General features: G+C 44.0%; 1 protein-coding gene across 1 annotated transcript; it reads right to left on the bottom strand.

The window, feature by feature from the left end:
* Window positions 1–2,054: 2,054 nt before the first annotated feature.
* Window positions 2,055–51,294, bottom strand: SETD7 (SET domain containing 7, histone lysine methyltransferase). The gene is made up of 8 exons (XM_022582452.3): window positions 50,585–51,294; window positions 41,863–41,992; window positions 30,706–30,907; window positions 26,614–26,803; window positions 20,075–20,156; window positions 17,709–17,826; window positions 12,859–13,016; window positions 2,055–7,753 (listed from the first exon to the last, which is right to left on the bottom strand). Exons 1-8 carry the CDS (start codon window positions 50,622–50,624, stop codon window positions 7,573–7,575), a joined length of 1,101 nt encoding a protein of 366 aa, XP_022438160.1. The 5' UTR covers window positions 50,625–51,294; the 3' UTR covers window positions 2,055–7,572.
* Between the last annotated feature and the right edge of the window lie 1,255 nt (window positions 51,295–52,549).

The raw sequence follows: 52,549 nt of genomic DNA, 5'->3' as shown, positions 1-52,549 counted from the left end.
TTCAAAACCATGGCTTTTGGTTTTCACAAAGAAACAAAACTTTAAGAGAAACACATACCAGTGTGTTGCAGGGGAGTTTGCATCATCTTTTTATATAAAAGGCAACAGCTGTTTTCTAAAATACTTTTGGGGCAAAACTTTCTAGTTGAACAACCCCAAACCAGTCAGATGCATAAAATCCTTCTGAATGATTGTTATCTAATTCTAATTCTAGAAATGAATAATTTCTGAAATAATTTTAAGTCTAGTGTGAATTAGCAGGCTAAATGGTCTGGAACATTAAAACCCAAAAGCAGGTATTTAGTAAGAAGTAGATGTGGGACGACTATTGAGACTAAAACAATTTGGTTTCAATCTTCCTCACAATCCCTTACTCTACAACACTTGAGCCTACATCCATCTTAATCCACAAAAAGTTGCCTGTTCGAGAACAAACGTATGGACACCAAGAGGGGGAAGGCGGGGTAGGATGAACTGGGAGACTGGGATTGACATATATACGCTAATACGTATAAAATCGACAACTAATGAGAACCTGCTGTATGGCACACGGAACTCTACTTAATGCTCTGTGGTCACCTAAATGGGAAGGAAACCCAAAAAAGAGGGGATATATGTATACATACAGCTGATTCACTTCTCTGTACAGCAGAAACTAACACAACATTGTAAAGCAACTGTACTCCAGTAAAAACAAACCAAAAATGTTGCCTGATCGTTCACTTTTGAGAGTTGAGCTTCTTAGACTTGCCCCAGTTTTATTCAGCTTTTAATCTCACACCCCTCTCCCACACAAGGAGGAAGAATATTAATATTGTGTGTTAGTGGGTGAAACTCTGCCTTAAAGTTCCAGTGTATGGACGTGTCTTCATCCAAGTGGGGAAACTGATCTAGACCGGTTTGGACTGAGTCATCTCACTTGCTTCAATGGAAGGAAGTGTGATAAGATCAAAGAATGGGCAACCGGGGGAGGTAAGATAAAGCCGGCGGGCTCATGGGCTGCTTCAGTTTGCCACCCAGCTTACTGGAATTCACTTCTTTGGGACCATGGGTAGATGGCCCAGCTGATAGCAAAGTACTATTTTTACCTCCTTTGTCACTGGCCTTTCTGCTTTGGGAATGTTGTAGGGGAGAGTTTGGGAACGTTGACAGTGATTGAGCAGAAATAAGGGGTTTCTGGCTTCCTTGGCTCAAAGCTGTCCTAAGATCACCAAGATCTACCACAACATCTAACAACGTTCCTGTATCTTCAATCACAAGTGGAAGTTTCCCATTCTTCAGATATCTTCGCTGATCTTCTGATTTACGTTCAATATCCTTAACATTTATGGAGCCCATCAGATACGTCTGGCTGATGTGGCTAATTTTTCTAGATTCATGGGTGTATGGGGTGCCATGCCAAATACACAGCAGGCTCCTCACCTTTCATACCCCTCCCTCAGGTCTTACTATGATGCTTTGAAAAAGGTAAAAGGTTAATACAGTTAAGTCCCCCACATACGAACCTTCAAGTTGCGAACTTTCAAAGATGCGAACGTGCGTTTCATCAGAGTCAGGCATGAGTGAAACTGCAGCTTGCCTTGCATCTCCTGTTGCTGACGATCCTTCAGCTCTACCATCTCCCACCTCCCCTCCCTTCTCCAGTCCCTAACTCTTGTTGCCTGTTCACGTGATGCCAGCCCCTGGATGCCAGCTGTGGTACTGTACTGCTGTACTTTTCAAGGTACTGTAAGAGTAAAAATGTTTTCTTTGTTGTTTGCGTTTGTTTTTTATGTATTATTTGTGTGAAAGTATTATAAACCTATTACAGTACAGTACTATGTAGCCGATTGTGTTAGCTGGGTACCTAGGCTAACTTTGTTGGACGTACAAACAAAGCGGACTTACGAACGCACTCTCAGAATGGAACTCGTTCGTATGTAGGGGACTTACTGTAACATTTTTAAACAACTTCAAATGTAAAGTTTGCTTAGTAATTTAAATACACAGGAAGACACGGCAGAGAAATACGTTACTGCCTTCCTGCCCCAGGCAACCAAAGGAAGACAACGACAGGTGATTGTATATTTTAATACTTGCATTGTTTCTATAGCGCAATTATAGCAATCTTTAAATTTACTTTTCATTACAAATATTTGTCAAGTTTTGTTTCAGAAACATTTTTCCTACTCTTGCACATGCACCCAGACACACTACAAAAAACTCATTCGTAACACAGTAAGGGCAAACATTATTCATGTAAACATCTTTCATTAATTTCCCATAATTTAAAAAAATCATAGAATTATAGATATTGAATAAGGCTCATAGATTTAGTTCAAATTCCACAAAAGACCAATCAAAGATGCTCGTTAACTGTGATGAGGTTAACTTTTGGTTGCAATAAATGCCGAAAGCATTCCCCTGGCTTCCAATCCTTAAACATACCTCACAACCTAATCAATGCATTTCAGGATAGAAAGAGAACACAGAAAACCCAGGAGGAAAAACTTTTGAAGTAGGGAGCTCAGAACCATGAACCCAACTTTCCTCTATGATAAGCAGACATCATGTAGTCCCTGTAGTTTCCCAGTACATGACTTGAGATGAATGACAGTCACCCAAAATGTAACCAAGTTGTATGTTAAGATACATTGGTATGTGTGTACATATTGCTAGTATACACAGTGAAAATTTGTCATCATATTTATCATTTCGTTATATCCAGGACTAAAGAGGAAAAAATAAAAACAAACCACTCAAGTTGAATATCATTATAAAGGAGTGTTCTAGTAAGAGTCAGGGGAGTTGGGAGGTATGTCCTATAGGGAGGTGATTGGTCTTGATGTTAAAACGACTTCTAACAACGGTGTGTAAAGTCACAGACAGAGGAAGCAAGGATCTGCGTTATCCGAGGATGTCTCTCTCTGGTTGGAAGTTTGGTGCTTGGGTGCATCGTTTCCCAGAGCTGAGACCGGAAGTGTGCTGTGCTGAGAAATGGGCCCCTTGCCAGCAGGACCCTCCTCCGTCCTCTCTCGAGGTGGAGGCCCAGAGGCAGGGACTGCTGGCAAAACCGTGAGGTCCCACCCGGGGGTCTGAACCCCAGCTCCACTGAGGGCAGCCTCCCTGACGTTTGTGACTAGGCAGTAAGGAAAGCGGTGGGTGGCGGCCAGAAAACCCGGTTCCGAGGTTCCCGTGGCCACGTCTGGCTTCTGATTCTGCTGCCCTGCAAAGAAATTGTGCTCCGGATAACTGCACCGGTGTCTCTAATGCCTCTGAGTCACTCACGGGCCCCCAAAGGCCCGGAGTGATGTCACTAAGGGTGGACATACCTCCACGAGCACCTAACTTCCACCAGGAAGCGGCTGAGGCACTGGGGAAGCCTACGAGCTCTCTCCACATCAGGTGCAACAACGCGGGGAAGTTGCCATGAGTCAGAGTTTTCTGTAGGCTTTTTGATTTTGTAAAAATCAAAACTGATCTGCATTATATCTCAATAGACTCAGAGAATTCTCACCAAAAATGTTTGCAATTTGTTTAAATAGCACTGGAATAATTCAACTTCACTTAAATATATTCATTCTACCATGAAAATAGTTCATACAAACATCTATTTACATACAAACACGTTAAAATTTGTGAAAAGGGTTTCCATCCCTGTGGTTGTATGGCTTGAAATAGTTTTCATTGCTTTGAGTATGTCTGCACCCATTTGGCAAAATAAAACGATTACAATTTAGTATTTTAAAAATCAAAATGGATACTGAGGCTCCACATTCCTGAAGGGAAAGATCAAAGACAGAAAAAAAAAAAAACAACAGTCTATCAAGGTACCTCAAGTAGATGTAAATTCAATATATTTTGTGAACCTTTGATCTGCGGCAAATAAACATTACGACTATCAGTCTTGCAACATGGTTTTGCTTGTTTTTCTAAAATGAAAGAAGTCTGGATTCTAAATCACTACTCTTAAGACAGAAACTTGAGGCGACTGTTTTAAAACAAAGCCAACAGAAAACAACAACCTTCCTGGAAGATCTTAAATGCATTTTGCAGTGAGTGATTTAAAATTTCATATAGTAGAGGAAATTTACTAAAGTGCCACATACCACTCACTGAGAAGACAACCCTCGAACTCACTGTTCACAGTTACTCCAGTGTTACCCTTACAATTAAATGTTGCCAGTGGTTACACCTGGCCTTCACTTGGGCCTCTGCAGGTTGTTGGTGATAAGGAAATTGTTTTTCAATGTGAAGAACCCCCAGAAGGCAAATAAGTTTAATGACAGCCCCAGACAGGTTCAAAGGGGTCTTGAACAACGAATTTCCTTCTCAGTTTCTCAGGCAGACCGGGGATGAAGCAGGTTAAAATAAGAATAGGTAATGCAAACCTCAAGTCTTCCTTGCCTGTAGCTTTTAAATCTCATCATTCCTCTGTGTCAGAAATTCAGTCCTTACGGTTGTTTTTTGTGAGTCCTTTCAAATGCCCATTTGGGGACATACTCCTACAGATTGGTTCCTATTCCTAACTCTAACACAAGATAATATTTTGTCATAGAAAAGCTGCTAAGGAAAGATCTAGTCATGCAGGAGTTGGACTGAGACGGCTCTGAGTGAATCTGCTGGGGACCATGGCATCAGGCACCCTCCTCGGCACCGGCCCTTTTGCAGGAGAGCAGAAAGTCACGCCTTTATCCCCACCACCTGGACTCTTCCACATTTCTCTTACGAGGCTGATGAAACTACCTGCTTCCTGACATATTTCCTTCCACAGCGGACATCAAGATTCAGTAGAAAAATACATCCCAAGGCTTCCCCCTCAGCTTTGGCTCAAACAGGGAACAAACCCTATTCCCTCACCAGTTAATTCCTCATGGGACCCCACCCCCCTTGACTGTTTTATCTACCTACAGTGAATCTCAAGGCCCCCTACGACCCCACCCTGTGACAAAGCCTTACATTTGGTGGGGGGGGGGGTGTCGGGGGACAACAGAAGCAGCAGAACCAGACGTGGACACAGAGGGATGGAGAGAGGTACTCGCAGAGGGACAGACAGACAGAGAGGCTCCAATGGGCCAGAGAGACTGGGAGGAGAGGAGGGAGAGAGGGAGCGGTCCGGAGGGATCAGCTGGCACGCTGTTATGTACAAACACCAGCCATTCTCACAGACAACAGAGAGAGAGAGAGGAGAGGGTAGGGCAGGAGAAAGAAGAGCCAGAGAACGAGACAGGAGAGAGGACGTGGAGAGGCTCAGCTTGGATGTACTGCTTCCTCTGATTTGTCTGAACGTCACAGACAGACACACTGCCGGGCTTTAAACTCAGAGAGTTATTCACTATCTTCTTTGAAAAATGGATTCGCTGGTTAATCACTATTTCCAACTCTTCAGCCACTTTTGTCAAAAGAAAAGAAAAATTCCACTTGAATGGGGAAGCCCAGTGGGACAGAAATTACACCCCATGGCAGCCGGCAGCCTGAAGTCCTTGCTTTGGAGTCCTGTGCCATCCTCCCCCGACCGACCGCACTCCCTGATCTGGCTCCACAACCCAACTCACTGGGGCTGATTAAAGCCATCTTTCTCCTGAAGACAGTCACTTACTTTGGGACGCGTTTGAATGAAAGCACCTATCAGAATACAAGTCCCAAGACTCTGCCCACCTGCCAGTTTATGGAACGGTCTCTTTCTACAGAATAGAAGCGATCCTATCCTGGTGCCTTTTAATCTAAAAACTCTATTCAGTTCACTTCGTGGAAGATCTTCCTGGCAGCCTCAGAATTTCTCACGAGTGAACCAGCAGCTTAGCTCCCTGAAACCATGGCCACCCAGCTGCAATGCTGGGGACAGGGGAGCTCTGGGAAGCCTGGATTTACCAAGGGAAAGGGCCACTTCTGTCACTGTCTTGAAGGCTGCATCCTGTGCCCAGGAGCTGCCAGGGCTGAAAGTTGTGAGCAGCCCTGGATGAAGCACTTTTGTTAAATTCTTCCCAAGAGCAATGTGTAACTGACGTGAAATAGCAAACTTCCTCCTGCCTGTTTTTCTCTTTTCCTGCTCCCAGCAAGCCTTCCCTACTAGCCAGAGCTACGGTGTGGAGGGCTTCAGCTTTCAAGACCAAACTGACTCGGTGACAGGTGCCCCAGCTGACAGTTGCAACTCGTAGCAACTGCTGCTTTCCAGACCTCCCAGCTCCTCAGCTGGGCATCTGAAGAGGACACTGCTATGGCGTGTGGTGAGGGCACTTACAAAAACCCCAAACTCCCAGAATTCCCCCAGAGTAATCCCAGCCGGGTTACATACCTAATTAGCTAAACTAAAAAACAGGGGCTTTTCTCCTTATTTCTGCAGTTGTGATTACACACGGCTAGCAAAAATGGCTGAAATGCTATTGATACCGTTGCTTCTAAACTATACAGGTGTTAGTCTTAATTCACAAGGCTGTGAAGCAGATAAGTGCTTTGAAATTATAATGATGAAGAGTTTTACCATTAAGGTTTGATTTGTACCTAGTGATCAGTACGTCTCTCTTAACAGTAGCGATTTAAAAAAAAAAACAAAAACGAAAAATGAAAAAAACCTTTTGAATTCTGTGTTATAATTCAAGTTTGCTATTTGACTTTTGAATTCAATGCACTGTTGCCACAAGCCAGACTGCTCTGTTATGTACATTTAATGTGTACCCAAGGAGAAAAAAAATTACTAGCACTATTGAAGATATTGCAAAATTGCCACGTCTACTGCTTAGAAATACTAATTTCCCTCTCTTCTTTCTTAAAGTATATGTTACAACTCTTCCATAACTTAATGCAAACAAAGTAAATTCATTTCTTCTCACATCTTAAAGCAAAGATACCTTTGTTTCCATGCGAGAATAATAATTCTATAATAGTAGCCCGGCCCTAGGAGCCAGGTCTTTATATTAGGACATAATAATGAAACAGTGATATAGAGAGAGCCAGAGAGACCTACACACTGGCACTGAAACGAAATCCATTTGGAAGTTTTCTCTTGTGAAAGATACCTAAGATAGAGAAGAGGACTAAGGGGTGAAGTGACTCAAAAAGTGGGGTTCTGTTCGCTAGGGAAAAAACAAAGCCATTCTATTGCAAGAACAGATCAAAGGTTAAAAGGCAAATGATACTACATTTAGAGAATAAAAATGTAGTAATTCTCTGTCTTCCATATGGCGCATATGCAAGTGTGATAACGCAATTTGCACTGGCCACAGAAATAAACCTCATGGAAAAGCCACTGACTAAAAATGACTGAAAAACCCCCTTTTTCCCTTTTTTCAGTCTAATCGTTTGGCATCTCTGAATGTGGTACAGATTTAGTCTTGAACCACCCAAGAACATCACGCTGTCTTCTGTCAAGTGCTCAACAGTACCTCTCAGGAGGGCGTTGTTGCTAGCTAATTTTAAATCTGGTATGAGTAATACAGTCAGACCTAGTTAGTATTCGAGAAAGTTGTAGCGAACGCAGAGTGAGAGGATGTGATGTCACAGCATGAGCAGTCCCTGGTTGTCCCGTTGTCGGATAAACGTAGTGCATAGATCCAAGTTTCTATTCCAGGTCTCTGAAGCCCAGAGCCAGGCCTTTCACTTCTGCTGGGTGGCCTGGAAGGCCTTCAGCTCCACCTGGTACCACTCGGGGGCTTCAGGCCCACTCTTTCCCGGGGGGCTGTGGTCGTAGCCATAGGCAACAGTGAGTTCCTCGTCGGCCTCCACGGCTCGGAGCGTGCGAATGCATTTGATGGGTCCAAAACGGGGGTGGACAAACCTAGACATCAAGATGCACATGGTCATTCCCGGGCCGGACCGGGAGGTCAGATGCAAAGGCTAGAAGGGCTGAGGCAGGAATCACCCGTGTGCTTGCTGCGCCCTGGACACCACCGGCAGGTCCTCAGTGTGCGGGCCACAGAGGAGCCGGCATCAGCTTCCCCTGGGAGCCTGGTGCTCACGGGGATACTCCGGGCTTCCCCACCCAGACCTGGTAGTGGAATCTGCATTCTAACACCCCGCCCCCTCCCCCTCCCCCGTGATTCCTATGTACATTAAGGTTTAAAAAGCACAGCCCTATCTTCCTTTCTGAGCCTATTTGCCACTCTGTATTTGTAAATCAACAATCAGGATCTTCAACAAAAATCTGTCTTTAATGAGAAATCAGATCCAGTGCGGCCTGTCAGCATTTCAGCTGTACCTCGGGGAAAGGCTTTGCCAGGGCACTTCTGGAGTTGTAAGAAAGAGCCCTGTGGATTTTCAAAAGCAAAAACCTGTTTTCCATCCTGTACCTATAGAGGAAGAGTTATTTTCTAGCGTAAAAGTAAATGAAGGGCTTCCCTGGTGGCGCAGTGGTTGAGAGTCCGCCTGCCGATGCAGGGGACACGGGTTCGTGCCCCGGTCCGGGAAGATCCCACATGCCGCTGAGCGGCTGGGCCCGTGAGCCATGGCCGCTGAGCCTGCGCGTCCGGAGCCTGTGCTCCGCAACGGGAGAGGCCACAACAGTGAGAGGCCCGCGTACCGCAAAAAAAAAAAAAAAAAAAAAAAGTAAATGAAGATTTTTTTTTTTCCCAAGAGGGAAGCCCAGACCGCTCTGCCATCCTGCTTCTTTCAGATTTCCCTCCGATGCACCCTGTGATGGGAGAGGCCGGCCTAAAGCTAGGATTATGCTCCTCTGCCAGAGGCTCCCAGCCTGGCTCACCTGCACAGCTCCCTGCAGGGGAACGGGAGCTAAATAAGTATTAAGAGACTCATCTCCTCTAACAGCTGCTGAAACCCAACAAGGATACCTGGAAGGCAGGCCAGAAAGAAATTAACTTTGTTTTCCTATGCATCTGGTCAAATCCATTCATTTATAGTTACGTTTTGAACAAAGGGCATTGAAACACCAAAGGAGGAGGTTCCAGGCCCGGAAGTCAGAGGTACATGGGGCTTGATGGCAAGCGCTTGGTGGGAGAGGAGTGTGTCTGCAGTATATGGACATATTTTGTGGGGAGTAAAAAGGAACAACCACACCCTCACTCCAAGGGGGCCTCTATGTCCACCCCCTTTGGCTGTCCTGTTTCTTGGAAAGCACACTTGATTTGGGCCCGAAGACTTTGGTGTGAGTCCTGGTGCCACACATTATTACTGCCTCCTTCTGGAAAGCTCACCTCTGTGTCTCTGAATCTCACTTTCCTCACCTGCCAAATCATGATAACACCAGTAATCCTTATCCTCCAGGAGTCATTGTGGTGACAAGATAGGGTCACATAAATAAAGCACCACACGCAGTGCCTGGCACAACTGAAGACTCGTATCAGTTGTGACATGTGTAAGCAAGCACGTGGGCATATGAGAGCACGCACGTGCACAGAAGTCTCAGACCGTGCTCCAGCACATAGGACATCCCTGGATCAGGGATTTGGGAATTCCTTATTAAAATCACAACTCTTTGTCTCTAAATTAAAATACTTCATTAAAAAATAATACTCCTTACAATGGAATATTACTCGGCCATAAAAAAGAATGAAATAACGCCATTTGCAGCAACATGGATGGACCTAGAGATGATCATACTCAGTGAAGTAAGTCACACAGAAGAAGACAAATATTTTATGATATCACTTATATGTGGAATCTTAAAAAAAATGATACAAATGAATTTATTTACAAAACAGAAACAGACTCGCAGACATAGAAAACAAACTTATGGTTACCAAAGGGGAAAGGCGGGGAGAGGGGGAGGGATAAAGTAGGAGTATGGGATTAACAGATACACACTACTATATATAAAATAGATAAACAACAAGGACCTACTGTATAGCACAGGGAACTATATTCAATATCTTGTAATAACCTATAATGGAAAAGCATCTGAAAATGAATATATGTATATCCAAATCACTTTGCTGTATACCTGAAACTAACACAGTATTGTAAATCAGTGATACTTCAATAAAAAAAATACTCCTGAAATGGAGCTCTAGGTAACCTTCTGGTTCACTGGAAAAAATCACACAAGAAGCCTAAGATTTCTCTTAGCGTCCTCTTGTACTTTGATTTTCTTGCTCATTATCGTTATCCTCAGGGAGTAGAAAATGGACAGACTGAAAAGACAGAACTCAATCTCAGGCGCTGATTCTTCAAAGCAGCCCTAAGGCACAATGGTTAAGAGCACTTCTCCACTTTGACAAGAGCCCTGTGCTTCTTTTCTTTCTTTTTTTTTTGCGGTACGCGGGCCTCTCACTGTTGTGGGCTCTCCCGTTGCGGAGCACAGGCTCCGGACGCGCAGGCTCAGCGGCCATGGCTCACGGCCCCAGCCGCTCCGCCGCACGTGGAATCTTCCCGGAGCGGGGGCACGAACCTGCGTCCCCTGCATCGGCAAGCGGACTCTCAACCACTGCGCCACCAGGGAAGCCCGAGCTCTGCGTTTCTTGTCGCTGATCTGGGACCAGCGGTAATACCAGAAGCCCCATGAAGTTACTGGGAGGATTGAATGACAATGTGCACAGAAGGCTTTAGCACAGCACCGACCTAGAGGAAGTGCTCAGGAAACACTGGCTGCACGATTAGCACTCAGACCAAACCTCTGGGCCACACTCTTCGGTCCCTTGTCGACAAGTAGCCTATATTTACAGCGAGAAAAGTAGTTCCTGCCTATCTGTCCATTTGGCACGCTGTACCAGACTACACTTAAAACAGCTTATAGAAGTGCTGTTCTGTTTAAGTTACAGTGTGCATAACAGTACCAATGATTTTAGAAACAAATGAATGCCATGGATTGGCATCTGAATGTTATATTTGATTATTATTCAGCTAGTCTCCCCATGACCCCAAATAACTAATCGTTCACACTGGGCTTAGAAAAAAAAAACCTCTGAGGAGGGACTTGATTTTGCACAAATGGTTCCTTCTCTTGTCTCCTGTGCTCTCTTCTTTTTGATGAGAAAAATCATGTTCTTGCCATGAAATCACAGGACTCATCTGCTTTAAGGGGCAGCCTAAGTAGCATTTGTTATCCTTAGTTACCACTGCTTTAAAGGGTTGTTGTTCAGCTGTGTGCAGCCTGCAACGATGCTTTGGCCTAATTCACACTGGCCGTGAAAGCCTTGGAGTTAATAACAGTGTCAGTTTCATTCCACATGACACATGTCCTTTGCCATTTCTACCCGCCCTTTAAACAGAAGTTGTAGCTTCAGTACTTGGTACTGGCTGCCAAGGAGAGCAAGTCAGTGCCAGAACAATTTTAAAGCCATCTCAGGGATGCAAGAAGGGACATTCAAATCCTGGCAATTTTCCTACAGATTAAATGCACATGATCAGATCCTGCTTATGTTAACAAGCTAGAGGACTAAGTGACAGCAAACTACAGCTGAGCAGAAAAGGTTGCACACAGCTGCGTAACTCCTAGACTCCTAGCCTGTCCCCAGGCTGAGTTAAGGACAACAACAACATGGAATCTCAGCTGTATCCTTTAAGGCATAGTCGGAGATGCTTGCCTTTTGGAAGAGAGCGTTCAGGGGGCACATGAAAACTACTAAGATATTTGTAGGACTACTGTGTGGAAGAGAGACTGACACTGTACACAAGAAAAAAAGGGAGGTAATTAGGGCCAAGGGCTGGATATTACAGGGAAACCCATAAGGGCTCAACAGAAGGAACTTTCTAATCATCAGAGCCCAACAGCTAATTCCATGATATGTATTTGTTTGTCCAGACAGCCGCCTTTGTGGATAATGGTAAGGTTCTCATCAATGGAGGTTTCCAAGAGGTTCAATGCACCGTTGGAAGGGGAAGTAGGACTATTTGATTTTTTAAAATAATGATTTTGTTGAGATGTAATTCATGTCTCATAAAATTCATCCATTTAAAGTGTACAATTCAGTGGTTTTCAGTTGTGCAACCATCGCCACTAATTTTGGAAGCTTTCATCAGCCTCAAAAGGAACCTCCACGCTCATTAGCCATCAACTTCTACTCCGCCCACCCCCGCCCCCAGCTCTAGGCAACCACTGATCTGCATTCTGTCTCTGCGGCTATAGTGGACTGTTCATATACATGGAAATCATACACTACATGCTCTTGTGACTGGCTCCTTTTTTTAATATTTATTTATTTATTCTGGCTACACTGGGTCTTCATTGCAAGCATGCGGGATCTTCGTGGCGGCATGTGGGATCTTCGTGGCGGCATGTGGGATCTTCGTGGCGGCATGTGGGATCTTTAGTTGTGGCACGTGGGATCTTTAGTTGCGGCATGCGGGATCTTTAGTTGTGGCATGCAGGCTCTTAGTTGCGGCATGCATGCGGGATCCAGTTCCCCCACCAGGGATCGAACCCAGGCCCCCTGCATTGGGAGCGTGGAGTCTTAACCACTGGACCACCAGGGAAGTCCCCATGACTGGCTTCTTGCACTTAGCATGTCTTCAAGGCTCATCCATGTTGTAGCATGTGTTCAGTATTTCATTCCTCTTGATTGTTAAATGATAGGGACTCTGATTTTACACGTTTTTTTCCAATACTGAGAGCTCACGCCCTAGGCTTAGGATCTTTTGGTTCTCCTTCCTTGCACATAATAAAAGGATTCCCTAATCTCCACTGTGCAGAGTCATTTCAATTTGTACTGTTACTTCAAAGGACACTACCCCTAATTTTCCAGAATGAGACAACTAAAGGACAAAAAAGCCACAATAAAACAGCAACCACTAAGTACAGCATTTCCACAGCATTTCTACTCTTTGAAGCACTTTTCCATTTCTGAGTTTCAAGTTATAACCATGAGGCCCCTGGCCAGAGGACCCTCGAATAGTCTGAGGAAGCCACTTTCCTCGAGGCAGGATGACACCTTTGAGGTGCCCTCCTCATTCTCGGGGCCCCAGCCACTGGCCGCTTGGTATCCTACTCACATGTCATAGATGCAGTTCGGAGTGAAGGAGTGATTTGCCTTGTGTCCTAAGGAGGCACAGTACTTGGATACACGGTTGTAGGGCTCAGGCACATCAATGACCGTTTCTTCATCGAGGGAGAGGGTGTTCCCATTAAGAGTCCAGTCCCTGCTATCAACCTGCAGAAAACAAGAAAGCGAACATTAGAAAGGCCCTTCCTCCCAGGAGCTCAAAGGACACCGGAGATATTAACTCATTTATCCTTAAACTTCACGGTTTGAGTGCCATATACATGGAAAGAGCCTAAGGCATCCCTTGCACCTCGATGGTGCAAACCCTGCACACTGATGGTGCAAAAGGCGTATGTGGGCAGCGCCGGGCAGCTCAGCTTAGCATTTATTGATTTTCCCTTATCTTATATGAAAAAAAGGAATTAAAGTCCCTTTACAAAGACACAAAAAAATAACCAGATGTCTTCTTTTTTAACATCTTTATTGGAGTATAATTGCTTTACAATGGCGTGTTAGTTTCTGCTTCATAACAAAGTGAATCAGCTATACATATACATATATCCCCATATCTCCTCCCTCTTGCATCTCCCTCCCACCCTCCCTATCCCACCCTCCCTATCCCACCGCTCTAGGTGGTCACAAAGCACCGAGCTGATCTCCCTGTGCTATGAGGCTGCTTCCACAAGCTATCTTTTTTACATTTGGTAGTGTATATATGTCCATACCACTCTCTCACTTCGTCCCAGCTTACCCTTCCCCCTCCCCGTGTCCTCAAGTCCATTCTCTACATCTGCATCTTTACTCCTGTCCTGCCCCTAGGTTGTTCAGAACTTTTTTTTTTTGGATTCCATATATATGTGTTAGCATATGGTATTTGTTTTTCTCTTTCTGACTTACTTCACTCTGTATGACAGACTCTAGGTCCATCCACCTTACTACAAATAACTCAATTTCGTTTCTTTTCATGGATGAGTAATATCCCATTGTATATATGTGCCACATCTTCTTTATCCGTTCATCTGTCAATGGACACTTAGGCTGCCTCCATGTCCTGGCTATTGTAAATAGAGCTGCAATGAATGTTGTGGTACGTGACTCTTTTTGAATTATGGTTTTCTCAGGGTATACAGTGGTATATAGTGGCCCAGTAGTGGGATTGCTGGGTCATATGGTAGTTCTATTTTTAGTTTTTTAAGGAACCTCCATACTGTTCTCCATAGTGGCTGTATCAATTTACATTCGCACCAAGAGTACAAGAGGGTTCCCTTTTCTCCACACCCTCTCCAGCATTTACTGTTTGTAGATTTTTTGATGATGGCCATTCTGACCAGTGTGAAGTGATACCTCATTGTACTTTTGATTTGCATTTCTCTAATGATTAGTGATGTTGCATCCTTTCATATGTTTGTTGGTGATCTGTATATCTTCTTTGGAGAAATGTCTATTTAGGTCTTCTGCCCATTTTTGGATTGGGTTGTTTGTTTTGTTTTCAATAAATTTATTTATTTATTCATTTATTTATTTTTGGCTGTGTTGAGTCTTCGTTGCTGTGCACGGGCTTTCTCTAGTTGCGGCGTGAGTGGGGGCTACTCCTCATTACGATGGGCGGGCTTTTCATTGCAGTGGCTTCTCTTGTTGCAGAGCACGGGCTCTAGGCCCGGAGGCTTCAGTAGCTGTGGCACATGGGCTTAGTTGCTCTGCGGCATGTGGGACCCTCCCGGACCAGGACTCAAATCCATGTCCCCTGCATTGGCAGGCAGATTCTTAACCACTTTGCCACCAGGTAAGTCCCGGGTTGTTTGTTTTTTTTGATATTGAGTTGCATGAGCTGCTTGTAAACTTTGGAGATTAATCCTTTGTCAGTTGCTTCATTTGCAAATATTTTCTCCCATTCTGAGGGTTGTCTTTTCATCTTGTTTATGGTTTCCTTTGCTGTGCAAAAGCTTTTAAGTTTCATTAGGTCCCATTTGTTTATTTTTGTTTTTATTTCCATTTCTCTAGGAGGTGGGTCAAAAAGGATCTTGCTGTGATTGATGTCATAAGGTGTTCTGCCTATGTTTTCCTCTAAGAGTTTCACAGTGTCGGGCCTTACATTTATAACCAGATGTCTTGAATTAAAAGCAGGTGAGTGTTATGTCAACGAGTCAAAGATGGCGTCTGTGTATGGGCCCCTAGGTTGTTTATTTCTTCACTGCTGGCTGAGACCTGTTACCTTAAAAGCCCATCACCACGAACCTTAAATTTTTACATACCCCACTGTTATTTTAAATAGCCCAAACAGAGCAGAGTTTTAGCCATTCAGAGTTTGCTTCATCCACAAAACCTCACCCCACATCCGCTAGGAGCAGATAGGTAAACCCAGGACCATAAAGACGCCAGACTGTAGCTGTCCTTTGGAGTTCTTTGGCCCAGAGACCCCTCCCAGGCTACACATCACCTGGACATGTCAACCCCCTCTCCCGTCCCTCTCTTTCCCAGGAGTTCCCTTGCCTTGCTCCCCTCTGGACCTTGGCCCCTGTGCCATAAGCCTCTGAATGGCCTCATGCTGGGAGGACACCCCCTCTCATGCAGCCCCGCCCAATCACCACCCAATATCTATAAAGCTTGTTGTGTGCTGCTGCCTCTTGTGGTCTTTTTCTTTAATCAGCCCTCAAATCCCTTGAACCTCTACAGAGAGAAGGATGAAGCCAAAGAAAAATGAAAGTAAGAACATCAAACAGAACCAGAAACCTAAGGAATGCAAAACTGAGTGCCAGAAAAGTCCTACACCTTTGCTGCAGGTGGGCAATCGGTGTGACCAGCAGAGTCACGGACAAGCAGTGTGCTTTCTCCCCACAGCAGGACTCACCATCCGCTGTGCAAGCAGCAGGCATCCCTTCTCCCAACCAGTCCTGACCAACAGGCCCCAGCATCTGTGCATGCCAGCAAGGACAGCGTCTTGGAACCAAAAGGATCACACTTTCATTCAAAAACTTTTGACACTCAGAGGTATACCATCTCTCCTGTCTGTAAGCTACAATTACGCTTTTATTTGTATCTGATATTCATTCAACAGATACTGACTGAGCACCTACCATATGCTAGGCACTGTTCTAGGTGCAGGGGATACAGCAGTGATGAAAGTGAAAAAATCTTCACGGATCTTAATATTCCAGACCTGTTATGTGATTTGATATATGACACTCAGTACCGTCTTATGTTGCCACTAGTTGTGTATTTTTCTCATCTAAACTTCATGAAGGCAAGGAGGCACCCTCATTCATTTATATAGTGAGTTTCAGCACAGAGCCAGATTCTGCTGTTAGAAACCTTGCTTGAATTCTGCCAGTTACTATATTTGTGACCTTAGGCAAATTGTTTAACCCCTCTTGGCTTCAGTTTCCTTAGATGTAAAACGTTTGAATAAATTATGTATCAGTATCCCGAGCCACCGTCCACAGGCTGAATTTCTTGGACTTTCTGGATTGACCATCACAAGGGGACACTGCGAGGCAGATCACAGCTCGGTTTCTGCACTGACATCTTTGTCTGGGCGGCTGCTTTGAATGTACAGTGACTTGATTATTTCTCGGCCTTTTGCTTTTTATCATTCCATAGGAACAAACGAAAAATGAAGACGTGAAGGTGGGATGTGAGTGATCGGCTTAAGTCCCACCCAACTTCACACAAGTGAGACCAGGATGGACAGAGCCCTAGCTGTGTTCAAAGCATCAAGCTTTCACCCTTAAGCAGACACTTAAGGAAGCTAGTTGTGAAGTAAAGAGACAAAAACAAAAAAACATATATGAAATCTGAGAAGTGTATCAAAGATTGTGTCTTTAAGGCAAGAGGTGATTCAACTCTTCAACTTTTAATTTTAATTTTTTTTGGAAATAGAACCCTTCCAGGTAAGATGGAGGCTATTGTATGGCTTTTGCACAGACAGAAGTAGGGGCCCTTCCTGTAAAAGCACCCCACCCAAGGTCATAAATTAATTATTGACAGAGTCCAGTTGGATCTCAATTTTTCAGATACTGGGTGTAGTCCAATACAAAGCAATTACTGTCTCCCTGATGGCACCAGCCCACTCTCTATAAAATAGCTGTGGAATGTAAAAAAAAAAAAAAAAATCATACTAAGGCTCAAAATAAAGAGGAAAACTGGGACATCCCTGGCGGTCCAGTGGTTAAGACTCTGCATTTCCACTGCAGGGGGTGCGGATTCAATCCCTGGTCGGGGAACTAAGATCCCACATGCCGTGCAGTGTGGCCAAATAAATAAATAAAAATAAATTAAAAAAAAAAGATGAATAGACTTGATTTCACAACAATTAAAAAAAAATAAGAGGAAAATATCTGCTATAGACTGAATGTTGACGTCCCCCCTCCAAACATATGTTGAAATCTCATCCCCAATGTCAGGGTATCCGGAGGTGGCGTCTTTGGGAGGTGTTTAGGTCACGACAGCAGGCAGAGCCCTCATGAATGGGATTAGTGTCTTATGAAAGAGGCCCCAGAGAGCTCCCTCATCCCTCCTGCCGTATGAAGTTACAGCAAAAAGAGGGACATCTATGAACCAGGAAGCAGGCTCTCACCAGACACTGAATCTGTTGGCACCTTGATCTTGGACTTCCCAGCCTCCAGAACTGTGAGGAATCAATTTCTGTTGTTCATAAGCTACATAATCTATGGTGTCTTTGCTAAAGCAGTCTGAGGCTGGCTATAAGACAATATCCAAGCATTTTACAAAATCCCTAGCTTTTTGCTCCTTTATATTCCTAGTGAATATTAAAGTAAAAGGACTAATGAGAAAATTAATAAGGGTGCTTGAAACAAAACCCTTTAACCAATCACGTTGATTTTCCACTTCTACCCCGCTCACCTCTTGGTGTGTAATTCGGACTCCATTATAAAAAGACATAACAGTATTGGGTCCCACTGCTACCTTTGAAAACAGTCCTTCTCCAGCACTGGAAATGAGAGATTCCGCAACATAAACCCTAAACAGAAAAAAGGGGCAAATAATGATTTTTTTTTAGTTTGATAAGTCATCCCTTACCCTCAACCATCAAAATATTCTTATAGCTATGGGATACAAAATGTCAGTTCATAATAATCCAATGAGGAAGTAAGAAACAGTGAAACCACATATTTTGGCATTAGAAACTGGAGAACTGTTACTTATTTCTCTCACTGCTCTCTAATAAAGGGATTATTAGTATATATTCACAAGGTAACTCAGTGCTTGATAGAAGGTTTTAAAAAATTTGTCTGTTTTAATTAATGACAATTTCCACTGTCTTCCTAGACAAGGCAAATATTTCCCAAAGCTAATTAAAGCTATACCTAAGTTTCTCAGTGCCAAATAGGAGGGAAAGACTGTTTTAATGGAGCCCCAAGATGAATCTTTTACATGAAAGAGTGATAAATAGTTAATAAAATATATCCAATAAGCACTTCCCAACAAAGGAGTTTATAGCAGATCAGCTCAAGGACCAAATCTGGCTGTGTCCATTTTTGTAAATAAAGTTTTATTGGGACACAGCCACACCTATCTGTTCAATATTATCTATGACTGCTTTAGCATTACAAAGGTAGACTTAAGTAGTTGCAGTAGAGACCCACAAAGCCTAAAATACCGACCACATGGCCCTTTATAGGACAAGTTTGCCAACCACTGGTTTATAAGAAAACAGCACTCATGATTACGGAACTGGATTTAGTAAGTAAGTACATGCCCCATCCACAGGATTTCAGTTCTTCTGGCCCCTGTGATGTAATGACTCTGGTGGAACTGGTCATCTGGGATTTTTGTTATGTAGATCTTCTGCTTATTTGATGGGCTGGAAGCCTGAATTATTGCTTTTACCTCTTGACTCTCTCCCTGGGACAGAATTATACGTCCTGCTGCTTGGCCGCATGACTGCCCTTCAGCTTGGGCTGAGGATACATCCCTGCCTGACTGACTTTGGTCTTGGCCACGTGATCTGCTTCGCAACTAGGCAGAAGTGACTGCAAAGCTAGGTCTTGGATATTAAGAAGCATGGCAAGTTTCTGCCAGCTTCCTTGAGTTTCCAGTCATCTCCACAAGAAGAAGATGCTCCGGGGGGCTGCTGCTCCCTTAGCCTGAGTCTTGGAATGAAGGCATGTGAGACAGACTGGAACCCAACTTGAAACCTGGAGTGTAGCCTAGTCCAGCTGAGCCGAGTTGAGCCCAGTCAGAAGTGGCTGAACGTCAGCCAATCTACAGAAGCATGAGCGTAAAAGAAAATGTTTGCTTTCATAAATCACTGATAGTCTGAGGGTATTCTTACGTGGCATCATCACAATGACAGTAACAAAAAATGATTGATGCATACGGTTATGGTACTGTTGTGTTTTGGGGGCTAACAAGAGACCAAACCTTTCTCCCTGCAAACAGGCCAGAGCCTCGTGTCAAGAAAGAGGCCATTCATCCATTGTGACATTGTGGTGTCAGTCCTGTCAGTTAAACCAGGGGAGAGGCCTTTTCTCCGATGGGGACGGGACAGAAACTGAATAGAAGCCACGCTTACAGAGTGAGGCCAAGAGAAAGCCAACTGCAGATGGCACTCTTACCCACAAACAGGCCAGTCGCTGGGGAATAAGAGCCCCAGGCAGGAGACCAGAGAAAACCATACCAGGAGCTTAGAGTTTAGCTAGGGTATGAAATGGAACAGGGCTTGACACTCTGGGAGGGATCTTATAGAATCAGAAACTTGTAATTTATAAGCTGGAATTTTTTATGCTTCTTGTATTTCCTTTGTTTCACTCCTGTCTTCCCTTAGTGAATAAAGAAATTATCTCACATTCCAGACCCCCTCAGCTGGGCTAAGTAGAAAAGGAGGCATTTGGTCCCTGCCTCGGCTAGAGCTTTCAAGAGTGTGAAATGCTCCCTAGGGGCCAGCAGGGGCTAAGGCACAAACTGTGGCACCAGAGCCCCAAGAAAGGGGACACTTGAGCAGGGCATAGCTGGCTGCCTGGCCCAACTGCTGTCTTTGTGGAAGCTTCATTCTGGGACTGACACACAAGCTGTTCTGTGCTTTATGGGTGGAACAACTTCCCTACAGGGACCGATTCTATATGACAATAAAAACACTCTTCCTCGGAATCTATGAATATTTTTTTCTGCTCAAGAACTCGGCCTTAGCAGAGGGCCAATCATTCCTACCACAAGGGTTATTTAATCTCACATAAATGGTGCCGTTTAAACCACAAGGAAAAAATTACCTCTCTGATTCATATGGATCTGGAAGAAGGGCATTGGTAGAAATGCAAGATGAAGTTGACTTATCAAAGTGGTACACCGAACCTAAAAAGCAAACAGAAATCTCAGTACAAGGCCCAGAGTTAGGGAAGAGCGTTCTCTCTATCCACAGGACCAGAAAGAGTTAAATAATGAAAAGTGTTATTCAAGTTAGGCCAACTAGAATGAAATTCTTCAATATAAGAAATGCAAGATGAAGTTGACTTATCAAAGTGGTACACCGAACCTAAAAAGCAAACAGAAATCCCAGTACAAGGCCCAGAGTTAGGGAAGAGCGTTCTCTCTATCCACAGGACCAGAAAGAGTTAAATAATGAAAAGTGTTATTCAAGTTAGGCCAACTAGAATGAAATTCTTCAATATAAGTGGGTAGTTTTTTAAAATGATAATAGGTTTTTATGAGAAGAAAGTCTACTGGAGCGGGTTAGGGGAAAAAAAGTTTACTTAATGCTGAGTGTGCAAACATCATAAATTTCTTAGCTTCGTTCTCCATCATATTCACATGAATCTCTTGGTGATTAAAATAACATCCATTATATTTAAGAGGATTTACGATTGTGAATAGATAAACCCCAACTCCTCATTTTGTTACGTAGCAAAAGACACACATATGGGTTTTATTTCTTTTCCTGAATATCTAAGTGGAAACAATACATACAGATAATCAGGAAAAAGTTAATCTAAAGAAATACTTTTTTTATATTACTCCTGAAATGCTTTCACTTTATTCAAGAATATAATAATGAAGATGGATACCATGTTATACAGCATAATTTACTTTCTCTCTTTCATTCTACAAGTATCTGGAATTACCTGGGTGCTCTACATCTAAGCGTCATCCACACCATTTGGTACAACTGATGTTATACCTCTAAGATCATTTACGATTGGAGAATCATAAATATAACAAATATTGCCATAACATCAAATATTCTTATACGAGGGGATTAAAATCTGCTGTTTTGCTTGTTGAACTTTGTGATGTTGAACTGAGTTGCTAAAAGATATTTTTAGGTTATTACTGAATACAGCAATTGGATGCTTAGTAGATGGGAACGGTAACATGTGGTAATATTAGTTCTAATTAAAATATGTGATAGCGGGACTTCCTTGGTGGCGCAGTGGTTAAGAACCCGCCTGCCAATGCAGGGGACATGGGTTCGATCCCTGGTCCGGGAAGATCCCACATGATGTGGAGCAACGAAGCCCATGCACCACAACTGCTGAGACTGCGTGCTGCAACTAGTGAAGCCTGAGCACTGCAACGAAGAGTAGCCCCCGCTCGCTGCAACTAGAGAAAGCTCACGCACAGCAACAAAGACCCAAAGCAGACAAAAATTAAAAAATAAAATAAAATAAAATTTAAAAAAGTTCAATGCCAAGGGAATATTGTGTAAAAAAAAAATATGTGATAGAATGAAATAGTAGCTGACTGGCTAGATAACATGCTTCCTATAGGCAGGTTTACACCAGTCATTACAAATTGCTGTGCAAGATATAAATGGATAGTTTTTAGGTTTGTTCTGGAGTTTTGTTCTCAGGTCTTAATAAACAGCCATCAGAAGTATCTTTTAAAATCCCATTTTTGCTTTTGAATTTTCTTTATTCATATGGTTTAAAAGCTGCTTGTGTAATTACAATTTTTAATCAAGAAAAAGCTTTGTCATGAAAATTTGAGATCTCTCTGGTCAGATCAGATTGGATAATAGTTTCAAATTTTTCTTGTGGTTTTCTTCATACTAGACACAGTCTATAGAATCCAACCACCCACCCCTGGCAATTGTCTCCTTCACTAAAAATAAATTCAGCTTCAGCAGAATCAAGGAGAACAGACTGCTTTTGATAAAGCATTAACAAAGGCATCTTATTTCTATTAAAGTGGTTCGGAAGCCAATTAGTAATTTATTCCAGAAACGAAGGTACACAACCGTCCTAGAATTAATGTTCGTTCTCTGCAAAGAATTAGCTTCAGAGCATCCTCCCAGAGCACAAGGAAGACATACGGTGTTCCAAAGGCTAATAAGTAAAGAAACAAGTTTTGGAACTGGAGGGCTTACTCCAGCAAAGTCAATTACTTTAGGTACTAAGGCATCACAAATTATTCCATTAAGCAATTCCTAAGTGGTTACTAATGGCTACCAGGTCCTCTTTCTGTTTCCTTTTTTTATACAATCAAAACCCAAATTAATGGGCTTCCCTGGTGGCACAGTGGTTAAGAATCCGCCTGCCAATGCAGGGGACAAGGGTTCAAGCCCTGGTCCGGGAAGATACCACATGCCGCGGAGCCACTAAGCCCGTGCGCCCCAACTACTGAGCCTGCGCTCTAGGGCCCACGAGCCACAACTACTGAGCCTGCATGCCACAACTACTGAAGCCCACGCTCCTGGAGCCTGTTCTCCGCAACAGAGAAGCCACCGCAATGAGAAGCCCGCGCACCGCAACAAAGAGTGGACCCCGCTCACTGCAACTAGAGAAAGCCCATGCACAGCAACGAAGACCCAACACAGCCAAAAATAAAATAAATAAATAAAATAAAACCCAAATTAATGTCTCAAAGTAAAAGTCAGAAAACAATCCAGATCAGTCGGTGTCTAACCAGGAAACAGACCATTTGAGTATTTCAGAGAGAGAGAATTTAATACAGGGAATTGGTTACACAGAGGCTGGAAGAGCTGGGAAGCCAAACAGGGCAGTGAAGAGCCCAGAAACTGGCAAGAGCAGGAAGCCAAAACCCTGAGCCACAGGGACAGAGGCAGAGGCATTCCTGGAGCTCTAGAGCTGGGGGAGTCCAGGGAAGCTGGACCCGTGGGGGACCGTCCTGCTGGGAGATGGAATCAGGAGACAGGCCACTGCTGGGGACTCTGCTGGACACAGAGAGGGCTTCTCCCTGCTCCTGTCCCTCTCCGTGTCCCCAGCCTGTGGCCAAAGCCAGACAGAAGCCCCAGGCACAAGAGCCTGGGGAATGCAGCCTGCAAGGGGCAGAAGCCCCATGCAGTAAAGCAGGGCAGGGAAAGGCTGAGGAATGCATCCGGACCAGCACACAGCCCATTAAAGGACGTTAGTTCAAAAAAGAAGAAAAAACCACTTTCAAACCAAACATTTCTGTGGAATACACATTCTATTGTGCAGAAATTCTCCTGTGAATTCCCATCTCCCTTCCTTAGACTAATACTTTCCTCACGAATGTACTAAGTGGTAACCACACGTAAAGCACTGTGTTAGGGGCTGTGCAGATACCAGTGGGAGTCACATCTCTTCCTGCCCTCAAGGAGCTGATGCACCTTCTTCAATGCATACCATCCCTCCCTCTACTCCCTTAGACAGGCCTGTGCTCCAGGCAAACGGAAGGAACCCTTTCCTTTTCCTCCTTTCCCCTGTCGTTGGTACTATGACCTGTGACTAGAATTCATCCATTCACTTGACAAACATTACTTCTAAGAGGTGAGCCAAGCTGTAAAGATGGAATAGGCAGGGACTTCCCTGGTGGTCCAGTGGTTGGGACTCCTCACTTTCACTGCTAGGGCCCAGGTTCAATCCCTGGTCGGGGAACTAAGATCCCACAAGCTACGCAGCCAAAAAAATAAAAACTAATAAGGGCCTACTGTATAGCACAGGGAACTCTACTCAGTCCTCTGTAATGGCCTATATGGGAAAAGAATCTAAAAAAGAGTAGATATATGTATATGTATAACTGATTCACTTTGCTGTACACCTGAAACTAACACAACGTTGTAAATCAACTATCCTCCAATAAAAAATTTTTTTAAATAAAATTTAAAAAAATGGGAATTCTGATTTAATAGTCCCAAAGTGGGCCTGACAGCCTGCATTTCTAAGAAACATCCAGGTGATGCTGATAACTGTGTTTAAAAAGAAAAGAAAAAAAAAAAAAGATGGAAAAGACATTAGCCAGGGAATGGAATTCCTATGGAAAGAGGCAAAGAGATGAGGAGAAAAGAAATTCCAGGCAGGGGCACAAGGAGAAACTCAGCAAGAAGTAAGTGGAGACAGAGAAGCAGTTTGTGGATCCAAAAGCACAGAGAGAAAGGAGAAGGCGGTTGTAGGAGGATTTTAGGTGAGATACTCGATTTCTGTTTCCCTCTTCCCCTCCCTCAACCACTGGACCGGAGGCCACATGACCCAAAAGCCCTCATCTGTCAGCCAGTCAGTCGTTCAATCACTGTAACTGGAAGAGGAAGGAGAGAGAAGCAAAAGGAGCAGAACACAGAGTAAAGACTGCGCCCGGCGCCTCCCAGTCACCCAGAGCAGCCATGGCTCCTGACCCTTTTGAGACCCAAATTGTTCAACCTATCCTTAGAAGAACTGGGGCCTGCTAGAATCTTGCCAATAAATCCACCCCCCGTCCTTTTTTCGGCCTTAAGCTAGTTTGAAGAGGGTGTTTGTTATTTGCAACCAGGAGTTCTAAGAAAAATCATCATTCCCCTCTCACTTCCCAAAATGTGTTTCGTACTTATACTAAGAAGAATGTAATAACCACAGTAACTTTCCTGATGGGGGCTTTATGGTAGGTGCCACCATCTCTATTTTATAATGAAAAAACGGGTTCTGAAAGGATAACTAACCTGCCCCAAACCGTAATACAGTAAATGTTGGCACTGAGACTCAAATGAGGTGACTCTTAAGTCCAAGACTCTTGCCACTAAAAATGCTGCCACTTCCAAATGCTGCCACTTTTAAAATCTGCATCACCAAGTGGGATCCTCCCCTAGCTGGAGTCTCCTCATTCCTAAACCTTATAACACTGTCTCCTTTTGGAATGGATGTGAAGAGTGCAGATATTAGAGTCTGAAGTTCAAAGATTACTGTTACAACTTAAAAAACCCTTCATTTTGGAATGATTTTAAATTTACAGAAAAGTTGCAAACATAGTACAGAGAGTTCCCAATGCCCCTCACTGCTTCTCCTAATGTTAATTTCTTGTGTTACATGGTACATTTGTCCAAATTAAGAAACCAACATAGCTGCGTTAGTATTGACTGAACTCCAGACTTTATTCAGATTTCACCAGTTTTTCCACGAATGTCCTTTTTCTGTTCCAGGATCCAATCCAGAATCCCATATTGCATTTAAAATGCCTCAATTTTTAACTTAAAAAAACAAAACCAGAGACATTTATAACAACCCAAGTTGGACCTAAATGTAAAGTGCTAGGCTTCCTATTTTTGGACTACCACCCTTTGGAGAATCTCCTTCCAATCCAAACAGCTAAATATTATTTAGGCCTATCAATGCCTAGATGTATTATCTTTTCTTTTTTTAAAAAAATATTTATTTATTTATTTGGCTGCGCCAGGTCTTAGTTGCGGCATGCAGGATCTTTAGTTGAGGCACTCAGGATCTTTAGTTGCGGTGCTCGGGATCTCTAGTTGCGGCATGTGGGATCTAGTTCCCGGACCAGGGATTGACCAGGCCCCCTGCATTGACAGTGTGGAGTCTTAACCACTAGACCACCAGGGAAGTCCCTGTATTATCTTTTCTACTTTATTCTCCTTATACCTTAACTTGGATTGGAAATACATGTATGCATACTTCAAGGAATCAGACCGATTTAGCTTTCTTAATATTGTGCCACTGAAAATACAAAATCTTGATGTTTCTCTTTGTATATTTTCCAGATTTTCTACAAGAAATAATTTTATACTCAGAAAAAAAGTTTGGTGTGCCATCCTGTACTTCTAAAAGGAAATAGGATTTTTTCTATCATTGATTCCAATAGGATCATTCATGTATGGAATATGTCCTCCAAGAAGATGCTAGACTTTGAAGAGGGCCCGGGTGCCAATGTGCATTTATCCTTCCCAGTCAGAGCTCAGGCTGAATCAGCATTACAATCTGTACCAACTTGGAGATCTACCTAATTTGATTCTTTATCAGTTAAATCATTAAACTGTTAAGTTTTTTTCCCTGAGATATAATATTTAAAACTGATTAAATTACTGCTGTCATTTCTTCACTCCTTCTGTGTGTTAGAATTATACAGCTATGCCCTTGTCAGATGACTTTTTAGCATGTGCCACTAAAGTGCACGGTGTATATTACCCTGTCTCACTGATGTCCGCCTTGGCCACGTGACTTGCTTTGACCAATGAAAAGTGGGTGAAGGGGACTTTGTGTCAGTTCCAAGCTGAGGCTTTAGGAGGCATCATAGGTGTCTGCTCATGCTCTGGCTTCCTGTGACCACCTGAGAAAACTGACCCAGGCCACCATTGTCCCTTTAGATTGGGCCCAGAATTAAGACATAGAACAGACTCAGAGCTGACTAGAAGCCTAAGGTCCAGCCTGGCCTGGCCATGCCCCACCTGGACCAGTCGAGTACAGTTGCTTAGCAGACCTGTGTTTGCTGTTGTAAACCACTGAGATGCTGAGGTATCTGTTATGGAGCCAAGCTAATACACCAGACTAGACAAAGAAATTAACTTCTCTTAAGCGGCAACAACCCGTTTTGGAATTAGAGCAACCCGTCTGAAGCAGATTCAACTTACTTCCAGGCATCAGTTCAAAGTGAGGCCTTCCTTCTTCAGTGGACAGAAGAGTAGCCAGTTTCCCTTCTATCATCTCTCCATCAATGAATTTTCCATACAGGGCAGTCCTCTCATCAGGGTACACGTATGCTATCTTCTCTCCAGTCATCTCCCCATCTTCATTTACTTCTCCTACAAGGCTGCCTCCATCCTGATGGGAGAAACCCAAAACCAGAAAATATTATATATAGTATTTATCTATATGACATGAGTTCAAGACATTTCTCTCGTGCACTGCCATTGTTAACAGCACTAATATGGATCATAACAGTTTCAGAACGCAGAGTTTTTCACATGAGCGTGAAAAGCATGATGCATCTCTCCCCTCCCCATCCAGTCCCCTATAAGTTATATGCACAGGGGGCATATAGCCTGCTTTAGAGAGTCAAAGACGGAGTTGTGCTTTATAATCCTTGGACAAGCTACTGATACTCTAACTTGGTTTGTTATCTAAGAAACAAACATGTTGTATTTGTGATGTAAGTTACAATCATCGAAAGGAAATGTAACTAAGGGTTACTTTGGGGCAATATCAAATGTGATGAGGTAGCAGGACAGTCTTACTATTCCTATGATTTCACTTCTCAAATATTGAATTCTGGATTTCTGGTCTAGTAAGAAAATCTTTAGTTCAAAGGTACTTAAGAATTAGTTCAGTATACATGAGTAATGAGAGTCATCCGCACTTTCTAAGGGATAAACAAAAGGACTTGTGGACACTGCCTTTCTGAGAATTCTATTCCATCACTTTTTTTGGAGTTAGAAGGAAAAGTGAAAAAAGGTCAACTAAATTCTACGCCCTTCCTCATCACTTCTTTCTTCCCACTCGTCTTTATTTACTTCTCCCTTCTCCCTCCTTCCAGGAGAGGAGTCAGCTGTGCTTCCTCTTTAACTGTCATTTGCTTCATTCCAAAGGGTCATTAAATGCTTTAGGGCAGAGGCTATCAGAGAATTCTGTATCCTGGTACCAGTGCTAGGGATATAGTAGATGATACAAATATTTTTAAAACTGAATTGGGATACTAAAACCAATAAATAATTTTTTAAAAATCTAATCTAGGGTGCAAGAGATGTTTCCCCCCCTTTTTTTTTCCCATCCAGAAGGTCCTTATGGTATAACTGAAAATCCAAGACCTTCGTGGGTCTGACACAAGACTAGTAAGCCCATGACATCTTCTAAAAGCTTGGATATTCCCCCAACTGAAAGGTTCTAGAAGCAGCTACTCAAAGTCAGTGACGTGGGACGACTTTTAAGTGATTCCAAATGCTGTTTACAGAGAGACAGCAGGAAGAAATACCACCAGGTACAGGATTTCTACAGTTCATCGTAGTCCAATTGCTCTTTGGAGAAAAAAGGTTATCAATTAAAAAATGAATCACAGCACTTCCATAGAAACAAAAATACTTGGAAGCATTTTTCATGGATATAGAAAGTGCATTAGCGACGTATTATTGCTCTTTCTCCTTCCCGAGTTAATTCTTAATAACCCAGCCCGAACGGGGATGATACTTTTTGCAAGATCTGCCTTCAGGCTTTCAGTGACTGAGCTGAATGGTGTATTTATGCTTCTTATATGCCGTAACTAATATAAGCCATCAACATGATTATTTCTTCAGAACAGGATTCTGTCTTTCTAGGGTCTCACGTTTTTCTTCCCCCTTATGTGCTTTAAACTTCCTGTTTGGGGGGCAAATGATTTTATTTGTCTACAATGATAAAGCAGAGATTCTTCTTTTTTTCCCAAAAGGAGTTATGAGTTTGTTTTGTTTTGTTTGCGGTACGCGGGCCTCTCACTGTTGTGGCCTCTCCCGTTGCGGAGCACAGGCTCCGGACGCGCAGGCTCAGCGGCCATGGCTCACGGGCCCAGCCGCTCCACGGCATGTGGGATCTTCCCAGACCGGGGCACGAACCCGTGTCCCCTGCGTCGGCAGGCGGACTCCCAACCACTGCGCCACCAGGGAAGCCCGGAGTTATGAGTTTCTAATTAAAAACTTTCCATCACTGTTTCAAGGTCAAATTTTGAAAGAAATAAACTGTCCTTAGAGTGAGATTACAAATCCTGTAGGGAGGATCATTATTTTTGCCTCCCCTTGCTCCTGCTTTGACTTCATGTCACAAACACTTCTTTGTTGGCTGTGTCAGGGGTGCTGGGGAAGAAACTGCTCCTTTTTCTCCTCTGCTCAGTGGCTCCCCCTCATGGGAGGAGAAATCGTTCAAGAAGGCAGGATCTGACACCCACTGACACCCAAATCTACTGGGTAGGGGTTAACAGCATAAAGCTGCTGCTCTCATGTGCTCTGCACTTTCGCTCACCTGTCCTGGGAGCTGACAGTGCCCACAGGCTGCACCTGCTCCCCTCTCAGTCCTCTCCTCTCCCTGGGGAAGCTCCCCCAGGCAGCCCTACTCCTCAAGGGAAACCTGCAGCTTTCTAGCTGCTCTGTGGGCAGCTGGCCCATCCGTTTAGTTCAGAGGGGCAGGAGTAGAAGCCCAGGCCACATCTCCAGTCCAACTCCGCCATAATGAAACCAACATCCTGATCCCTGATATCCCGACGTCTATTTCTTGATTCCCAGCCCAGAGAGCAGAGCAGTGGGGTGTGATTACCAGCCTCCCCCAGCCCCGACCCCAAACGCCAACAGATACTATATACAAAGTGTTATCAACCAAGTTGATTTTTAAAGCTTGTAACTCTCCCTAGTGCTTCTTCCTTCCTAAGGCAGAGTCTTCTCTCGGTGCTTTAAAAGACAGTGATTAAGGCGGAAGGCTAAAATGCAGCTGCGCATTCTAGGTTTCAAAATGCAACTACGTTGAGCCAATCGGATCCATTCACCTCAGTTCATCGTTGATCTCCTCTAGGGACTTAAATTGATCATAGTCACAAGTAAAATGACAGGTAGTGGGAGAATCTGGTAATCCATTACCTCTTTCCTAGACCCACCCTCATGAGGAATTCCACGTTCCCAGGCTTCAAGATTCACTGTCATATCGGCAGCCCCCCAGCACTGGGCAGCAGGAAGCTTATCCTGCCTACTGATGAAGCAACGAAAGTTTCAGGCTTCCTAACTGGCAAGTACCTCCATCTCTTCTCCCTCTGTAACTGAAAGGACTTGTGAGCTATTGCAGATCCTACCAGGAGAATGTGTAAATGCTTTCGTAATTATTTTAAAAAATGTTTTACAATATTTTTTCTTATGCCTAGAGTATAACTTACTTTTTAGGAACAATAACGTGTAAATAGATTTAGCTGGGACTACTCTTCTTGTTATACATGTTTTTATTAATACTTTTAAATCATAAGAGGATACGGTTAAGAATAAGGAAAAAAACGTATTTTGACTTAAGCTCTGGACAAAATAAAATATTTCCTCAGGTTTATTTTCTGAAACATTTTCTGGAAATTCACTACAAACAGATGGGGTATTTGAAATGCAAACAAAAATTACAGCATTAATTCCCAGCCATGGGTTTTGCCACATTTTTTTGCTCTAGTCAGCTCCAGAAAGATCATAAAATGTTATCAAATACTCAAAGGCAAGTTAATTTTAATCACCTTGATTTAAGCAAGATAAACCAGAAAGCAGGGAGTAGGATTGTAAAATCAAGTAACAATAGTGTAGTAAGTCCAAAAAGATGGGAAATTGCTGGATTAGTTCTTACATATGAGAAAGCATAACATTAATTGCAACAACGAGACATTCCACCATCTCTTTCTATATCCCAAAGGAATATTTTTAAAAAGCAATATATTTTTGTCTTTATTAGTGGTACAATCAAACCAGTTTGTCCCAGTTTGTTTTCATCATGACTAATCATTCCTTTCCAAAGCCACCCTGAGGAGGAATTCATAGTAGATCGGAGCACAACAATCAAAGTCAATAGTGAAACAGTGAGAGGATATCCCCCTAAGCTGTTGGCTTCAGCTACTGACTCTCAAGTTTCACAGCCTCACATTTCCTAAGATAGAGAATACTTTTTGTTATTCATTGGGAAGACTCGAAGCATTGTCTTAAAACTCGTTACTTTCCAGCAAAATGAACAGTCGTGAGGCTTACTGGGTAATATATCCAGCACACTCCATGCCGAATGTTATCTTTATATTGTCCCTTGAAGATCAGTCTTCCATCTGTGTCGTACTCCTGGGCGGGTCCATTCAGCTCTCCGTCTACATATGTGCCCTGGAGAACTCCTCCATCCTCATAAGTGTAAACTCCCTGGCCCTGCAGGGCATCATCCACATAATATCCCTCCAGGGTGCTGTGAGAGAAAGGAGAACAAAAGGGAACAGTCAGACAGTGACTCAACTCTCTTAAAAGAAAGGATCACACCACGCCCAGCTCTGTTCCAACGCTGGCCTGTATTCAGTACATCCTCCTGAATTCTCCGAGATTGCTAGGAAAAATACTCCCAAGATATGGGTAGGATTAGATACTGAGAGGGAGATTTAATTCCTAATCTCCTGGTTCCTATTAATCCAATTTCTCTACTGGAGGAAATACAGAAGAAAGAAGCCACAGGTGGAAAAGAACAAGCCTCATCTAAGTATGTTTCCAAGGCTAGATGCCAACCAATACCGGGCAATAGAAATTCTGGTGTTACCCTTTCCACACATAAACCACCCTTTCCACACATAAACCACTCATGCTTAATTTCCCTCAAGAGTTCCAGAATTCACTGGGAGTTCTCAAGGGTCTTTCAGATGGCTTGTATATAGTGGTCTCTAGTAATACAAATGTGGTTTAGAACGTGTAGATGTCTGCTTATCTGTCTTAAGCCATTAATGCATTATTTATCGGTGACAACCATAAGTGGTATCCAATCAAAAGTATCCCCATCCATCTCTTTGGAAGATATATGGGGTTTTACTTGTGTGTGCGTGCGATCATGGGAAATAGGGGCAAGTAAGGAAGACGGCCCGCTCAACCTTGCTAATATCATTAGCAGCCTGATAAAGTTTGAGACCCGTCGTCCTAGAACAGAAGAAAGCTCACAAGGGTGCTCATGGTGATTTTACAAGAACCTTTTTCTCTCCTCGTAAAACACTTTTGGAATTTCAATACATGTTTTCAGTGTCAGCCTCGCAAAGGCCATTATGCAATGAAACTAACTTTATCCAAAAATTCCCTTCATGAACTGGAATCTGGAATGAGGGGAAAGACCAGCTCAAATTATTTTTTACAATTAAAAAGTAAGATGTTTAGCAACAAAGTTTGATTATTTTAACATGTGCAGATAACACTCATTCATTAATTCAACTAACAGACATTTACAGGGTGCCTTCAAGTAGTGAGCGTCGTGTGAGGATCTAGAAAGCATGATGAACAAGACAAACACAGAACCAGGAGACAGGTACTGGGGACAGGTGGGACCCAAAGGGGGCCATGGGGACCGAGGTGGCTGCACCTGAGTCTGCCTGGAAAAGTGCTGTCTTGCTCTAATGAATGACAGAATGATCTGTAATTATTAAATGAAAAGCACAGTCTAAATAACGATAGCCTCTGATTACGTTGTAATTATACTATTTGTAGTCTCCCAAGGAGATAAATCGTTCTCTTTCAGTTTTGTTTGTACTATCAATGATAAACAGGCCTAGTAAATTCATGAAGAGAAAAAGTGCACTTTAGCACAGCCCTTGCATCAATAATCAAAATTCTATGTCAGTGAGGTCGGAATTAAGGAGATTCGGCTGTCATTAGACTCCTGCCATGAAAAAAAAGAACCTTGGTGAAGGATTACTAATTAACTGACATAATGATGCAACAGACAGGGCAAAAAACTACTTAATCATCTATCTTCAGTTTGGGGATTGCCAGATAAAACAGAATATGCTCAGTTAAGTTTGAATTTCAGATAAACAACAAATAATTTTTTAGCATAAGTATGTCCCAGATATTGAACTGGATATAGTTTTACTAGAATATTTCTCGTTGCTTATCTGAACCATTTTAACTGGGTGCCCTGGATTTTTATTTGCTAAACCTGGTGACCCTATTGACTTTGAATTCTCAGCAGCATTCAAAACGTTGCTGTGTATGTTTGGGCAGAATTATCCCCTGACAGACTAGTCTGCCAATGTTTCTTAGGTTTGTGATGAGATCTGCAAGGCATGGGTCTCACGAATCAGTTAACCAGTCGTGTGGGTTTGCACATATTTCCCCCAGGTCATGTCCCGTAGTTTGTCCCACCCTCCCTCAGAGCAGAACCTTCCCTTATTAGTAACATAACCCTGAGAACAAGCTGCTCTTTCCCGTAGCTCAACGAACGTTAAGATTCCCAAATGCAAATTCTTAGGTATTGGAGAGCAAAACTTACTGCATTGTTTTCCAGCCCCTGCCTGAGGAAACAGCTTAGCTTCCTTGGTACATTTTTTTGGTAGCTTGGATGGAATCTGATAACAAAAAGGGGGCATGTTATCACATGAACTGGGGTCTCCAGGGCAATAAAAAGTGATAAGGCTCTGAAATCCTTTTATTTCAAAGGAAATAAAAGCTTCTTAGTCTGGCGTTAAAGGCACCACCTTTCTTTCTAACTTTTTCCTCCAGAGGAGGCTGGCAAACCATGGCCGGCTGCCTGTTTTTGTAAATACAGTTTTACTGGAACACAGCCATGAACATTCCTTTCCGTATCCTCTGTGGCTGCTTTCATATGACAACAGCAGAGGTGAATAGTTGCAACAGAGGCCGAACGTGGCCCAAGAAGCCTAAAATATTTACTATCTCACCCCAGGCAGAAAAGGTTTGCCGATTCCCGCTCTAGAATCCTCTGCTCACATTAGTTTATTCACTGGCCCCAAGCACACATCTATGTATCTTAGCTCCTATACTATGTTTTCCCTGCCTCTTCCCTTAAAACATATGTAACCAAACTTTTAAAATCCCTGAGGACACATTCAGGAAAAAAAAGTTACGGGTCACATTTTCCTTTTTTTAAATTCAAAACAAAAATGACTTAGGGAAAAGAATGAATATTCTCCAACCTCTGGTCTTTTTTCTATTTCAGAAAGAAATCGACTATGAGAAAATGGCACTATTTTGTAGCAACTCAATCATTAATATCTGGTTATATCTGAGAAGTAGCTATGGAGGAATAACTTTCTAATCTTCCTTGCTGAAGCCGGACTGGGGGCTGTGCTGTGGAGGAAGGTACTCTCATCCCTGGCCTCCCCAGAGCCCCCCATCCTCCATATGGAGCCCAGCTTCCCACAGAGTCTACCTTGACCTCTGCAACCACAGTCACTGAAGCCTAGTCATGGACTAGTACAGGATGCGCCACGTCTTTATCCATGATCAGCTTATGGGTCCTATTTCTCTAAATAGATTGTAAGCCCTTTACAGGAACAAATTAGGCATTATGTATTCCTCCCTAACATATAAACACAGCGTATCTTCAGGCGATATTTCCTAAATGAAAGAGTGGAGCTGGGATAATCTTGCTTTGAGAAGAGAAAATTGAGAGGGAACATAAGGATGTTAAGAGTATTTCTCAAGTGCAGGGAGGATTCTTTATATGAAGAGTATGTGCATACAGTCTGCAAGTTAGGAAAGTTTCTTAAACGCTCTGCTTTATTTCTCCATTTGTAAACTGCAGCTGCTAATAGGGTTATTAAAAATTACATGGGTTAATACATATTAAGTGCTTAGAAGATGATCTGGGACATAATGATTGCTCGAATAAATAACAGCTATTATTATTAAGCATGCACTTTCATGTACATGATGGTGAGCTTTCTACTGAGAAACTTGGCCTAAAACAGCAGCAGCAGGGAAATAGTTATGAGACACTGGAATAGATAGTCAAAGAAACTGACAACACTGCTCTAAATCTACTTTTAAAAAAAAAACAAGTAACTTCCGTAGTGGCGCAGTGGTTAAGAATCCACCTGCCAATGCAGGGGACACGGGTTCGAGCCCTGGCCAGGGAAGATCCCACATGCCGCAGAGCAACTAAGCCCGTGCGCCACAACTACTGAGCCTGCGCTCTACAGCCCGTGAGCCACAACTACCGAGTCCTTGTGCCACAAACTACTGAAGCCCATGTGCGTAGAGCCCGTGCTCCACAACAAGAGAAGCCACCCCAATGAGAAGGCCACGCACCGCAATGAAGAGTAGTCCCTGCTTGCTGCAACCAGAGAAAGCCTGCGCACAGCAACAAAGACCCAACGTAGCCAAAAATAAATAAATTATATATATTACTTTAAAAAAAAAACACACAAGTAAGAAAGATCCCTCTCTGTCTGAGGGAAGGATGGAATAAATGCTTCTTTAAGTGAAAAAAGTAATATGTATTCATTGTAAAGTGAACAAATAAATCAAATACTACAAAGATGTAGAAACTCCCAGTACTCTTACCCAATTTGGCAATTTACCATTTAAGACTTTTTTCCATTTATATATTAAGCATTTTCCCACCTGTGTGGTGGTTTTTTTTTTTTTAACAAAAAAGGGGATCATATCATACACAATGTTCTTGACTTGTATTTTCTTAAAATTTCTTTCAACATGTTGGCAGATTTTTTAGTATGTTAAGAAGCTGCAAAACTGGTTTGATTTTTCTGGTACCAGCATCTGAATCAAATAACTCGAAAACATGGAGAAAATTTAAAAATCAATTTTAATTAGATTTCTTTCTTTCCATATACACAGACCATTTCCATCTGTTTTATCAAAGCTCTTGTACTTAAATTTCCAGTATTAAATTAAATGAGAAAATCTAACTTACGAAGAAATGAAAAATTTTTATAATTGTTTACCTAGACTGATACAGCTGCAATCTATTCAACTATTTTCATTTTAAAATTCTCTTTAATATCTGAATACACAAAAGTGTTCTTAGGAGACTAAACAGCTTTGGCTTTTCCTTCATATTTTGGCCTCTAGAAGGTTTGGGGCTTTCCAGCTCCTGAGGCATAAACTCTGTTCCCTCCCCCACTGTGTCGCCTTTCTTTTGTCTGGTATAGAATCAAGAGGGAAATTTTAAATGAATGATAATTTTACTTTAAATTCCTGTCTCTAACCAAATTAAATTGTGACTCTTAGTATTAAAACATTGTCTTAAGAACCAGTTATATGACAATATATATTATCTCTTTTTTTTTAATTGAGATAGTACTGACATATAACATTATACTACACATTACCTCTTAAAATCTTGAAAACTAAGCAAAGAAGAACATCAATAACAAACCCAAATCATCTGCTGGGGCTATATGCAACGAGAAACTTCAGCTTCTTCCAAGATGTGACGAGCAAACTGAATGGAGCTCTGTAATGCTTCCATGTAATCCAGTGCACTACCTTCAAAGTTTCTTATCCTTTAATAGAAGATCTATGAGTCCGTAGGTTCTGCTTGTTATAAAGGCTCAAGATAACAGTAAAATATTTGAAGGGCAATTAGTGAAATTTAGTTTTGTTCTCTAAAAATAAACCCTGAGAAAACCCTGCTGGCCATTGTTATCAACGGATAATAATAGTAACAGCAGTAATAAAATATAATAGTAATAATGATAACAATAATAATCCATCCTTGATCTTGAGGACCTTATGCTAAGTGAAATGTCAGGCAAAGACAAATACTGTATGTCCCCACTAATATGTGGAATCTAAAAAAGCCTAACTCATAGAAAGAGAGTAGAGCAGTGGCTGCCAGGGGCTGGAGGATGGGGAAATGGGGAGATGCTGGTCAAAGGGTACAAACTTCCAGTTCAACTTGGCTTGAATCTCAGCTCCAGCTCTTACCAACGAGGTCACCTGGGGCAAGTTAATTCATCTCTCTATGCCTTAGTTTCTTCATAAGTACAACAAAAAAGGATTATAAAATCTACTTCACAGACTGTTGTAAAGGCTACTTGTCCAGCGTTTGAGCAGATGGTAGGTATTCAAAGTTATCCACCTCATTCCCTCTCCCTTTCTTATACATCACAAAAATCTTTGCCTTGACCAGAACAGTTCCTCAGAATACAGATGAATGTATTTGTTGAGCCTGGTTCCAACAAAAGCGATACAGAAGGGACTTTTGCCTTGTGTGGGAGGTTGGGATACATGAGTTCCAGCTCCAATTTCTCTAAAATGTGACCAAGCACTTTCTAAAAACCAGACAAAAGAACTCCTGCATGGACCTGTCACCTGGAAAACATCAGCCTTCTCAGTGGCTCATCAGATGGGCAGCTTCTCTTAGGTTACACCTAGTCAATGATCAACTACAAGGAGCCCGCTTAGCTGGATTCGTTAGTGGAACAAATCAACATCAGAAGATGACTTGGGCAGAGGAGGACAAGTCATGGAGTAGCAAATAATATCTTGAAATCTAATTGGCATGTCTGGAGGAAGCATCAATAATGTAAAAAAAAAAAAAAAACCTGAATGAATTCACTTATCTCTATCTCATAATCAGGCTAAAAACCACATGATGCCCTAATATCTCACAGCCCAAAGCCAATCTGCATTGAAATATCTCTTTCTTGTTACCATTCTAAGATTTCGAGAAGTCCTGCTAAATTGTCTTTACATCCACCAATCTTGTTTGAGATGAGAACAATTCAGGAAAAAAAATACGTTAACATGAACATCCAGAATCTGGGATTAGTATAAAAAGTAGAGACGTGTAGGGCTTCCCTGGTGGCGCAGTGGTTAAGAATCCACCTGTCAATGCATGGGACATGGGTTCGAGCCGTTGTCCAGGAAGATCCCACGTGCCGCGGAGCAACTAAGCCCGTGAGCCACAACTACTGAAGCCCGTGCTCCGCAGCAAGAGAAGCCACCGCCATGAGAAGCCCACGCACTGCAACCAAGAGCAGCCCCCGCTCGCCGCAACTAGAGAAAGCCCGCGTGCAGCAACGAAGACCCAACACAGCCACAAATAGATAAATAAGTAAATTTATAAAAGACAAACAAAAAAATATCTCAAAACTAGCGAACATTCTGAAGCTTCTGAAGCTGACACAGTAGTAAAAGGGTAAAAATGTACATTTTGGCTATTTAAACTGGTTTAGAAATAGATAGCTAGTTCCTTATTTTACCTCGAGTATTCTCTGCCAACAGTGGTGGCAGAGAATAAGATGCTTAAATTCTCTGCCAACAGTGGTTTACCTCTGTGACCTGAGGACGGGGGTAAAAAAAAAAGGGGGGAGCATGTTCACTTTATACATTTCTGTATTTCTTGAAGTTCTTTTTTCTACCAAGTATTTGCTACCTATGTAATTAAAAAAAATAAAATATTCTGCTTCTGTTTTTCCAGGCCATCTTTCCTGGTAATCTGAATATTTAAAATTCTTATTCAGGTTTATCATATTCTATGTAAAGGGGAAAACTGATTCCAGAACTTTCTTGATATAAATTTTTATTTGTTTGAAACGTTCTCACAAACCACACACCCAGTCTATGGCATAGATTGTGGTGACAGTTTCATGAACGTATACTTAACTCCAAATTGATGAAGTTGTATATGTTAAATATGTACAGCCTTTTGTATATGAATCATGTCTCTAGTTTAAAAAAAAAATCGCAATCAGGTTTTATATAAGATTAGAATGCATCAGGCCAAATCTTCTGTCACTACACTAGAATTTTCCAAACACAGCTTCCTGTAACTGCAAATAAAGCCTCTGATGGGAACATAAGCGAGTACTACAGGTTTGAACAACTTTTAAAAACTCTACCATAAACCTTTTGTTTCCTCAACTGTTATTTCAAAAGCTTGATGTCACCCTTTTGGGAGGAATTTTTCCAGACTAAAGCCTCCTGACTGGCAGTAAAAGCACTGAGTGCCCACTTTGTTTTTGTTTTTGTGTTTTTTTTGCGGTACACGGGCCTCTCACTGTTGTGGCCTCTCCCGTTGCGGAGCACAGGCTCCGGATGCGCAGGCTCAGTGGCCATGGCTCACGGGCCCAGCCACTCCGCGGCATGTGGGATCTTCCCGGACCGGGGCACGAACCCGTGTCCCCTGCATCGGCAGGCGGACTCCCAACCACTGCGCCACCAGGGAAGCCCCCACTTTGTTTTACCCGATACATCAGACCCTAAAAATGGGGAGCAGTAATAGGGAGAAAAATTAATAGAGCAGTGTAAACTAAGCTGCTGCTTCATTAGAGGTGACTGACTGCTCCATGACCACTTCCTGCATCCCCCTTAGAAAGATCTAATAGATTCCACAGCCTTTATTTCAGTCATAAGACTCACTAACTTTTCCGCTAACCCTTTTAGCAGATGTCTCATGACATGATCATCATTGGGCTTACGAATGAAGGTGACGAGGACCTTTTGAGAAACTGTCACCACACTGCTTCATCCCATGTCATAAAAGCAGTGATACTGACCTTCTCCCCTCAAGGTATTAACAAGGGTAAACTTTTCAGGTCCTTGCTAATACCACCACTCTTTGAGTCTACCACTGGACCCAAGTCTCTCCAGGTGTTTGAGTGGTAGGTATAAAAACCAGTGAATTCGTGCCTCTAAAAGAAAAAAGAAAGGCAATGAATTTCTTTCTATTCCATAGATAGTTACTGGCCTAGTGCTTCAGCCTCAGCCACTGCTCCAGCTTTCCCTGGTCATGACTCCCATGCAGATCACTGCATTTGTACAGCACACTGGGGGAACTGGATGAAGCTGGTCAGAGCCAGACGTGACTGGCTTGACACAGGGAGGGAGGGAGGCGCTTGGGAAGTCTCAGGCCCCACTCAGCCCCGCAGGGCTCATTCCTGACACACTGGTTGGGAAGCTCAGCCTAGCCCTTCAGCTCGCTGAGTCTCAGGTCTGTGAAGTGAGCCAGTAACCAATACTAAACTCAACGAAGCCTGCTGGACTGTTTTCCCAGAGTCAGTCAGTTACTGGGTATGACCTTCAAACTATGAGATTTAAAACAGCAGCGTGTGCGTGTGTGTATGTGTGTGTGTGTGTGTGTGTGTGTGAATTCTACCCTCTTTTTCGTCTCCCATCCTCATTCAGCACGAATTTTTTTTTTTAATACCAAATTAACAGAAAGTGCTATGAAGCATAGAAGATGGAACAGATACAGACTGTGCCCTCAAGGAAACCTCTCTCCTGTAGGGTAAAGAAGACATTTATATAAATATATATTTGCTGAATGAATAAAAGAATAATTGCATGAGGTAAACAGTGACACTTTCCAGAAAAGAGTTATAAATAAACTTCTATGAAAGTGAGGCAGGAAAAGTTTCCTTCTGGACAGGTTAAAGGAATCGTGAGAGAAGAAAGCACTGATACCACATCGAGTAAGAGGCTGCTATGGGACTCAGTTATCCACCAGGGCAGAAGAAAGGAAGCAGAATATTCGACCATTTAACATGAATAGTTTGGAAACAAATTTCTGCTAAAAAGAGGTGGGGTGTGGGGTTGAGGACAGTGGGAAAGAGAAGGCTGGAATTAAAATAAAAATTTACAAAAGTTCTCTGATAGGTTTTTATTGTTTCCCTCACCCCTCCTTATATCAGATAATTGAGAGCCTGAGGACCTGTTAATATTTTTTAAAAGCGACTCATTCCACCTACAGAAAAGGGATTGTGTGTTACAAGCCAGTCCCTGCGATCACCCTTCAACTATCAGCTTGGACGTTTTCTTTCCTGAAGGAATTCCAAGGAATAAGGAAGCTTCAGCTTATCACCAATGTCAAGAGTTTACAGTAAGCGGTGCTGTGGCCCACAGAATCCTATAACCTGCTTTAGCTAAATCCATTTCTGAATTACCCAGTCAAGTGGTATGAAAAGAGCTAGTCCTTCCATGGCTCTGAATTCCTCTAAATGCTGGAGAAATTCACACGACCACTTTTCATTTCTGAAGCGGACACGGCTTAAAAGTCACTGTTGGCCCATGCAACCCCATCTCTTCTTGAAAGAGAAAAGTCCTAGTTATTTCCACCTGTCTCAAGAGGGTGAGAAGCTTCTGCCTCACAGCGTTCTCATGGGGGGGGGTAAAAGCAAGGTAAAAGAACCCTGCTGTGAAAAGTATTTTAACTAGTGGTAGAACACAGGAAATGCTAGTTACGACATCAGTGTTAAGGTATCACACACAATGTCCAGTCATCCCAAAGACAAGCATTTAGAACACTGTGAGTCTGCAGCTGTACCCCTCCTATATCTACCCATCTTACTGCTTGGACCGTGATGACGTGGCTTTGAAGAACTTTGCTAAATAGTCTCTTGACTAATCTCAGGAGGAAAGAGAATATGCCGAGAAAATTATGAAGCTGCAGAACCAATGAGGTGGCTGAACCTTCTTTCAAAAGGAGATCAAGAAACTGGACCATGATGTCTGAGAGTGTGTGCTGAACACAGAGTGAGCGTGCATTACGCTTGGAAAAGAGCGTCAATCAGCCACTACTGGAACTACACGCAGTGGTCCCTGACAAAAACGATCCCCACCTGTGTGACTTTATGGAGACTCATTATCTGAATGAGGAGGTGAAATCCATCAAAGACCCGCGTGACCACCTAACCAACCTGTGCAAGATGGGGGTCCCTGAATCGGGCACAGCAGAGGCTCTCTTTGACAAGCACACCCTTAGAGGCAATGATGGCAGAGCTGAGTCTTAGGCCATAGCCACGGGGGCGTAACTAAGCAGGATGCTATGGGACCTTCCCGGGACGGACCCCTCGCCCACATCCTCTGCTGGAGCTCCTCTCGGAAGTACTCAGATAACAGGAGCTGACGCACATTTCCGGAGTTGTTTTCCAGACACCACCAAATGGAAGAAATTAACTACTTGGTCATGACTATGTAGCCCACAGACCTACTGGTAATGTTAACCCCTGTGACACCGCCCTGTTCCCTCACCATCAACCAAGCAGAGACATGTGTGCAGGTTGATCACATACTCTGGGACTCCCCTCCCTCACCTGGTGTTTAAAAATGCTTTCCCGAAACCCATCTGGGAGTTCGGGTGTTTTGAGCACTAATTACCCTGGGTTCATTGCTTGGCGCCTGCACTAAACACTGCACTTGCCTTCACCACAGCCAGATGTCAGACTGGCTTTACTGCACACGGCTGAGCAGACCCAAGTTTGGTTCAGTAACGGGGGGTGGCTGACATCCCTGGTCCCCAAAGCAGTACACGCATGTTGGGGTTACTTTGACTTTTTCTATAAATTGTACTAAAATATTCACTTAAATTCTCTCATTCATATCATTCCTCCAAATAAAGTAATTTGGTACCTACTCCCCACCCCCGCAAAAAACAAAATAAAACAAAACCGTGAGTGCTACCTGCCATCAAAGAAGAAGAACTTCCCCCGTCCGTTCTTTTCTCCGTGAATGAAGTTGCCCTCAAATCTGTCTGTGGAGGAGTAGGTGACTGTGCAGAAGCCGTGCGGTAATCCATCATCGTCCAGGTGCCCTGGAGAAAGGGAACCACAAGGCAAACCTTAACATCTTCCACGCTCACCCACCATCATCTGTGCTCACATGCTGCCAGCAAGTGCCCCGTGCAGCTCAAGGGTCCCTTCCCTGCCTGAGGGGAGAGCGAACACCAAGGTTTCCCTGCCCGCATCAGCACCGTCAACTCCGCTCTTAGGTACACTTTAGAAAGGACGGGTCCACAGTAGAGGGCCTTAGACACGTGTAAGGTTATGAGCCAGAACCACGCTCATATTTCACCGGGGACTGAGAGTTATTCTCAATAATAACACCTGCAGTGTGAGTTTCAGTTGACCCAGTACTTCCCCACAGGGTACTGCTCACCTGTGGAATTAACGCCCCTGAACTCTCATGCTTAACGGAAACATAGCTGAGATGGCACACTGTCTTGGCAATAAGTTATCTGGTTCTAGAACTAAGTATACAATACGACTTCATACATCATTATATAGTATGTGGAGCACTGCTAGCCAGGCGCCCTCTGAAAAGGATAGAGCCACGTCTTGAAGACTGCCCGAGTATCTACACCTCACGGTACGAACACACGAACTCAGAGTCCCTCTAAGCTTAAACTTAAGCTTAACATTGAACTTACTGCTTTACTTTACAAAATCGTTCAGCTTTGAATGTTCGGTAATCACCCTGTCATACACCCTCTACCCACTGTGTTCAGAGGGTTTGTGCTTTAAATGTAGTTAGAAGTATCCACATGACCATTTAAGCCGTGATCTTGAACATCAACAGCAATGATTACACTGTGATCTTTAAACTGCTGGTTCTTCTTGGGTCACCGATTGGTGTACTCTTATATTTACGTTTACAGTCAATGCTTAGGTTTTTTATTATTATCTACATATTTCACAAAACCCAAGAGTCACCTCACTGGTGCCTCCCCAGTCATTCTGGTGAACTAATTTTGCAGAGGCGGGTGAAAATGAAGGCAGCAGTTAAATCTACTGGCTTTCTCCCGGGTTAATGACCTGAGTCATGGATGAAAAAGGTATAAAAGCATTAAATACTGTGTGCAATGCAGGGACATTAAACACTTAAATGTGGCTTCCAGATGGCTCACAGACATAAAAGAAAACACAAACCATTTCACCACAACGAATGCTTTACTCTCCTAAAAGAACTTCTTCTAAAGTGATAAACGAATGTCATCCCTTAGAAGAGAGAGGAAGTAAGCTCTCTTACAAAGAACGAAAAAGCTCTTTATTTGTATTATTGATTACACAAACATAAAATAAAAATGAACAAATGCACTGTTTTCTTGCTACATCTGATTCTGCATAGAATGAACTACCTGGAATATATTACATAAAAACATGGCTACTTAAATAAGTCACAATCAATAAGGTTCCTTTCCTCTTAACCCAAATTTTTTTCTAACAAGGGCCAGGAAATTAATGGTTAGGAGGGAAGTAGGCCACAATTGCTTCCTTCTTGCTTAAAAACCAAAAACTGTACCTGACATAATTCAATGACACTTGAGTCATATGAAGTGATTTGGACAATTATTTTCTAAATATCTACTGATGGCGTTTCTCTCATTGAAATAAATTATATTTACTTTTCTCCTTTCATTAAAAAAAAACCACTCAGTGTATAGTTAAAAGCTTTCTTTTATGAAATGTTGCTCAGATCAAATTAAATTTAGCTATTTGCTTTCCTACAAATTTAGTATTCCACTTCTGATTTAGGTATAACTGTCAGAATAATCATTTTAACCTTATATTGAGGTACTTACTAATTTATTGAAAACGCTTTCCCCATAGAAAACAGTTCACATAGTTCAGACTTTATAAAGTTAATGTTTGATAAAATTAGTTATTCTACTTTAGATCAAGAGAAATATTATGATAAACATGAACACTAAGGGGAAAAAAAAATCCAATGTTAATTCATTTCCACCTTTGCTCAGTTGCAATAGTCCGATCCTATTTCTGAACCAAACACTGCAGGTGCACGCACCCTCAGCGATGGCATTTAGATATTAGAGAAACTTGGAAGCATCACAGAACATACTAAAAGCACTTGAAGGACAGTACTGAACCCCACTGAGATGAAAGCAAAAAAAACCAACCCTGCTCCATGAAGGATGCTTATGCCCATGCCTCCTTCCACAGGCCAGTGAACAGAAGTCCCATCACCTTGTTTGGCTCTAGGGAGGGAGAACAGAGAAGCTGCTGAATGATGGCTGTTTCTCTGGTGACACTGTGTGTTTAGAAAGAAGGCTCAGACTTGTGACGATTCCCTGCCTTTCTAAAGGTGTTTAGGCTGCTTGTTGTGAGAAATCTCCCTCTATCAGATCACAGCAGAATCCTCTGGCTGGCTCATTTGTTTTGTTTTCTTCTCATCCTTCCAAAAGGAGGATGATGTGATCAATGACCAGGATGTGATCAATGACCGGGATCAATGAAAAGGAGCTAAAAGTTAAGGCTTGTGATAATTCAAGACTTCCACCCTGAATATGTAACAGCCGGGGGTGGTGTTCCTAGCAGTAGAACTTTATGTTTAAAACAACAGCCACAACCAAAACAATAACAACAACTAAGGGACCTTCCAAGGAAAGAAATGTCAGGAAGAAAAGACATTAGGCTGGGACTTCCCTGGTGGAGCAGTGGTTAAGAATCTGCCTGCCAATAAAGGGGATACGGGTTTGAGCCCTGGTCCGGGAAGATCCCACATGCCGCGGAGCGACTAAGCCCGTGGGCCACAACTACTGAACCTGTGCTCTAGAGCCTGCGAGCCACAACTACTGAGCCCGTGGGCCACAACTACTGAAGCCTGCGCGCCTAGAACCCGTGCTCCGCAACAAGAGAAGCCACCACAATGAGAAGCCCGCGCACCGCAACGAAAAGTAGCCCCTGCTCGCTGCAGCTAGAGAAAGCCCCCGCGCAGCAACGAAGAACCAATGCAGCCAAAAATAAATTAATTAATTTTAAAAAGAAAATAAAGAAAAAAAAAGAGAAGCGATTAGGTTGCTGAGACTTCATATCTCCTATCAATGTTAGTGCGAGAGGAGCTTCTGGTACAACTCTTGTTCCGCTGCCATTTGGACAATAAGATCATGTAATATCTGTCTTGCCAGCAACAGTCAATTTAATGGAGAGGGAGACTGATGTACAGAGAAGAAAAAACTCTGTATACCTACTATGCATCAGGCACTGGGTTACGTAATTTCCTGTCGTCTAAATTAAACCTTACAACCATCCCTCAAATTCCAGTCTTATAGATGAGGAAGCCACTGCTATGTGCCCAAGAAACACATTAACTGCTACCCTGAACGCGCTCATGGATGCTGAAGGCCCCTTCCCCCAATCCTCCAATCCCTCTTCTCTCTGGTCAAGGGCAAACTGGCCGAACACCCTTTCTTCCCTGCCCGTGGTGGAAGAAGCGACCTCTAAAGAGGGAGGTGTTCTCAGGTCCCAGGCAGAGAAGTGGAAGACGCCTTTGTAGTTAAGATAGTTCTCACAGAACCACCAGGATCTTCACCAGCACATCCTGGTGGCAAATGCCTGTCTCTTCCAAGTGTTACCCAATGCAAAGAGAAACGCTAGTCCAGCTTGCTCTGATTGAGATCAATCTGTGCGATGCGCCAAGTCAGCCAACAGCCTTCCGGGCCAATTCCCACTCAACAGAGATTGAACGCCAACCCAAACAACAGGGAAAACCCACTTGAATGACTGCTCTGTGTTGGGAATGCGGTCCCAGTTCGTGTGCCATATATCTGTCTGCAGCACAGTTTTAAATATTGACTGAAGTTAGAGGAAGAGGGAATAAAACATAATCGTCTCACAAGTCTAGTTTTTCACTCTGTTCTAAAGATCATTATCTACTGAACAGAGAGAAAGTTCAATTTTTTTCCCCACGGGTTCCCCCGGAGCTTTTTCCTGAACCTGACGAGAGCCAGGCCTGTATTCTATGCAGTGACGGTACCTCTCAGCACAGGAAATTCCCTCTGGATCGGACATCTGGCTGCTTACTGCCTCAGACTTATTCACAGGACATCTGAGTGTGTGTGTATATATGTGTGTGTTTCCCTCAGAACCAGAGGCCCTTACATGCATTGTTGGTTTTGTATAATAGAACTACTTTTAAAAAAAAGTAATAATAATAAAAAGGCAAACTTATTCTGTTTAGTGCAAAGAATGTGCCCTCATGATGATACACTTACGCTGGTGGTTAAAAACATAATTTGAGGGCTTCCCTGGTGGCGCAGTGGTTGAGAGTCCACCTGCCGATACAGGGGACACAGGTTCGTGCCCCGGTCCGGGAGGATCCCGCATGCCGCGGAGCGGCTGGGCCTGTAAGCCATGGCCGCTGAGCCTGCGCATCTGGAGCCTGTGCTCCGCAACGGGAGAGGCCACAGCAGTGAGAGGCCCGCGTACCGCAAAAAAAAAAACCAAAAACAACATGATTTGAGTTTTGAGAGTAATCCCTTACAAGAACTCAATTATTGGTTGTGAGGGTCTTAATTTTAATATGAGGCCTACACGTAGAGGGTGCTACCAGGACACCTAGCCTGTATTTTTCCTAAGTACATTGCATGAGCAGTCTTACTAGAAACAGGCAGGATGAGATACTAGGGGGACTGTTAGAAATGCTCTTAATATTTGAGGGGTTGGGACAGTGAAACATGGAGATGCTTGTTTTCATTCTGGCTCCTTAGTTCTGGAGACTCTGCTATTTCCCATTTTTGAGGATTCTTCCTCGATGTCTCCTTTATGTTTCGAGGCCTTTCTGTTTTTTCCTACCCTCGTCACCGCTACCGCAAAGAGCCTTTTAGGTGATCGCCTCACCCGCTCCCCACTGCCTGTTCATCCCATGCTCCCGCCCTCCCAGAGCAGAGCCTTCATCCTCCATTCCCAGCTCTAAAGAGCCCCTCACATGGCCCATGGCCTCCAGGACAGAGTCCACAATCTCGGCCCGTGACGAGCCGCCTTTCCCTGTCTCACCTTCCACTTTTCTCCTCCTGGGCCCTCTGTTACAGCCGAACCCAGGGATTCGTCTCTGAATGTGCCTGCATAATTCCACTCCTCTCTCTTTTTTTTTTTTTCCCTTTCTTTTTAATGTCTTTGTGCTCCTGGGTTAGTATTCAATTAGCTGAAATTCCTTGATGATATTAATGAATCACACGTTAAGGGTGTCCCTTTCCTTGTAGGATGATATCCGTCTCATTGAATTTTGTCAATCTAATTAGAGAAAACTTTTATCTCAACATTTTCATTTGTATTTATTTAATGAAATTGTGTCTTTCCAAATGCTTATTGGTCACCTGCGTTTTTCTTGTGAATTATAGTTTCATTCCACACCTCTCTTTACTCCCAAAGTTCCCCTCTGGACTGGGCTCATGTCTACTCCACCTCTTCCAGGAAATCCTCCCCCATCTATTTCCCCAAGCTAGATGCAATTTTTACTTCCTCTCAACCACCATCATTCATCGGTTTAGATGTGATATATTTATTTCAAATTATATTAGGGACCACGTTGTATTCATCTCTGTGTCTACGGGTAGACGAAGAAATAGACGTAATGACAATTTCTATTCCCAAAGCTAAACATCACTCCCTGAAGAAACAATGAGCCTCAAAGAGTTTTTTAAAAACCACAGCAGGAGCTCAGGTGATGTCTGCAGGCCTGCTGAGGCCCAGGGCTACCTTCCCAAGGGAGCACAGCCAGCACTGTACACAGACACTCCCTCCACCCACCTGCCCTCGCGGATTCATCCACCCTGAGCTTAGAACTCCACCCAAGCCACAGTTCCACCCGACAGAGAATCAAAATGTACGTGAGGTGACAAAAGACTCAAGTCCTGAAGAGACCAATTTCTTCCCCAGAGTATGTTTCTCAGGAGGAAGAAAAAGAAGAAAAAGGGTATCTGTTGCAGAGGCTGTAAGTTAAATTCTCTTTCCCCAAATACATTTTTCTGAAAGTCACCAAACTCTTTCAGAACCAACCTCTAAGGAGTGACATTAATAAAGAACGACACTGATGCAACATTTAACTGTGGCTTCCAAACTCAGTTACCAACTACTTCATATACTTGACTGACTCATTAAAAAAAAGGAAAGATGTAGAGAGACAGTTTGGTATGGCACAGTGGGGTTCTGGAGGTCCAAGCCTGTCTCCCACCTGGCTGAATGTCCTCAGATTAGTTCTTAACTTCTCTAAGCCTCAGTTCCCTCCTTTGTAAAATTAGGATGATATTACTAGGCACGTGATAAGACTGAATGGATAATATGTGTGTGAAACACTTAGCATGGAGCCTGCACATGTAAGGACTAAACAATTACAGCAATGATAATTTCAGCTAAGACAAATAAACTACCGAGAGCACAGGCTCTGTAAGTGGAGAGAGGTAGGTTAGTTGGTACTTCAACACCAAGATATTCAGACTGGCCTTTTACCAGTCCACCATGCATGTGTTAGATGTTAAGTAAAGACTATTACAGACAGCACTTAAGAGTCCAAGAATGGCTAAAGAAAAGCCTACTTTTACACATGCATGCTCTAGACACTGTGTGAGTTTGAGCCTTGGGTGCATCTAAGGATTTTTAAAATTTCTGTGTTACTCTGTTTACTGTTAGGTACAACTGAGTCACCATGTGTCCCGGATTGCCCCAGACATTCAAGGTTTAAGCCAGTTGTCCCAGCATAAGTATTAAACAGTGACCTTTCTCAAGTATGTTCTGATTTTGGACAATAATGCATATGGTCACCCTATATAACAGAAACTTCCTTGCTTACATGAAGAAATTTCTCTGCTTTCACCCATTGAGCAATCTCAAAAACAACATCGGTGCATTTCTAAAGCTGCTTGTTCACATTCTGCAAGGAGCCTGGGACCGTGGACAACTGGGCCTTGTGTTTCCAAACAGCTTCAAAGGGGAAGATGGGTTAACCTCGGGAGCACTGCCTGTGATCAAGGGTTTGCATTAAATTTTTATGAGTAAAAGTAAACTTTGAAGAATGAGAGCCAGTCCTAACAATTTGAGATGAGCACTTTTCAATTATCTTTCGTAATATGAAGGCACACGTAGTCAATAATTTACATTTAAAGAAGGCTTCCAACTAACATCTTTGGGCCCCAGTAAGTCCCAGCATTGGCTTTACTCAATGGAGATAAACAGCTCAGGACACTATGAAATTAAAACACCACCATCAACACTCCTTGAAGCTGGTTAAAGAAATAAGAAGTTTCAATAGTTACATTAAGACAGTTAGCTTTTATAGAATTCAGAAATATTATTCTACTTAGTCTCTCCTTAAGACCTTGGGACTACAAAAGGAGTCAATTATGTTGACATAAAAACTGATTATTTTTTCTCCCAAAGTAGCAATAAGTATGCATCCTCATGCATCTGTAAGGGTCGCCACTTTGTCTTCCTTTACCGTTTCTGAGAGCTTGCTTATACAAATTAGATAGAAACCATATTCAACCAAAAGCTTAAAAAATATTTACCTAGATATCTGGTTAAAATATTCCGGAATAATATCACGCAACACTGCAAAACATGACGACGTACTGTGTACGGCAGAATCAAATAAATAAATACGCTAAAGAGTATTTTCCAGTATTCACTGTTACAAAATCATAACATCTCCTGATACAAACAACTAGATTGTATAACGTCCCCACCTCGCTTTTTAGAACCAGCAAAAAAAAAAAAAGCTGGAGAAACTCAGCAAAACAAAGTGGCGAGAAAAGTCGGGGGAGGGGCGCTGGAAGCGAAGGGGCGGAGAAACACGACACCAAGGCGGTGATATCACCCACAGCCAACTGCATGGAATTCAGAAAGTTAAGTGTCACCCAGCAATTTCAGTCCGGGCTTGCGGCGCGCCTGCACAGCGTGGCGGCGGCGGCACCCGCCTGGGAAGCAGGAAGGGGGAAGGGCGGTTTGACTGAGTTCGTTCGGGGGCAGCAGAGGCCAGGGCCACCCGCCTCCCCGCCGGCGTGCGTTCAAGCCCCGGGTCGGGAGCGTTGTCCATGGCTCTGCAATGATTTCATCGTTTCGGAGAAGCGACCACCGGACCGCGGCTGCCACGTGCCTGGTCCGGCCCCGTGCGCTGCGCCGGGGGACGGACCCGGACGCGGCCGCGGTCACCGCGGGTCGCAGCGGCGAGCGGAAGGAAAGGGCTGCCGCCCGGAGAGGGGCTCGGGCTTGCCAAAAACGGGCGGGGGGATTGCTCCACGGAGACGGCCGGCCGCGGGGGGCTGAACTCCTGCGCACCGCCACCTCCCATACCCGAAAGGGGGAAGGCCGGAGTGCCCGGCAGGTTTCGCAACTCCGAAGGCGGATGCAGGCGGTGACCGGGCGGGATGGAGCAGCAGCGCTCTCCCGGAGACCCCGGCCCAGCCGAGACCCGTTCCCGGCCTGCGCCCCGCCGCGCAGTGCGCGCTCCCAGTGGCGTGGCCGTGGCGGTCCGGCCCCTGCCCAAGCAGCGGGCCACCCGCGTAGGGGACAGTGGCGGCCGCGGGGCCCGGCGCCGCGCAGGTCGCAGCCCGCCACTCCTTCCGCGTTCCGTGCCCTCGGCGCCTCCTCCCCGGGCCCCAGAGAAATGCTTGTACCTTCCACAGCCTCCTCCACCATCTCGTCGTCGCTATCCATGGCGGCTGGGGACCCTGCCCAGCTCGGGGCCGCGCGGTTGCCTCCCGTCCCTCCGGGTGCTCCCGGCGGCTGAGCGAGCGCTGGGGCTGAACCCTGCGAGTTTGGAGGAGGAGGAAGAGGAGGAGCAGTCGGGGCTGGCTCGCACTGCCTCCCCCTAGAGCCCTTTCAATTCCTTGGCCTTAAGCCGCTCCCGCAGCAGCCGTCCCTCCTCCTTCGCCCACTTGCCCCTCGCTTCCGAGGCTCCGGGGTGCTGCCGTGGCCGCCGCCGCCGCTGCAACTTTCTCCTGTAATACCCCCTCTTTGTTATCGAGCAGCTGATCCGCTGACATCACCCAGCGCCGGTGCGCTCCCTCCCTCGCTGATTGACAGTTCCCCGTCCCTTCCCAGAAGTGAGGCTCCTTAAAACGAAAGACGCTCGGGGTCCGCGCTGACGCTACGCCCCAGCCCACCAGCCCCCGGGCCCATCAGGGTTTATCTTCTGCTTCTGCGAGGCTTGGTGCGCTCCGAGCGCCAAGCCTGGTCCTGGGCGCCGCGGGCTCCTCGCGGGCACTTGGGACCTCCGGGTATCCGCCCTCTGGGGCGCAGAACTCCGACCTCCAACTGTGCCGGGGACCACTTGGAAGTCCGCGTGCAGTGCCCGCCAGTCCCCCCTCGGGACAGCCTCCAAAGAGCAAGGCAAGCTAAGGCAGCGTTCCTAAAGCTCCAGCGCCTCAACTTCCTCTCGCCCTCGCCCCCACTTCACCCCGTTTGCCACCCGGAGCTGCACGAGTGCGGCACGCACTGGAGAGCAGGTGTCTCCGCGTTGCCGCATCACATCCGCGAGCAGGTTTCCCAAACTCAAGGGGGTGACATCCAGCCCAGATGCGGGTCTGCGGCTCCCACCCGTGCGCGCTGCGTCCCCACCCTCCTCGGGACCGTCAGGCGTCTCGGGTGATTCAGAAATTCAGATCCAAATGGCAGCGGGCTCTTTATCAGGCAGGAAACACGCGGCGCGGAAGGCCTGGCAGTTCCCTCCTCGCGCTTGTGGTGAAAGAAAAGGAGCCACCGAGCGGAGCTACTGAGGAGGGACCCTCCGTCTGGCACGCCTCCCCCCCGTACGTGTGATGTCCCCAGCCGTCTCCCTGTTTCTCCAAGTGCCAACCTTTCACAGATTCGGGCTCTTTAAGCGGAGAACATCACGGGGCATCCGCTTCGCAGCCCCGCCACTTAGCGTCATTATGGCGTTGCCTCTTACAGGTGGCGGCAAAGGGCGGCTGTAAATAGCTGGTTAAATGGATGCAAATGTACACAATGTGCCGTGGAATTACCGGGTGCCGCTTTGGGTGTCTGCCAAGAACAGCTACTGCACGGAGGGGGCGGGGGGAGGATAGGAGGGAGCCGAGAAAGTTGTTCCATTTTGTTTTCCGAACCGCGAATGAGACTTTGTGGATTTCAAAGTACTTCCAGTACCCGGGAGACCACGCCTTGCTTTTGGCTTTGTGCTTAAATGCCAGGTATTTTTATCGAGTATTGTGAGTTGCTTATTAAATTCAGTTTTTCCTCTGCGAAAAAAGAGAACAATGCTAGGGACATTTGTCCCATACACTGCCAGAAATTTCAACCCCTTTTGACTCTTTCAGAAAGAGAGGGAAGGGCCCTGGACCAGGCGTTAGGAAACTTGGGTCCTCGTGCTGCTCACCTGCCTAAGGGCCCTGGGAAGACACTCCTCCCAGCCTGAATTCCTCCCCTAGGAGATCACAGGCTTTGGCTACACTGGTATCAGGCCCTCCAGCTTAGACTAGAGGCTCTGAGGTCCCCCCAGCTTAGGCTAAATTGATCAGAGGTCCTTCCGGCTTAGTCGATACCTTTCTGAAGTCTTCTGGCTTAAATTGAACCTCCTTAAAGTCCTCCAGAGCAGATACCTGGGCTCCAGATCTGCAAAGAGA

The sequence above is a fragment of the Delphinapterus leucas genome, chromosome 5 (genome assembly GCF_059928025.1).
Source record: "Delphinapterus leucas isolate spDelLeu-1000000601 "Yukka" chromosome 5, BTC_Dleu_Yukka2, whole genome shotgun sequence".
Classification (NCBI taxonomy): Eukaryota; Metazoa; Chordata; class Mammalia; order Artiodactyla; family Monodontidae; genus Delphinapterus; species Delphinapterus leucas.
The sequence above is the reverse complement of the archived record's forward strand: the minus strand, read 5'-3'. Positions and strand labels throughout refer to the sequence as shown.

Coding starts and splice junctions, on each gene's coding strand:
- SETD7 (XM_022582452.3), bottom strand. CDS start 50,624: ATGGATAGCGACGACGAGATGGTGGAGGAGGCTGTGGAAG. Junction 41,993..50,584: donor GGTGGAGGAGGCTGTGGAAG/GTACAAGCATTT, acceptor CCCTTTCTCCAG/GGCACCTGGACGATGATGGA. Junction 17,827..20,074: donor GATCCATATGAATCAGAGAG/GTAATTTTTTCC, acceptor TTTTCTGTTTAG/GGTTTATGTTGCGGAATCTC.